This window comes from Brachionichthys hirsutus, chromosome 5, assembly GCF_040956055.1.
Source record: "Brachionichthys hirsutus isolate HB-005 chromosome 5, CSIRO-AGI_Bhir_v1, whole genome shotgun sequence".
In the NCBI taxonomy this organism is placed as follows: domain Eukaryota; kingdom Metazoa; phylum Chordata; class Actinopteri; order Lophiiformes; family Brachionichthyidae; genus Brachionichthys; species Brachionichthys hirsutus.
The window spans coordinates 4,163,185-4,234,087 of NC_090901.1; the positions used below are offsets into that span (position 1 = coordinate 4,163,185).

The 70,903-nt window shown below is 44.4% G+C and overlaps 4 protein-coding genes across 5 annotated transcripts in view; 3 read left to right on the forward strand and 1 right to left on the reverse strand.

Annotated features, from left to right (window-relative positions):
- The window catches only part of roraa (RAR-related orphan receptor A, paralog a), a 183,775-nt gene extending 168,707 nt beyond the window's left edge, over positions 1-15,068 (forward strand). The window contains exons 3-11 of the mRNA XM_068739025.1: positions 2,800-2,885; positions 4,217-4,358; positions 5,518-5,913; positions 11,839-11,960; positions 12,048-12,180; positions 13,101-13,208; positions 14,136-14,246; positions 14,444-14,556; positions 14,904-15,068. Of these exons, the coding sequence (XP_068595126.1) occupies positions 2,800-2,885; positions 4,217-4,358; positions 5,518-5,913; positions 11,839-11,960; positions 12,048-12,180; positions 13,101-13,208; positions 14,136-14,246; positions 14,444-14,556; positions 14,904-15,068 (1,376 nt within the window). The remainder of the gene's footprint in view (positions 1-2,799; positions 2,886-4,216; positions 4,359-5,517; positions 5,914-11,838; positions 11,961-12,047; positions 12,181-13,100; positions 13,209-14,135; positions 14,247-14,443; positions 14,557-14,903) is intronic.
- A 7,379-nt stretch (positions 15,069-22,447) lies between these two features.
- Positions 22,448-29,302, forward strand: ice2 (interactor of little elongator complex ELL subunit 2). The gene is made up of 15 exons (XM_068739715.1): positions 22,448-22,461; positions 23,150-23,251; positions 23,352-23,703; positions 23,787-23,906; positions 23,984-24,118; positions 24,312-24,428; positions 24,718-24,877; positions 25,241-25,422; positions 25,518-26,328; positions 26,409-26,578; positions 26,689-26,818; positions 27,663-27,747; positions 27,934-27,984; positions 28,359-28,602; positions 29,023-29,302. Exons 1-15 carry the CDS (start codon positions 22,448-22,450, stop codon positions 29,158-29,160), a joined length of 2,811 nt encoding a protein of 936 aa, XP_068595816.1. The 3' UTR covers positions 29,161-29,302.
- Positions 29,303-30,106: 804 nt separating this feature from the next.
- Positions 30,107-41,344, forward strand: LOC137893665 (annexin A2-like). Of its 2 annotated transcripts, XM_068739085.1 has the most exons (14): positions 30,107-30,428; positions 30,902-30,956; positions 31,056-31,149; positions 31,779-31,873; positions 31,947-32,060; positions 32,176-32,266; positions 32,395-32,474; positions 32,555-32,614; positions 32,918-33,014; positions 33,094-33,189; positions 33,276-33,334; positions 33,523-33,645; positions 33,728-33,824; positions 41,333-41,344. In XM_068739085.1, exons 2-13 carry the CDS (start codon positions 30,909-30,911, stop codon positions 33,794-33,796), a joined length of 1,026 nt encoding a protein of 341 aa, XP_068595186.1. In that variant the 5' UTR covers positions 30,107-30,428; positions 30,902-30,908; the 3' UTR covers positions 33,797-33,824; positions 41,333-41,344. The 2 variants fall into 2 exon arrangements, with proteins under 2 accessions (XP_068595186.1, XP_068595184.1); XM_068739083.1 differs by lacking the exon at positions 41,333-41,344 and having other exon boundaries at positions 33,728-33,974.
- Positions 41,345-64,131: 22,787 nt separating this feature from the next.
- On the reverse strand, positions 64,132-65,055 carry foxb1a (forkhead box B1a). Its single transcript, XM_068739644.1, has one exon. The coding sequence runs from the start codon at positions 65,053-65,055 to the stop codon at positions 64,132-64,134; it is 924 nt and encodes a 307-aa protein (XP_068595745.1).
- Between the last annotated feature and the right edge of the window lie 5,848 nt (positions 65,056-70,903).

Consider the following 70,903-nt stretch of genomic DNA (forward strand, 5'->3'; position numbering starts at 1 on the left):
AGCGCCGACCCTCACGGTGACGTGCGCCTTGCGATTGTGCTGCGGCGTGATTCGGAACACAATCCAGGCACCTCAGCAGGTGTCTTTGAAGTGGCCATCGTGCAGAGGCCATCTCGGAGCGATGCGGCGAGCAGCAGCGGCAGCAGGCGGGTGGGATGGACCGTAGCGCGGGCCGCCTGTCTGACTGTGGCTGACTTTGAAGTCGTAAACAGTGCCGGGCAGGGCTGCCGGCTGGCGGGGAAGCGAGCAGGCAGGGAGGCCAAGCGAACGGGCTCAGCGGCGCTGCGCCGGTCGAGCTCAAGCAAGTCAGCAGCTGCCCGTTTCACACGGAGAGACGGTTAACGCCGGGGCTCCTGTCCATAGATATTGACGAGCAGATTGGGAGTGCTTATGAGGGCAGGCCTTTCTGCTTGACTGGCGCTCCTTTGTGAATTCAGTTTGAATCATCCTCAGCATCTGAAATGCAGCTTGAGAGCCCCCACGGCCGTCTACTCACGAGGACAATGTGCACAATTAGACTGACTTAGGCTGAGGTTACTTCATTGTGTATATCTGATCCCCCCCCCCCCCCCCACACACACACACACACACACCTCCACATATTTTTAAAAGCAGCTTTTCCCTGTGTGGAAATAACTAAATGCTCACACTGAGGTTTTTCTTATACAAGAAGCTGCAGAGCTGGACCGGAGACAAACCCTCTTTACCCTTGAGTGCACTAAGCATCCGGGGTGGGGGTAGCTGGAGAGGCTCTACGGATTCAGGGCCTTCCTGCTGCAGATATGGCTTTGTGGGGTGCGCGTTCCGACGTGCACCCTCTGCCCGGCCTGGCACTCCCTTGTCCGCACTCGCTGTTTTCACCTGATGTGGCGAAGCTGCTGTCAGGCCTGAGAGGCTGCCCAGCCAGTTCTGCTTCTTTGGGAGAGCTGAAGGCTTCTCACAGCGATGCTATGGGGGGGTGGGGGTGGAAGCTAGCAGCAGCAGTCTAAGCTTTTAGCTATCAAAGGCTGGAGTGCAGAGCCAAAAAAGCCTGTGGGCTGGATGGGGTGGGTGGAAGCTTGGCTAAACGTGGCGAGACAACCGTAGCCACAGCCCTGCACTGCCACCCAATGGCCAGGTTATGTCGCTACAGCCTTTTTAGTTTGCCACAACTCCAGCTAGTCGTAATTACGGCACGCTTCAGTTGTTTTGAGTGCATGTCAGAACAAATTACGTAAGTAATGAGGCTGAAAATGCTAAAGGAGTCGAAACACACTGCACCGCTAATGCTCATGCAGGGAGAACACAAAAACAAACAATGGCGCGCACTCACACAGAGATAGAGCTCGCCAAAATAACAAGCTTTCTGTGCACAGTAAGGAAAAGATTAATTAGAAATGAACCCTCTCAGCTAGGTCGACAGAGCCCGCCTCCTGCCTGGGTTTCTCTCTAATCCAGGGCGATGAGGTGCGCTGCCCTCCATTGTATGTGAGAATCGCAAATCGCAGGAGGTTGTTGTCTGGAGGAGAGTTAATTGTTCATGTTCTACTACTCCCCTTTGTTCATTTAACTGAAATGTAGGCTAATTCCATGTAAACATGGCCGGTCTTGTTGACTCCAGCAGCGCGAGGAGAACAGACCCAGATTCCTGAATGAATAGAGTGTGGCTCCGGGGTTGGCGGATTAGGGGCTCTGTGCTGGGGGGGGCTCTTGCAGCCTTGCCTCGGGGACAAGGACATTATCCACATGACAATTACGAGATCCTGGGCAGTTGATTAAAATGAGCAGGAATCTCTGGATTGAACACTAGCTGAGGTGCTTTTGATGTGATCAAACTAGTTTAAAGAGGTCGGTTGCTACGGCGCGCGGGGGATAATCGAAGCTTCTTGTCTTGTGGCGAGACACGATGCTCATTTGTAGACAGTTAGGCCCGGCTGGAGGGGAGAGGCTGATGTAATGCTTTGACATCGTGGAAGCACTAACGCTTCTTTACATTTTTTTGCATCTTGTAAAGGCAAAATCAGAATAATCCTCCCTTAATTAATATAATCTTGTGTTGCAACAGCACCCTGCCCTCTGATTGGTCCACTGCACGGCTTGGTGGAGAGACCACTACTATCGAGAGAGAGAGAGAGAATGTCCCACGGTGGTCTTTCCTCGATTTAGATCAGATAGTGGAGTTCGTCTGGGGCTGCGATGTGCTGTTGGGACGGTGGGACGGAGATGTTGCAGATGCAGAGGAGGGCTGTGAGATAGATATCTCTCGGGGGGGGGCTGTGGCGATAGCGCTGAGAGCCGTGGGACAAGTTGGGAGTTGTGCGTCTCTGATGTCTGTGTGTTCTGTCTGTTCCATGGCGTGTCCTCCCCCCCGCCCCCTCCGTGGTACCCTCCTGGAGAGGAAACCAACGATGGATGAGACCTGTCCTCTCTTTGCTTTTGTCCTATATGTGGCGGGCGAATCGCAGTCCTGTCGACAGCACAACACCACTGAACCCCCCCCCCCACCACAGTGAATGATGCATTTTAGTGCTGTTGTGCTGTATTGGCTAGGGCTTCTGGGTAATGGAGTATTTCCTTCTGTAGGTTGTATTATTTCGGATGCAAATTGACACCCTGTTTCCAGTCGCGCACACGCCGCTGTAAATATTTTGCTCACGCTCTGCGGAAGTGAGGATTCAAAAAGCCACCGGATGAGATGTTTTTAGAAGCGCGGCGCTCTTTCATGTACCAATATGGATCCATGGCGAGGGTGTTGTACGGTGACTCGTGACAGCAAAATGTTATTTTTATATTTATTTCTCTCCCTTTTCTTTTCCGCAGCTCAAATCGAAATAATTCCCTGCAAGATCTGTGGAGACAAATCATCAGGCATCCATTACGGTGTGATAACATGTGAAGGATGTAAGGTAAGCGTCAGGACACCGTGCATGTGTCTGTGTGTGTGTGTGTGTGTGTGTGTGTGTGTGTGTTTAGGAGCAGGAAAGCTAAGAACAGGGGAAACAGGAAAAACTGTGGAAGTAAAGAAAAGTTGCTTCCTAGGAAGAAAAAAAAAACCCCATTTGGAAGTTTTCCCGTGATTTGGAGCTGGGTGTGGAAGTGTAAACACAGAACGCGATCATTAAAGCGGTCATGCACGGCAGAGGACATCACAGATAACTACAATTAGTAGGACAAAGTCGTTGCTCTCGCATGGCTCTGTCTTTGTCTCCCAGGGACGTAGCTTTCCCCAGTTTTCTGTACGTCTGCTGCAGCCGGCTCTTGTTGAAATGAAATGATCAAAAGGAGAGTTCTTTGGATCACAGCCGATTGTTGGCTGTTTGCTTCAGTGTTGCTTCCATTGAAGCTGCCTTTTTGTACTGTTTCAAATGCACCAGCCATTCACAGGGAGGGGAATTTTATGCTTAGAGTGTATTCTTGTCCCTGTGCTTGTCACCAGGCACATCATTAGCATTCCTCAACCAGTCTACACCTTTGCTGTTTGCCCCCCCCCCCCCCCCCCTCTCTCTCTCTCTCTCTCTCTCCCTCTTTCTCTCTCGTTCTCCCTTTCAGCTGTTCTTCCCAGTGCTCTTCTTCCTTGCAAGGAACAGGCACTAAAGAAAAAGATGCTGAAATCCATCCTCAATGATCGCTAATTAGTCCAAAGGCTGAGAGATCTTTTATGATATGTGCACACAACAAATGTTTGGACCATAAATCATAGCGTTATTAAAGAGCGCTGCTTGTCACTGGCGGCTATAGCCTGATTCCATAATGGCTGCCATTATGGAGGAACCTGGCAGCTGTCAGCTGTTTTCTCGTAATTAAACAGCCAATGAGCAGCTAATTAAGACATATGTGCGTGAAAGCAGTAGAGTGGGGCATGTTAATGATGTGTTGGAAATCAATTCATTAAGTCAAAGGATGAGGAATCCAGTGGCTGTTCATTCACAGTCCTTTAGTGCGGTGCATGCCAGCGCTGTGTTAATCAACACTAATAACCCAGCTGAAGAAAAACACGATGCACTGCTATCAGTCCAACCCAAACACACACCGGGAACAACCCTGGTGAAATACAGCGCCCTTTAAACAGCCGGTAAAATACCATCACAGTCGTGTTTTAATCTGATCTGTTGGCCAGGAGGAAAATGAAAATATCACCACTGGTAATACAATAAATCACGATTGCTAAAACACTGTTAGGAAATGAATTGGTCTTTCCAGTAACCCGAGCCACGTCCATGCGCCTCTTCCTGCACAGGGCTTCTTCAGGAGGAGCCAGCAGAGCAATGCAGCCTACTCCTGCCCCCGCCAGAAGAACTGCTTGATCGACCGCACCAGCCGCAACCGCTGCCAGCACTGCAGGCTGCAGAAGTGCCTGACGGTGGGCATGTCACGAGATGGTAAGTGCTCCATGTTGGATGGATGCAACCGGGTGGTATGATGGCTGGAGGAAGGTAAGGAGTCCAGGTTCAGTTCTCCATCTGGAGCGCCGTCGGATCCCTGCTTCAGGGAGCTGTAGTGGACTCTGACTTGTCTGTGATGGCAGGAGAGATGAGAATAGGGTGATTAATCACAGTGTGAATTTAAGACTCAATATTTCTGAAAAAAACATAATAAAAACACACGAGTGGAGCCGAGGCGAGCGAAGGCAGATCTGTAAAATAAAAAGAGAATCAAAATACCAATCAACAGCTAACTTTACATCACCTTTAACCCCTGAACATGCATATTGCCAGCTGGTTGTCTGTTCACGACCCTGAATTGAGACACAGCAGACGTATAGAGAAGTGAACATGACGTGAACGCATGCGAGGGCTCCGTTTCCTTGTGACTCGCCGGTGAGCGCTTTGTCGTTGGGACTCATTTGTTGCCTTGATAGAATCTGGGATTGATGAAATGGGAGGTTGTTATTAGCGCTGCTGCAGCTGAGACGCAGTAATGGGAGCGCACAGGTGTGTGTGGGGGGGTGGGGGGGGGGAGTCTGGAGGGTTTCTGCTGTGCCAGGCTGGTCCGAACTGCTGAGGAGATATATTTATCCCCCCCCTACAAACAATACGAGGCGAATTTGGGAAGTGGTCCATTCATTTTAGCAGGGTTTTTTTTTTTGATTGATTTTAGCATTAGCTTTTTCTCACATGCGCAATGAATAAGGCCGGCGTGTTTTTTTCTTTGCTAAAATGCATTCATATTCCGGAATAGCTCATATTTTTCAGTGTGAATTTACACAGAGGTACATTTACTCCCGTAGCTAGAATAGCCTCACATGCACATTTACACACACGAACAAACACTCCAGACGAAGGTGACTCTTACCTTCACTCAACACACCAGACCCCATCTGTCTACACTATCCTCTGTGTCACTCCACTCGATTTCCACTGTGTGAAGACACACACACACACACACACGACTGCCAGGCCCCAAGAACCTTTCTGTTAACTCATTTTATTCTTTGTAGCTGCATTGCGAGGAACCACATATTTAAAATGCATATCGTCTTCTGGTTAAATGCAGTTGTTTTTGCCGCACGTTGAGTTCCACGTGTGTTTTGTCCTGCAGCGGTGAAGTTTGGGCGCATGTCAAAGAAGCAGCGAGACAGCCTCTACGCCGAGGTGCAGAAGCACAGACTGCAGCAGCAGCAGCGTGACCACCAACAGCAGCCCGGAGAGGCGGAGCCACTCACACCCAGCTATGGCCTGTCAGCCAATGGCCTCACAGAACTCCATGACGACCTCAGCGGCTACATGGATGGCCACACTCCTGACGGCAGCAAACCAGACTCGGCGGTCAGCGGCTTCTACCTGGACATCCAGCCGTCTCCTGACCAGTCAGGCCTGGACATCAACGGTATCAAGCCGGAGCCCATCTGCGACTTTGCCCCTGGCTCTGGCTTCTTCCCTTACTGCTCCTTCACCAACGGAGAGACCTCCCCCACCGTGTCCATGGCTGAACTAGGTGAGAAGCAGGAGTGGGGTGTTGGGGGGGGGGGGGGGTGTGCAGGAGAGACAGCAAAAGAGAGGAGGGGGAGAACAACTCAACCGTGGGGGCAAAAGATACAAAGGTTGCTTAAAATAGCAGGAGGTTGGAGACTCATCTCCAACTCTCATTAAAAGAGCCTCTTTTTTGTAATTAGTTTCCATTAATTAGGGCCAATCAGGATTCAGCAGGGCAGGCATCTGGGGAAATCACTTTTTTAGGCTCCCCTGTGCCTCGGAACTCCTTTTAACAGATGTCTTTCCAAAACCGTTTAAATTTTATACTCAATATTCACTCTGAGAAAATGTGACCTTTGTTTCAACGAGTATCGTTGCAGGCCTCGTCCACGCCACACACTTGTGTCAAAACAACCTAAAGACACGGAATAAAAAACCTAAAACAAGAGACAATCAGAGATTGCAGACTCGATCTTGTGAGACAGTTATGGCATTTGAAATGTAAATGTGAGCAAAACCCTGTTGTGTGTTCCACCTTTTTCACAACAGTTTCTTTATTTGTATGTACATATGTAATACATACTAGATAATATAATGAACAATTACTACATATCAGTATCTTTACTGTTGTGTGTTCCACACACAACAATATGTTTCCTTTTTCACAACAATGTGTTTACATATGTGAAGTGTTAGATAATGCATTGACCAGTTGGTTTTGATCAGTGTATCAGTGTATCATCAAGGGTGGGTCAGTAACAAACATTGCTTTATGGTACACTTAACTATATTTATTGGAAAAAAGTGCAACAATTAAATAACATACATGAAACTAGAATGAACTATGAGTGCACACCACCCAAACACAGAACCCAACTTGACCCACAAGAGCAAGCACTCTGGCAACGGAGGCAAGGAAAAACTTCCCTTTAACAGGCAGAAACCTTGGACAGAACCTAGGCTCATGGTGGACGGCCATCTGTCTGACCGGCTGGGTTGAGAGAGAGAAAGAGAGTGGGAGAGAAAGAGAGAGAGAGAATGGCAGATCGGAGAGAGATGGTTCCCAGGCCAGGCGAGAGACATAGTCTCTCCAGCGTGTCCTGGGTCTTCCCTCGTGGTCTTCTCCCGGTGGGACGTGCCCTGAACACCTCACCAGGGAGGCGTTCGGGAGGCAACCTGAATAGGTTGCCTGGAGCCACCTCATCTGGCTCCTCTCAACGCGGAGGAGCAGCGGCTCTACTCCGAGCTCCTCCCGGATGACTGAGCTTCTCACCCTATCTCTAAGGGAGAGCCCAGCCACGCTACGGAGGAAGCTCATTTCAGCCGCTGGTACCCGCGATCTTGTTCTTTCGGTCACTACCCAACGCTCGTGACCATAGGTGGGGGTAGGAGAACGAAGATCGACCGGTAAATCGAGAGCTTTGCCTTTCGGCTCAGCTCTCTCTTCCCATGACAGATCTGTGCAGAGTCCGCATCACTGCAGACGCCGCACCGATCCATGTCTGTCGATCTCCCGCTCCATCCTTCCCTCACTCGTGAACAAGATCCCAAGGTACTTGAACTCCTCCACTTGGGGTAGGATCTCCTCCCCGACCTGGAGGGTGCACTCTGGGGTGCATTATGGGGTGTAAAAGGTGCACTCTTTTACACCCCATACTCCCGGAGCACCCCCCCCACAGGACTCTCCGAGGGACACGGTCGAATGCTTTCTCCAAATCCACAAAAAAAGTGGACTGGTTGGGCAAACTCCCATGCACCCTCAAAGACCCTGCTGAGGGTGTAGAGCTGGTCCACAGTTCCACGGCCAGGACGGAAACCTGAATCCGAGGTTCGGCTCGGGTCCGGGTAGCTCCGTTTTGGGAACTTAAAACGGAGCTACCGGGGACGCCCTTGATGACCGTCACTCTGACTGATCACTCTTTGATCTGTGACACACGCATAGAGATCTAAAGATCCGAACAAATATGTTGGGCTTCTTCTCCAGACGTCTCGTCACAATCTCAGCAACCATTTCATAAATGGATGTCCTGTTGTCCAATAGTTGTTCTTGTACTGTCCCGTTGCCCATCTGTTTGAGCAACGCCTTCTGGACAGCTTTGGCAATCTTTTTGACTCGGCAACCTTTCAGCTTCAAGGTAATGTTTGACCCTTGGATTTTTGTGACAAGGGTATTTGTTAGCACTCTGATGATGTCCAACAGATTTTCTACCTGTGAGAAGTCACCCAGGAAAATCTGTCCAACAATCGCTAACGCAAGCTTCCGACACAGGCATATCAAATCCTGAGGCACTGTAGGTTCTTCATCATCTGCGTCCTTGTCGGCTTCATCGCAGACGACTTCCTGAGGCGCTGTCGGTTGTTCATCACCTGCGTCCTTGTTGGCTTCATCGCAGACGACTTCCTGAGGCGCTGTCGGTTGTTCATCACCTGCGTCCTTGTCGGCTTCATCGCAGACGACTTCCTGAGGCACTGTAGGTTCTTCATCATCTGCGTCCTTGTCGGCTTCATCGCAGACAACTTCCTGAGGCGCTGTCGGTTGTTCATCACCTGCGTCCTTGTCGGCTTCATCGCAGACGACTTCCTGAGGCGCTGTCGGTTGTTCATCACCTGCGTCCTTGTCGGCTTCATCGCAGACGACTTCCTGAGGCGCTGTCGGTTGTTCATCACCTGCGTCCTTGTCGGCTTCATCGCAGACGACTTCCTGAGGCACTGTAGGTTCTTCATCATCTGCGTCCTTGTCGGCTTCATCACAGACGACTTCCTGAGGCGCTGTCGGTTGTTCATCACCTGCGTCCTTGTCGGCTTCATCGCAGACGACTTCCTGAGGCGCTGTCGGTTGTTCATCACCTGCGTCCTTGTCGGCTTCATCGCAGACGACTTCCTGAGGCGTTGTAGTTTGTTCATCACCTGCGTCCTTGTCGGCTTCATCGCAGACTACCTGCTCATCGCTGGTGAAATCTTTCTCTTTTTCAGGTGCCAAAGTCTCCCCTTTCATGATGGTGGAGGCCTCTGGTAGAGCTGGGGGGACAACCGGTACTCTCTTTATGTCTTGTACTGCAAGGCTCACAAGGTCCTTTTCCTTTTGTCCTTGTTGAACCTGCACATTGAGAGCGTTCCCCATCATCTTGGTGAATATGTCCACTTCACCGGTGATTTTCTGCCTGATGTCCGGCCTTGTTCCATCATGAGGCAGACGGTGGTACACCAAACTAGCCAGCTGCTTTATGACGTTTGAGTTAGGATCAGTCATTTCGTCTGCTACTTTAGTGTAGAAGCAGACCTCTTTGGCATCCCCGGTCACGTCTTTTCCTTTTTGGATTATGCCCTCGGCCACATATTCCACCCCTTCAAGTAATGAAGACAGTGGACTATGCATTTGGGGCAATGACGTAGATGCAAACTCTTTCTTCATTTTGTTCACAATTTTAAGGATTGACTCCTTCATGAATATATAAACAAAAACGGTCTTGAGATTTGACCTCACATTCTCCCAAATGGCATTTTTGCCTTCTGGTTCCAGGTCTTGCCCCTCCGCTATGATAGCTACAATCTGTTTAGCTATCACCTCTGTGTTGAAGGAGGGGATTGATTTTATGCGCCGCATCTCCTCTGATGGCAATTCCTCCGTGCTGGCCTCACAGACGTGGCTTGCCATTTCGTCCAGAATGTTTTTGATGTCCTGGATGGCTGCAGAGAAGGTGCTGCTCAGGGTAGGACCCTCTTCTATATCCTGTTCAAAAGGAGTTACAGGTGTCTCAAATGACTTCAGAATGGTGTCCTGGTCCACAGGGGACATGTCATCCATTGATGGTGACTGGACCCAAGTCATGCTCTTGACACTCATAGTCTTCTGAAACAGTAAATTGTTGCTTGTTCTCACTTGATCTTAAATATATGTACTTGCCTGGCTTTGAACACTTCAGAGACTCAATAGATCAAAGACATCACATCAAATCCATGGTCACATAACCACCATCACATCAAAGCCATGGTCACATAACCACATCACAGCAAAGGCATGGTCACATGACCACAATTGGCCTTTCTGTAAAACACGCCCACATGACTTAGTAGGTCAATCGTGGCATTTTTGTATTAAAACACTGCCTCTGACAAACAAACATGCTGCCGCTTTGATTGGTGAATGTGGTGAAACGTTGTCGTCACGGCAACAGAAACCACCGCTATCCTGAACGACTGGAAGGGGGTATACGCTATATTTCCTTTCCTAAACCAACTGTGAGAAATGTCTGTGTTGGACCAAACTTTGTGGAAGACCAAGAATTCATCAAGTTTGCATCAACTAGAAATGGAACCCAAGTCACTTCCTATGAAACCCTCAAACTACAACCAATACATGTAAAGCTATGCGTAAAATGCATATTCCAAATACGTTATCCCAGTAATTTCTTTGGAGACACGAGTTAAGATGTGTGCAAAGCGGTTCTATTCCTTAGACTTTGAACTGCTGTTCTCTGGGGGGTACGGCAAGCACTGGACTGAAACTCAAGAGCTAATTCAGGGTTCCTCAAGAAGCTTCAGTATAATTTGTAATCAGCAGTAGACTCTCGACAGAAGGTTTCAAAGGAGTCCAGGTGGACTCTTGAAAGTAAATTTTCATGGAACAAACAAAACATTTTAAGAAGCTTTTTGCACAGATTCATGCAAATCATATTTTTATAAAAGGAGGTCTTAGAGTTGTTTCCACAAATTGAAAAAACTCTTTATTTCTCATCTCTTTACTAGTTGCAACGTGCAAAATTTATAAAGCACAACTTTGAATATTTTTATTGACTGTACTATTTAATGTACAGTTTCTATCTAATGCTATATTTTTTTTCATTATGTTAAGAGAATGCAAATAAATTAAGTAATCAAGTGACTAAATCAAATTAATACGTTTCTTCAGTTATTTCATATTAAGTTAAGGGAACGATGTAAAAATTATGTCACAGGTCCCATATAGCTTCATTCCATAGCTAAAAACATTCATTAAATTTGGCCTGATTAAGTTCATACTGAAAAATGAAAAAGAAAGCCGGTTTGCTACGAAGCAGCGATCAGAGGAAGTCTGGCTTATACGGCGTTCTGCTCACTGGGAAAGGGACAAACGGATATTGATAGCGGGTCGATCTGCGTTCAAACACAGTGTCAAACCAGTAATCAGTGGGAAAGTGGCAAACATACATGTCGTTGTGTCTATCTATCTATCTATCGCCTAGGCAACGCAGGTGAGGCAGAGACACTGTTCAAGTGGGGTTGCTGTATTTTGCTGTCGAAAATAGCGGTCGATGTGCGCACGTGCATAAGGGTCCGTCCAACGGCCTGTTGTGAGATCAGGAAGTAAACTTCCCTCGTTTTAATCGCGTTGTCGGCTTGCTAATTTTAGAAACCCTTTTGAGAAGATGGCAGAAAGAAAAAAAGACGAGGAGAATCGTACTTTTCACTTTGTAGTCACGAAGCCATCAGCAAAACCACGCAGCACCAGAAGTTACATTAATGGTAATAAATATCCAGCATTGGTTAGAAACAGCATAACAATGTTATTAAAAAGAATTCAGAGACTTATTGTACTTTAAACGTGTAACATAAAATGCACACATTTACTTGTATTTAGTTTTAAACATATTTTATGGCTCTCACGGAATTACATTTAAAAATATTTGTGTATCGGATTAGTCTGATTGAGAGGGGTGGTTTACACCGATCTGTGATCATTCAGTGACTATCATGGCGTCTCAGAACACGAGGGTAACGCAACGCGCTGTTACGTTAATACACATATGTTTTGAAGAAACAATCGCTTCCCGCCGATCCTCCCTCTGCCAAGCTCAGTAAACGAATCTCTTCCTGTGGACTATTTCATCAGTGGGGCCCTCTTAATGTGAGTAATGGTCAGACCTCAGCTGTGCTCCTTTGGGGTTTTTGACAATGCTGTGTATTGCAGAGCACCTGGCCCAGAACATCTCCAAGTCACACATGGAGACTTGTCAGTACTTGAGGGAGGAGCTGCAGCAGATGACCTGGCAGGCCTTCCTGCAAGAGGAGGTGGAGACCTACCAGAGCAAGGTAACACAAGCACAAGAACCGCCCCCCCCCAAGAAGGGGCCATTGTCTTAGAGCTGATAACCGATTCTCTGTCCTATCTGTTCTTAGCCCCGGGAAGTCATGTGGCAGCTGTGTGCGATCAAAATAACAGAGGCCATTCAGTATGTGGTGGAGTTCGCCAAGCGCATCGATGGCTTCATGGAGCTGTGTCAGAATGATCAGATAGTGCTGCTGAAAGCAGGTATGACAGCCTGTCAACACGGCCTGCCGCCGTCAACTCACCCGCCGCCCACCCCCCCATCCTGGCGTTGTCACAAGGGCGTAGCTGTCCTGACTGCACAAAACCCTCTTCTTCACATGAACAGACAGCGTCACGGGGAGGAGACCCCGCCCGTCCAGTTTCCTCTCTCCGCCTCTGTCGCTCTTTGTCTTGCTCTGATCGTCACGTGCGTGGCAGGGATGGACGCGGCATTAGATATGCAACGTGTTCCTGAGCTCAGATGATACTTGTCATGAAGCCCCCCCCCCCCTCCCCCTCCCACCTCTCTCTCTCTCTGGCCACACTCGCCACGATCACATTAGATGCAGCCGTGGCTCCGCGTAGCGCTGTCACCTGCTTTATTGCATGAATACAAAGACTCACAAACATGCAGCGCGTGCAGCAAACAAACATCCCCTGCTGAGCATTATTCATATTAGCATTGCCAATATGAAGAATGAAGTCAAGACTGAGATCCCTTGTCAGACATGGCATTTTAAAACGGAGGCACGGACGGCTCGCATTTCATTTTGCTTGATCCTCTCATGCGCTTCCACCGAGTGGTACAAATTACAGGGCAGGAAATACTCTTGAACCCATCTTCATAAATAAGGGTTGAGTGAATAAGCACTGTCGCCGCTGAATGAAGAGTAATTCTTATCTGGCGTGTAAATAGCCTTCCGTTTCTGATATGATCATCTGCATCGGTGTGTTTTGTTTTTTCTCCTGTGACGACAGGCTTCTTTATTTCAAAGTGGTTGTGTTGTTCATGCAATGGAAGAATAGCACAAAGAACAATCATGTGCTGCATCACTGACTGATGCGCAACTGTTTGGGTGGGGGGGCGGGGGGGGGGGGGGAGAGGCTGAGATTCAGCATGTTGTTTCTGTCTGTCTACACAGGCTCTTTGGAAGTCGTGTTTGTCAGAATGTGCCGTGCCTTTGACTCGCAAAACAACACAGTCTATTTTGATGGAAAGTACGCCGGACCTGATGTGTTCAAGTCATTAGGTAAGTGTCGCGAGCGAGCGCACGTCTGAGTGAGTTTGCATGTGTGTGTGTGTGTGTGTGTGTGTGTGTTGCTGTGTGTGCATGCGTAGTTTGCAGCATCTTTACTCCTTCCCTCAGCGAAATAGCCAAAATTAGAGGCTGGTTTTCAGATCCACGAGGCGCTGCAGGCCCGGGACGCAAACCGAGCGCACGTCCCAGCCTCACCTGGCGTTGCTGTCTCTGCGGCGGTTATTTATGGTGCAACAGAGACATTAGCGAGGCTCTGCTGTATACAGCGTCTGTAACTGTGGAATAAATAAAGCCAGGCAGAGCGTCTTTAGGGAGAGCGCTATCAAAACCATCCTTGATAGTCTGGCGTAAAACATCCCGAGCAAATAGTCATTCGCTGCCGGCTGCCGTGACATTAGCGAGATTCTCCGCCGTGGATTTTCCTCACATTTCTGACTTTATTTTGTCAGGGCGGGGAGAAAGAAAAAAAAAAGGTAAAGGTGTCCCGTTGTGGTTCTAAAAAAAAAAATAGCTGAATTGTGTTTCGTTGTGCGAATTTACAGTTTGGTGTAACTCCCTCTTTGGGTGTGAGCTTGTGTAGCTGTCCCAGCCTCCGGAGTTGAGGTGTCCGCAGCCTGGGGGGGGGGCATCCTGCTGTCTCTCTCTATCCTCGATTGATTTAACCAAAAACCTCAATGGTGACCTTGTTTGGCTTGCGTAACACCGCCCAACTGCCAAAAGTGACTCGTCTGGGAGGCAAAACTCCATAAAAAGCGTTGCCTGCTCTGCAGAAGACGCTCCCATGTGCTGTCAGCATGCCGCTCCTTTTTATTCCCCCCCCCCCCTCGTGTGCCTCTCTCCCAATAAAGATCAAGAGTGAATGTTGTTCTTTGGTCTTCCTCATCCTAAGCCCTCTCTCTGTGTCCTTTGCTGTGGCAGGCTGTGACGACTTGATCAGCTCCGTCTTCGAGTTTGGGAAAAACTTGTGTTCTATGCACCTGTCTGAGGATGAGATCGCCCTGTTCTCCGCCTTTGTGTTGATGTCTGCTGGTAGGTGTCACTCATGGGATGGGACACACACACACACACACATTCCACACAACAATGAATGCTGTTGCGCTGCTGTATTTCTCTACCAATTACCATCTCCCGTTTGTGGCATACTGCGTCATTACTTCACATTTGGCTCCTGCTTGGGCCTGCAGTGTAGCAAAACCAAATAAAAGCACGCTTAATGTCCCTCTCAGACCGGTCCTGGCTTCAGGAGAAGGTGAAGGTGGAGAAACTCCAGCAGAAGATCCAATTGGCCCTCCAGCACGTCCTGCAGAAGAACCACAGAGAGGATGGTATACTAACGAAGGTACGTTTGGGACGCGGTTCTCCCGCTCGACCCTCTCGTGAGAAGGGTCATCCCTGTTTTAGGCTCTTTATCCAGTCATTTTCAGCGCATTCGATTTCAGGGAAGCGTTCGCAATGTTTCGCCAAATTTTGAATCAGTGGAGACGTGACATTTCATCCATTGTTCCAGCGCCATAATACGAAGTGTCAACTTGTCCTCGTGCCGCAGCGCTTGTCTCAATATTTACAAGTCTGTTTGCCCCTGTGTGAGAGGGAATACACTGTGAGGGAGGAATGTTTTTCACTTCCATTGCTCCGTGTCCTTGCTTCCCTGTGAATCTAAACAGCCTGTCTCCTCTCTCTCCGCAGTTGATATGCAAAGTGTCGACACTGCGAGCGCTGTGCAGCCGGCATACAGAGAAGCTTACTGCTTTCAAAGCAATATACCCAGACATTGTGCGTGCCCACTTCCCCCCGCTATACAAGGAGCTGTTTGGATCAGACTTTGAGCAGTCCATGCCCATCGACGGGTAGCAGCCCTGCCAGGTGCCAGTGTGCCCACCGTAGGGGGAATGTGGAGGAGGAATCTGAGACACTTTATTGGTGGCCTGCAACAAACCAGAGTGGACAGATGGCACACTGTTCAACTTCTTGTTTTACATTGGAGCGTGGAGGCGTGGGGGGGGGGGGGGGGGGGGCAGGAGTTTATTCTCAAGGTTTACTTCATTAAATTTAGTTCTCTTTGGAAGACTTGTGGGAGCCAAACCCCCCGTGAGAGGTGAAGAGAAGATAGAAGATAGGGACAAATGAATTCTGATTGGTTGAACTTGACCCTCTTTTGCGCATCTCAAACATCAAACTCACGACTCGCTATTTCTCAGCCCTGCATTTACGCTCGTATTTATTGCATCACCGTTATTATTAATATTATCATTAAACTGTGCAACTTGTAATTGTATAAAATGAAACAGCTGAAGATGTCTTCAGTCAGATAATGAATCCACATCAGTATTATTTTCCAGATTACACCTCCCGAGGCAGTTTTCATTGAAAACTCTGAAGGGTATCTTCTCCAACTGCTTTATCCACTATAAACTAGACGTGAAATAAATTGCTGATGAATGCGCACATTTTGGTCAAGTTCAGCTGTTTTCTTTTCTTATTTTTTTTTTTTTTGTTCTGTTGTATCTTTTGGACACAGTTCCTGGAATGGAAACTCACATCGACTTTGAGGGAGAGTCTGCCAGCATGGTGATGTAATCGGCACCTCTCCGAGGACAATCGTTTAAGAAAAGAGGAAGAAAAAAAAAGAAACGGAATTCTGGTAATTCTTTTGAAAACGAAATGATTTAGCTGTCAAAGACTCCATCCACCATTGTTGCATAGTGAAATCATGTAAGGCCATCTGCTATTAATCCTTCTCTGGACAGGTGCCCTGGAGAACCACGGGGCGCCAACACATTGAAAAGGGTCCATTCCACCTGTTTTATAATGTACTACAGGGTATATGATCATAAGTACTTACTATACAGAAAAAAGCAATGTTTATAGAATCTATTTTAAATAACATGTATGATATTGGTAGTTAGACCATTCTTAATTGTTGAATTGATAAGGCACTTTTCTTTACACCTTTCTTTAATTTAAGACTTGTATATTTACCTAGTGATGTGTTGCATGTGCACAAGAAATACAAGTTGAACCACGGTCACAGAGGCTGGTCTCGGGAGCTGTAGATAGTGCTGGCTTGGAAGCGTAAAGGCTGTCTGGTAGGATTGTTGGCGTGGCTGCCGGTTGGTGAAGGAAGAGGCTCGGAGAAGGAGGCAGGTTCGAGGAGACGCCACACATTCGGTGCAACAGCTGCAAATCTTTACGGCGTAGTCGTAAAGTTTTTTTTTTTTTTTTTTTTGGGAAACAAATATTCAGTGCAAATTTTCCTTTTGAAAAAACGTGTAAAGAAGGGCACAATAAGGAAAAAAAAAATTTTTCACAGCCAGACCTTATAAATGAACCGTGTCAGACAGCGGAGATAAGCCTCCAGACTGTAATCCGACTGCTCCATCTAGTGAAAGGAAAAGGTACAGCAAGCAAATCAACAGCCTCGACCGACAGGGAAAAATAAGGTCTGACCCCAAAAGCTTTGTTTTTGAGCGACTTCATCTGCCTCCTCCTCTCCACAAACCTCAGCCCAGCAACGCGCCAACAGGAAAGAGAAGGAAAGCAAATATTCAAAGCCTTGTCTGGTAGTAAAGCTTCTATTTTTGTAACACGTTTCGGTTAACAAACTCATGAAAGAGAATGAGGTAGAGGGAAAAAGGTGTCAGGGTAGCACTTAACTATGTCCCTGCAATAATTAGACTCGCTGTTGTTTGTACGGTTAGGGGAGAAACATAAAAATGGTAGGACAAAGTGCTATTTTCAGAATGCTTTGTTGTCGTGTTTCTGTTTTGTTCAGTGTGTCTTCCTTGTCAGCGTGATAAGTGGTAGAAAAAAGAAAACAACCCTGGCTGAGCCAAACAGTAGTCATTGCTTCTGCTCTCCGCTCTGTAACGTAGGATAAGACATTCCAGCTCCTCGAAATATCTAAAAGGCCAAAAAAAAAAAAGTGATATCTCTTTAGAAACCCAACAAAGCATGTTAACGCATCTGTCACCGACCGTGACGTAGAATCCAGTTGTTTGTCCTTTTCTCTTTTTGCACACTATCATTCCTCTGCCGTGCAATTTGCACAAGGCGTCACCGCCTCGTGTTGTCACCCCTCAGGGAAGAATTTGTTTTTACGCTTTTCTGTTTCAAGAGAACTTTTGTTTCTTTCTTTCCTTTGTTTGGTTTCGTCGATGTTTTTGGTCAGGGAAGCTCCATGAAGACTGGTTATACATTTGCATATTCATCAATTTCACATTTATTGATGTCAAAGTAGGGGCCACTCAAAGATCACCACTACCCCCCCCCCCCCCCCCGCCCAAACAACAAGAAGAACAACAACAACCCATCGCTTTTTGCGAGCCATGCTCTCATCAGCACGCAGCATATTCCTGTGTCACAAAAAAAAGAAAAAAAAATCTATTTTGGTTTCAAATGGTGTCATCAGGGTCTTTAAAGGATAATAACCCTCTCTGTTAGGAAAACCAAATATTCTTATGCAATACTCAATATGTTGTGTTTGGGTTGTAGTAGATATGCTGTACCTAAGTAATAACCTTTGTTACGATCCAATGCTATTTGGATATGCACAAGCCCTCTACGACTAGTAAACCTCACTCTCCCAGCAAAAAAAAGAGAACCCAGACTGGAACAACTGCAAGACAATCCCGGTTGCGGGGCCCAGCGGGGCCCCCGGCGAGAATGAAGTGCGAACGCTCAGGGAGGTAACAGGTTGGCAAAGAAGAAGAAGCAGCAGCAGCTGCCTTTCCTCTGGACAGCTCCGGAGCATTTGATTCTCTCTTTTTGTGATTTTTACAAGGTTTTTCTATTATTATTATTATTATTATTATTATTATTATTTTAATTTTTTATTGAAATCTCTTCAAAGCACTCAAAATAGGAGGAGGCAGCAAAGCACATGGAGCATGTAGTGCAACACTGAAGTGTTGAGAAAAGCGTGAGGAGATGGAGATTTGGCTGATTTCCTGTTATGTGTTTGTTGACATTGATTCCGTTCTCTTGCGTGTCGTTGTAAATTCGCTTCATGAAAGAATTCTGCTTTTTATTTTCTTTCTAGTTTCTAGTTTCACCGCCGGATGGGTCCTGATCTCCTCGAGAGAACATGTGTTTTACAATATGAAACAAGCAATATGCCTTGTGCTACAATTACGGGTCTCTACAGTGCATTCATCAACCTTTTAAATTGACTTCATTCATTCAGCCGACACAGCGTTTACTCTGTCTGGAGCAGAAAATAACGAAGCCCCATCGCTCTGTTCTTATCTCCTTCTGTGCCGGCATGGTTGGCAGTATATCAGAAAATGCCATCTAACTATATACTGCGCCTGTAAAACGATGTCCTTCTGTATATTCTCACTTGAGACGTCCCGATTCAAGTGAAGGGATTGATGCTCTTAAATCAGTGTGTAGTATTCAGTGAAATGTGCTGGTCCTTCTGTCTCCGTTGTCTGTTTGTTAAAAAAAAAAAAGAAGAAAAAAAAAAGAAGCAATAGTGTGTGTGTGTGTGTGTGTGTGCGCGCGTATGTGTTTGTTCTCACAGTGTGTGAATAAAATAAACCCCAGACAAGGCTTTAATAATAAGAGGAACAGGGTTATGTCGACGAAGAGGACTTGATTTTATTTTGGACTTTAAAAAAAAATATATATATATATATAAAATGGTTTGGGAGATGCTGAGCTTGATCCATCCATGATCGGTGTAGAATTTAAAAGCATGACATAATGCCTTCAACAATTCTTAGGTCTGCACTGCTGAGAAGCGAACACGCTTTCGCCGTCTGTTTTGGAGGATGTGTGTGAGCAGAAGTGAACTCCTCGACTTCAGATGGTGACGACGCGTCTCCTCCTAAATTGTGAAGATCGGATTATGTCATGCTTGAAAGTTGCCCCAGAATTCTGAGTCTGTCATCGCATTTTAAGAGAAGTCATTTTCCAAACAAAACACAAGCTGATAAGGATTTACAATTTAAAAATATGTTTAAGGATCTAGTTTTAAAAAAAAAAATGAAAAATGAAAAGCAACTTTTAGCCATAATCGAATGTCAAGCAATAATATATGTCTGTGTATTATTTTTTGATTATTTTGTGCATACTAGTCTTTGACCATCTGCATGTAAATACACCTCTTATTTATCACTTTTTGTTTCATTTTGTGTTGGTTTCGTGGACGTTTTTTTTGTGTTGTCATCTGTATATTGGACTGGTTCTGTTCCCAGGTGGAGAACTATAAGAACTTGACACGGCCTGTATGCTGTACATCCTATTTTCTCTCCCTCTCTCCCTCATTCTCGGCTGTTTATTCATCATATTTAATGTTATTATTGATCACGTGTATAAAGGTAGCTTTGTAATTTCTGTCTGTATAGGTAAGAGGAAAATACTGCTACTAAAGGCCTACCCAGTGGAAATATTTATCTGTTTATCAAGCGCACCATTATTGTACAATAACTCTGTTTCTAGTTTGCCTCCCTCTTAGGATTAGTTTGATAGCGATGGGGTGTGCCGACGATAATTTTGTGTTGCCCTAATGTGTGGTGCTAGGTAAGTTAATTTTGTGAACAAAGTATTGATCCCTAAGCCAGGCCACCCTAGTCCACTCATTTCAGTGCATATTAATGTATTATTGATATTAGGACTCAATAAGTAATAATGATAACGATAGTGGTTAAAAACAAATACCCAGCCTGCACCTGTATCAGCGTGCTCGTCTCGGGATAAGGCACTTATTTCCTTCTGAATTATAGCAAAGTTAGGATCTGCTAATTAATTAACGCGATATCTAAGGATACTTTTCTGTTTTGTGGGGAAATGATAATAATCAAGCTCAAACAGCAGTATTGCGTTTCTTTTCTTTGTCTGATTGTCAAACAAACAACCACTCACTGAGGCTACCGCTTTGTCAGGTGTCAAGATGCTGAATCTTTACCTCTCGTGCATCTGCATAACTTCAGCCGATGCAGGGAAGTGGTGCTTGGATTTTATTCAACAGAGCCTCCGTAGGAGTTTGGTTGTTCCCCATATTTAGACTCTCCACAAAGTGGTTTTCGTCAGACGAGCGTCATTAAACCTTTTGCACCACATCAAAGTGTTCAAATGTACGTGAGAGATTTGCCATTTTGAGGACAAAGCTGACCTTTCTCTCTTCACTCTGTAGCAAATATCAGTGAGAAAAATGCTTGCAATAATATACAACGTTTCACACTGAGTGCCTCTCGGTGTAACAAGATGCATACATGGGTTTGATTGTCTTTTCTGTGATTTTTTCCAGATGTTTACTGAAGTTGCATTGTATTTTGTACGTGGGGAGGAATTCTCACTCTCACATGCTTCAAATGTTTTTCAGACGCTTTCTTTTTGTGTGACGTTAATCATCTTCACGTGGGTCGACGCGCCGTGTTAAAGGGTGTCAATGTTTCGACTGTCTTTTAGAGTGTACATGTCCGCCCCTCGCGCAACCGAGAAGATTTTGTTTTCCTGTTGATGATCAAATGAATCCAGATTATGTTTCACAACCTGCACATTTTTGATTAGGCAAAAAAACAGGCTATCCATAATTCTCCACATTCTTTTTTTTTTTTTTTTCCAATGGTATCGGAAAATGCACTGATGCATTGAATATCAAGTATATGAATAGGAAGAGAGATGCAACAGATCTGGATTTCTTTCATGTTCTGTGTTTAATGTTTGCTAATTTGGTCGCGGTATCTTGACATGAAGGGTGGAGCACGGGTAGCTTCTCTTTTATTTTATTTTTCATGCAAAAGCAGTACTAATGATGGGAAAGCCGAACCTAGTGTGTGGTTGTCACAAATTTCTAAGTCACACGTTTGCTACTGATGTTAAAATGGGGACGGATGATCACGTACCTTTTTATCCAGCTCTTTTGAACTCTCTTTAGCAGGTAGTCTATTCACAAAAGTAGTTTTGCTCCTTCTTGTCTGATTCTTAAATATGAAAATAAGTATTTTGATTCATTGTGTAAATACGCTGTAAAGAAAAATAAGAAATTTAATGTTGTCTTTTAAATACTTTTCATTCTAATATGAATGTTGTTATATTGTACTTAGAAACTGTACCTTTAATATTACCTTTATTAAAAGTGCATTGGACACATCGATTTTAGATGTGCTTTATGTGCTGTTATCCCATAATAAAATTTACCGCTTGTAATGGGCTTTAATTTCCTGACTCTTTATCGGTCTCTGTTGTCTTTCTCTTCCTCCTTGGTCCATTCTTTTGAACACAACTTATCAAATCACTTGTTTTTATTCACAATATATTAATAATTTCAGTACATTCACTTTTTGCCATGCTTCAGGGAAAATACTATTCAATTTCTGTAATTGTGTGAATCATAAATCTATTATATCTTAGACACATTATAATGGTATAACTACCCAACTTTGCATATTAAGCTTAACCATTAAGCAGAGAACCTTAGTGTGATAGAATGTTCATGAAGCTGATTGGAATTCAACTTGGTGCAAATCTCTCATTGACATCATTTAAAATCTTTCTCGATTCATGCATGACAAACTTGGCAAATTGTAGCAAATTATAGTCTCTGACCTCTCGGGTCTGTTATTTTAATGAAAGACCAAATTTTCCTGGAGGGAATATAAATGTTTCATCTCATTATGCAGTACATATGGCTGATCAATCATTGCGTACTGCAAAGTGATAAATTTGTCGAATTTATCTGAATTTCTAATTATTTTACGCACATATTTTTATTCATTTACAATTCAATTTATGTATTAATTCAATTAGTGCCAGTTCATTAAAATATTTGCAAAGGTGTCACAATACACATGATGCAAGGCTTGCAAAATCCACACAACAGCAAGATCAGGGCAATGAACACTAATTAGACTTCTTTTTTTTCTTTTTTTTTTTTATGTGAACTTAAGAATGATGCAGACACACTGTAATGAATGTGAGGTTGGAATTTTTTTTACCTCTGTATCTGGGAATTACATCTCCAATATCTCTGTTTTGAAACACAAATGCGTCAGAAGACCGTGTTTGGGGTTGTTTTGATTCGCAATGAAATACGCGCATATAAAAATAAAAAAAAAGACTACTGTAAGTCATGTCCAGAAGGGGGCAGCACTACGCATAACAGCAAAGAAGTGTCCGCATAGTATCGCCAGACGAAGAAGAATGCCACCTGTCAAGCGTGTGCTGCTAGCTGTTTTATTTTTTGCTTCAATGCTGTCGCCCCTGTCGAGTTGTTGATAGTGGCAATAATGGACCTAGTTTGGTAAGTAACATCTTCGCATTAGCGGAATACTATGACAATTCATACGTTTTAATTCACTTGGCTCCATTTGTTTTTGGCGAGCTAATATCGAGCTTCTGACTGATAACTAGCTTAGCCATGCTACAGTTTGCTGTTCGTACAGTGAATGTGAGCTTAAAGCGGACAGTCGTGTTATGTTATGTTTTTGTAATTTGTGTTTGTTTGTTTGTTCATTCATACCTTTTGTTTCAAATACCTATTTGTACGATAGAGATTTAACGGACCTGCGTACACAGCTCAACGAAGTACAATTTGTTTTTTACAGATTCAACCTCATCTTACTTTGTGCTTATTTAGTATGAAAAATTAGCGATATAACATTTAAATTCGTTGTAAAAACGGTTTACTGGTGTATGTTGTAAGTAAATGTAATATAATATTATGTAATATTGTGAAAGTTACTGCGAGATTATGCTAGTAGGAGGAGATGTAATTTAATTTGGAGAATTGTCCATGTAATGGCTAAAAGCTGGTTATTATATTCTGTATACTTGAAAAGTGAATAAAGTTTTTTTTTTTTTTTTTTTTTTTTTGAAACCAATGCTTTATCATATCTGTCTATCCACCCACCCAGTTATGTTCAGATATCCAGCGTTGTCCCGATGTAAGCCTAGCCTGCGATATCATTTGTCATCTCCTTTTAATGAAGGGAGGACCGTCCGGTCCCTGACGCTCCTGCCTTTACCAGAGAGCTCTACGACAAATTTTCCCTTGCACCTAATATCAGAGAACTGTGGGCCTTTCTCCAAAGGTAGTGAGTACCTCAGTTTGGGTGCGTGTTTACTGCTTTTTTTTGAAAGCTAGCTGTTGTATGTTTTTCCTGATCCTTTCCTTCGTTTTCTTTCTCAAAGTCCTGTAGAGAATGCCAGGATAAACCAAAAGGGAGATGTTGGGGTGGCAAAACCCTCCAGCTCTGCCACCACAGAAAAGTCTGTCAAGTTTAAAGATGACAATTGCAAGGATGTGCCCCATTGGGGTAGCTGCGCGACTGAGGATCTGTGTGCAGACAATCCGGGGCAAAGTACAGAAGAATGCCAGGATGACAACAAAGCCGCTGTAAACCTCAAGCAGTCCGAGAATGATGCAGACGCTCCTTTTCCTCCTCCGAGGCTGCCCTACCCCAGATTGTCTTGGCTGTCCACCAAGGAACATTTGACATACCTCAACATTTTAATGAGTAAAAAAGCAGTGCTTCCTCCGCAGGTACCAGCATTTGCTACCCATTTGTGTTTTAATATTGACATTCCTTGTTGAGTAACGTTTTCAAACAATCCGCCGTATTTCAGAGATTAATGGAACGAATAAACAAAGAAGTGATGGAATTCACCGGTTACCTCCAAGACGTGGCTAAAAGATGTGCTGACGACTACAACTTCATATCCCAGGGTGCTATGCAGTATTCTGAGGTACTGATGAGCCTTATCGTCTTCCCCGAGGTCATTTGTGCACACATTTTAAAACGCAACCATCATTTTGTTTTCAGGATTTCCTCAGGGACTGTCTGGAGTGTCTCCAAACAATTCCTCAGCTCTATCAGATCCACGAAATGACGAGTCTGACCGGGGGCACGTTCAACCCGGGACTTACCCTGACTTTTGAAAAACAGCTTCTAATCATGGTATCCTCCTTTTGAAATCAGCTCTGTGTTCGTCCGTGAGGGATTATTGTTTCATATCCTTTAGTAATTTGTAATTGCCGCTGTCCACTTTTTTGTTCAACCTTTTCAACTCGAGCGTTGAATTGCTTAATCAGCCTTCTGGTATTGATTCACTTCCTCTCTTCCGTATTTGTTGTACCCTTTATTTCTCCAGGGCAGTGTGGATATTACGGACCACCAGATAGTGCCTGCTGACGCTCAGCTTGCATCGGATTATCAGAGTGTTTCATCAGTGAATCCTCCAGCTAAAAAAGCTAAGGACGTGCATGCTGTAAGCAATTGTCTCGCTTTTTTAATTACTTCAATAAAGTAAGTCAAAGATGTTTCACTGCTAGAATGGGATTCATGACCGCGGGTCTATTGTAACTCCATATCAGCGCTTTTAGTTTTTGCACAAGACACCAAGCCTATTCATGTCTTGCATTGAAAAATCGTACATCTGAAATACGCCAGGGTCACACGCGGACGCATCGACGTCCACTAAATGTTTTTAGTTCCCTTTGTGTATTTGGCAGATCTAAAAAGAGACTTTATTTTTTATTTTTTTTTATTTTTTACAGACGATCAGCAGTGACAGCAATGCAGAGAAGCTGTGTTCTCATTATGAGCCTCACGTGTGTCTGACTCGAGATGCCCTGGTCAGGCTGCTCGACAACCACGGCCCTGACTTCGGAGAGAAATGGGAAGTACCTGTTTGGGTGAAACTAAATCCAGGAAAAGGTACAGGATTACATTATTTATAGATATATTATTTTATCACTCTGAACCTTTGTCTAAACTACCAAAATACAATGCGCAAAATATGTGCTAATTAGGTAGTGACCCTGATGTATAATAAATATATCAATGTGTATACTGTATACACATATTTGTGATGTCGTGTTTTTAATAATGTTGAGAAGCACATTTATTCCCAAGAAGTGGCTTCATTGTTACACAAAACGGGTAAAGAATATTGCATAGCAAAAGCGTAATGTCTGAAAGGCATGAATGTACTGTGGAACACAGTTTGTATTTTTATTTAATGGCCTCAGGGGGGCGCTGTTGTTCACAACCTTCATTGCAAATGTACTGCATTTACAGGCAGTGGTGGAAAGAAGACTGTCTTTATAGACTCGCCACTTCAGAAGACTGAAATGACGGTGAGAGAGCGGAGTCGCGTCTACCACGAGGAGAGTTTGAAGCGTTCCATCAAGAGGAATGGACGTAATGATGTGTTCCATGTGATGACGGAGCTTCCTGCCAGTGATCAGCAGCTCCCAGAGGTATGATTCACACGTAGACGTGTTCCTCAGCGTGATAGCAAGCGTGGGGTATTACGTCATCAATCATGATTGGTTCATTTGTGTTTCCAAATCAGGAGAGTTCACAACGAAATATAGTATCTTTTGAAGACGACAACAACGGTATTGATTTTGAGGTGGACCTTGTCGACCTGGAGACATTTGGAGACTCCACAGCCAGTAAGAGGCCCAAGATGCAGGAGACGCAGAAGGAACAGGACCCATGTGCTAAGAGTAAAACCGCTACAAGTTCTCCACCTTTACAGGAAAATAAGAACTCAGGTGAGCGTATCGACGGTCCACAAGAAGTGAACACGTCATCGACTGAAATGGGAGGCGCCATGACGGAGAAAGCGATTCTGCCTGACGAGTGTCAGACCACTGACGCAAAAGCTGCACGGGAGGGGCCAGAATCTTCCCAAGAAGATGACCTTGATATTTCGGGAGATACAGATGACGAGAAGCTGGTCATTGATGTCTCTCCAGCTTCATCGCATGTGATTCCACCTGATGCCGAGTCCACGGCGTGTACGTCTGACTCTCCAGTTACCGCCATCTCAGAGTCCGGCCCTTTTCAATCAGAGGCGACATCCCCTCAAAAAGCTAGGAGGCCGAGCCGCCAATCCAAAAGATCCAAAAAGGTGTCTGGCGACCAGCTGAGTGAGATCCTGCGCATGCAGACCGCCATGTTCAACTCCGCCAGTGATGCGGCCAAATGCTCCAACACAACACAAGAGGGCAGCTCGCCCGCCGTTCACCCCCATCCAGTGTCATTGGTTAAGCCCTGCGTGTCCTCATATTTAGAGAGAAACCAGAACCAGGACGGAGAGACCACTCCTCCCTGTGCTCGTGATCCAATGGTCAACGTTACCGCTGCGGAGCACAAAAGTTAGCATCACATTTTCAGCATTCCTATCTGCTCTGTAATTCATATCTGCTCGGTTAACATATTAACCGCCTGCATGCAGAGATACTGTCACAAGACCTGCAGGCCGGTGCAGAAGATGAACAAGATTACGAGGCCCCAGAGGAAGGCAACCTGCTCTACAAGCTCTACAGTCTGCAGGATGTGCTCCTCATGATACGCAGTTCCATCTCACTGACCCACAGCAGAAGAGTCGGCGGCAGCCAGAACCAGGTCGGCAGGCTCGGCTCCGTTCTCCTGAACGTTGTTGTTGCATTTCAAAGTACAAGCTTTAACATTTGCCCCCCAGTCCTAATCATGCCCGGTGCTTCTTGCCTCAATAGTATTTGCCAGTGCACGTCTTGCCCAAGATGGAGTACCAATTGTGCTATGGTGTCGAGTGCCTGAGCAGCGGTGAAGCTTGCGAGCTGTGGACCGAGACGCGGCTCCACTCCAGCACCGTGTCGTACATCGGTAAAGAAAAATGTTCTGTTGCTCACAGGGTTTATTCATGACCGCATGACAGATCCTCCCACAAACCAGTGGAACGCTCTTTAGATGACTCACCATCCTGCTGAGGCTGTGTAGTGATTGAGTTGACTTTGTTACCATAGCGACAGCCACACATGATTATGGGGAATTACAAAGAATTAGGATGTGCAGAGCTCAGCTAAATGTTGTTTTAATTTCTATTTAAATACCCGTAATGTATATTGAGAGAGCCGTGGGTTAACTTTGTCTTTGTGTTTGAAAAACAGCCGGAGTTTTCTATCTTTAACTTAGAATTATTTCTTTTTTTTTTGCATAGTTTACATTCTGGGCAGGATCATCAGTGTTTCGACTGCAAGCTAACGTTTTCTGGATTCCTTTGAAGAGAAGTTTTATTTAGTTTAAAACTGTTGTCCAGTTTAAAAGACTGGGCCAAAGGGTCGACGGTCACTAACGGTGAGGAAGCCCGAACATTGGAGCTTTATTCAAAGCAACAAGTTACACGTCCCACTTTAAGACATTACACGACAGTTCGTAAGAAGACTTCCTTCTTTGCATTGTGGGTCAAAGTTCATTGTGTGGTGGTCGATGACAAGGAATTAGCAATTGTCTATTTCTGGAGGTGTGTGCAGGCTCTAAATTAATTTAAGCAAGCTTTGCTAGCTGGGATCAGAGATGGGAAAGTAGACGTACCCGCTCATTTTTATAGCAGCCCTGGCAAACCATCACACGAGTTACTGTGTAAGTACAAGGAATGGCATTGATGATGGAGTGAAGCTCATTAGCTCTTTTCCTCGGTGCGTTTTCGTCCTGCCTTCTGTCTCTGCAGCTCACATCAATGCGTTCACATCAAAAGTAGCACTGCTGAGGAAGCTGCCTGACAACTGGGAACAGAACACCTCCTGTGGGTTCAAGTGAGTGCCATTACACGGGCTGCACGCATATGATTGGGCCCAACCTGCTGTAGAGGCTGTCGTCTTAGTTTATCGAGAGTCCAGGCCTTTTCGTCACCGCTGGTTTCATCATCAGAATCAGTGCTGAACATTAGCTCCCCGCCCCAGACGTGCTGTGACGTGGTTACATGTCTCTTCCACCAACAGGCCTTCTAAGTCACTGAACATACTGCACCACCTTCTGAAAAAGCTAACTGGGTGAGTCGTCGTCGTTTCGTTTGAGATTGTTGCCGAGCTCTCACTGGCCTTGCTTACGTTCGGTTGAAGACGTTTCCATTCTCATCCAACAGGCTCCTTCAGTTCTAAATGACTAGTTGGTTAGTAGCGGGGTGTCTGAAGGTTGGCGTTCACACCTGGCTGACAATGAAATGATTCTATTAACAGGTCTAACGGCCTGAGTCGACAAATGTGACACGAGTCGGCCTTTCGTGTTTGTGCTGCTCAACGACACAATGGACGCGTCGCTCTCTGCGTTCCTCAGACCCTTTTCACCTACATTCCAGTCGCATGTCTCATTGCGTTGCTTTATGTTTTAAACACGCCCACGATGATTCCATTCATTTTTTTTGTAGGTTAGAGGAGGGGCGCTACCTGATCACCCACAAGGCGGGGGACCCGTTTGTGACCTTAATGAAGGCGGCAAACGGGAAAGTGACGCGGGCGGGAGTCAACCTGCAGCAGATCCACAGCTGTGCCCCACAGCCTCCTTCCTCCATCCTCGTACCCTGGATACCGGTTGATCCAGCGGTGCTCCTGCCCTTCCACAAGAAGCACAAGCAGATTCCCTGCTCCTTCCCAATCAAGCCCCTTTCAAAGGTGTGTACTGTGTTCGCTGAAACCTCGCCACGGTCCAGGGACAGCGTTCGTTTATCAATGTCAGGGACGTCCACACCCTTTATTAGACAGACATCAAGCAAAAGAGATGGGGAGTGCAAAGCCTGTGGCCATTTTCTCATCAAAGAGGCTGAATCAGCACTCTTCCGTTTAATTTGCCTGCACAACCTCAAAACTCACCGGGACAATGGAGAGCGCAGCAATATCAACAGGACCTCAGCGAGCTCTCCTGAGCGAGACATTCATCGAATGCCTGTCTCAGAAAGACGAGCGATAACAGAGAGCGGCTCTCACTGGAAAAACTGCACCCTGGGTGTTTGGAATGTTTTGTGTTTTGCTTGAAGTCTTGGTCGTATTTCAGCCAGATTTGTAAAAGATGCAACCTTTTTTTTATCCCACCAGCCGCCAAACGGCAAGTCGTCTTCCATCGCCCAGGGAGCTGGAGGCAAGTCGAAGAAGAAGAAAAACAAGAATCGTGCAGCCAGGCGTAACGAGTACATGAAAAATCTCATTCGAAAGTCCGTCCAGAACCCCGTGTGAAAGGATTTAACGTTGTCAGTGCGATGTCGGCAGCGGAATGGGATCTGAACTGAAAAGGAAGATCTGACAATGTCCGTTTCATAATTGAATGACCTTAAATGTGATCACTAAAGCACTTTACAGTATCAGTGGCACAAACATGACTTATTTTGTTATATGTTTTTTATATATTGACAAACCTGAAGTAAACGTGGACGGGTGCTGGTCATTTAATTAGAATGTCATGAAAACCTTAGCTTTTTTTTCGTAATGCCATTAAAAAGTTGAACTTGTATATTCTATTCATTCATTACACACATATATTTTGATGATTAAAACTGACAACTAATGAAAATCCCAGGTCAGGTGATGGTGCTTAAACCAGGCACCGGTAGGTTTGGCACTGCGTGTAGGCGCCAAGTTCCGTTGGAAAATGGCATTTGCGCCTCCATAAAGTTCTCTCTGACCTCCAGGAAACGCAGTGGACCGATGCCGGCTGCAGTCCGCTCTGGGAAGCTCCCACACATATTTCAATGGGATTTCTTTCACAACCCTCTCCAGGGCGCGGCCGCCTCTGTTGCTTGTTCACTTCTTTTGCTTCCCTTCACCTCTATTGATGGGCTTGTGACCAGCCAGCCTCTTTAGCACTGACCTTTTATGTCTTGCCCTCCTCTTTTGGACAACTGCCAAGTCTCCCCCGTGACTGAGAGGCCATTTCAAAGGCCTTCGCAGGTGTTCTGAGTTAATTCGCTGATGAGCATGTGGCACCAGGTGTCTTCAATATTGATCCTTTGCACACTTTTCTAATTTCCTGACCCGCTTGAGTTTTGGAATTTCATTAGTTGTCAGTTATAATCATCAAAATGAAAATAAATGAACATTTGAAATATATCAGTCTGTGTAATGAATGAATAGAATATGCAAGGTTCACTCTTAGAATGGCATCACTGAAATAAATCAAGCTTTTTCATGATGCTCTAATTACACGAGCAGCGCCTGTAGTATTATTGGTGTTTGTATTGATCTGTTCACATTGATTGACTGAAGTCCTCCAAATGCCTTGAAGACTATTATTGTATCACAGCATTAGAACTTTGAGCTGCCTCGCTTGAACTTTCTGCAAATGCTTGTGGAAAAGGGTGGCGACGTGAGTGAGTGGAAAAGGGGAGGGACGAGATTCCTCTGCTACAGAAAAAGTCCAACTTCAACGTCCATTCTGCCTGAACTTCCCCTGGACAGCTCTCAATCCTCTCCTCTCCTCTCCTCTCCTCTCCTCTCGTCCCGTGGAGGTAAGTTCAGTGTAAAAGACACTTCAATGTGGATTGACTGGATTTGAGGGATTACTTTGCTGAAAGGCTCAAAGGGGCGAGATTTCCAAACTTCCTTTTAGTCTGTAAACCTTTCCTTTCCTTGAGTTTTGGTGAAACTGGATATCTGCTCTGGTGTGTGTGTGTGTGTGTGTGTGTGTGTGAAGAACGTCATTGAATGCCAGGCTGGAGGACAGTAACATTTTCCAGGGTGTGTCTGTAAGGTTTGTGGGTCCGCTTGCATAAGCTTTTGAGAGTTGGTGAGTTCTTCAGGCGTGTCTGGCCTTTTTCTTTTTTATATAAACAGAAACAATGAGCTGCCTTTTTCTGCATCTGTCTTCACTTCATAGTGATTATATCTTGAGGCCACAAACGTGACCTCTTGTGTAACTCGACTGAGGCCAATCTGTGATTTGATAACCGGGTTGTAAAATCTGCTGTTGCTTTTTTTCCAGGATAATCATGGCTATGGTAGGAGAATTTCTGGGCCAGCTGTCCCTCAGCATTGGGGTAATCTCAAACCTTTTCTTTCTCACTCAGTACATCAGTTGCACTGCAGTATATTTATCTCGAGACATCAGTTTGATCTCATTTGTCTTCTGTCCTCAGTCTGATGAACCCAAATACCCCACTGTGGTACCAGCTAAGGACTTTGACCCTGACAGCGATGCCGTCAGAATAGAGAATGCAATCAAAACCAAAGGCAAGATGCAAAGCTGCCCAGAATAAAAACCGTCTACCCTGTAGATGAGTAGTTGGTATTTGTGAGACAGCATCCTGCCTTAAATGATTTTGGCCATGCTGGGAACGCTTCCAGCTCTGTGGCACAATGCTGGCAGGGTTCTGTTCTGACTGCTTGCTGAAAGCCCCAGGAAGCAGCCTGACTGGATGTTGTTCAGGCATCCAGCCACTTTGTTAGAGTGAAATATGTGCTTTGTTAGAGTGAAATATGAAGAGAAAATAACTTGTGACTATCCCATGATGAATCAAACTGTTTGTTAATTATTTTATATATATATATATCACTGTTCTGTACTTGAGCATTCAAAAAATGCTAACAAATTAGGAATTTATAATTGTGTTTTAGAGAAGGCATTATATTAAAGCATCAAAATATGTACTTCCCAAAAGTGTAAAAGCTGTCAGGATGCAGAATGATACAATTTTGCTGGATTATAATCAATACATTTATGTGTTATCCTTCAGGTATTCTCCAAAAGGTGGAGGTGTCTGTTAACTTATTCAGTGCTGCCAGGATGCCTGATGTGTTAATTGTTAATTACACCTCCTTTTGGCTGATGACGTGATTTCGTTTTTAATTGTCACCGTTAGGAGTGGATGAACAGACCATCATCGACGTCCTCACAAAGCGAACCTACTTTCAAAGGAGGGAGATTGCTTTTGCTTATGAAAGAAGATCAAAGAAGGTGCAGTAGAACCTGACAGGAAATCCCACATTTGGGGGGGCAGACATTCAGGTAACACTTTTTCAATTTTCAGGACATTGTCTCAGCCCTGAAGGGGGCGCTGTCTGGGTCTCTGGAAGCACTGATCCTCGGCCTGATGAAGAGCACGGCCCAGTATGATGCCTCAGAAATCAGGGAATCTGTGAAGGTACGGCAGATGAGCACAGCTCTGTGAATTCAGTTGAAAGATTTTGCTGCCCTCTACTGCTGGGATGGAAAGTGTTCTGTAAAAGAAAATGACTAGAGAGTTCTTTCTCTTTTAGGGTTTAGGAACAGATGAGGAAAAGCTGATGGAGCTTTTGTGCTCACGCAGCAGTAGTGAGCTGTCGGAGATCAAGAAGGTCTACATTGAAAGTAAGTCCATTGTGTCTTTACACATAAAGGACCAGAACCAGAGTCTATACCGTCATCAAAAGCCTTTTTCCTGTTTGTTTTCGGTGGTAATTTAAACACAGCTAAACTGAAACCGTTATTTCCCACAGTGTACAAAAAGGAGCTGCGTAAAGACGTCGAAGGCGACACCTCTGGGAACTTCGCTAAGCTCCTCTTGGCTCTGGTGGAGGTGGGATTTATTCCTGCTTGTCTTCATGATCCAGCTTTCGCTGAACCAACCAAGCTGAGGAATGTCTTGTTTCTGTGCAGACCAAAAGAGCCGAGCCGTCCTCCGTGGTGGACAATGAGAAGATAGATGAGGATGCCAGAGTGAGTCATTGTCAGTCAATCTGTGGAGCATGAAGTCAACATCATTTTATTTGAGGAAATATGGAGGAGGAGAGACGTTAAATCGTTCTTCAAAACAACCTTGATTGAATTTACTTCACAAGCTCATTCCTACAATTTTGTCTAATTTAGATTTGCCAAACAACTACTAAATAAATACTAAACGTATGTTATTCAGTTAGATATTAATGCTTAGGTTTTGAACAATTATATTTAAAAAGGATCAGCATCATCAACATGTTTGAGTTGGGTGTGTTTAATGATTTTAGTTTATCTTTAACTCAGGCTCTCTATGAGGCTGGAGTAAAAAAGGAAAAAGGAACCGATGTGGCGACCTGGATCTCCATTATGACCGGGAGGAGTGTTCCCCACCTGCGGAAAGGTAAGAGAGAACCTGATTTGACCCACGAGTGATTTAAAATTATTTCATATTTGGTTAATATGCTTCCTCTGTTTCTTAGTGTTTCAGAGGTACAAGAGTTACAGCCCCTACGACATGCAGGAGAGCATCGCAAAAGAAGTCAAAGGAGATTTACAGAAGTCCTTTCTGGTGCTCGGTAAACTGATTCATTTGATTAGACATTCATCTGTCAAATGGCCGATGTGCTCGTGTGACATTGATTCTCTTTTCCTGTGGTTCCAGTTCAGTGCTTTGAGAACAAACAACTTTATTTTGCCAAAAGGCTGAATGAAGCCATGAAGGTAGCTAAAGATCGTCTCTCTCTTTCTTCATATTGGGCTGTGGCTATTCTAAGAGGCTGGCTTGTTTTCCTGCAGGAACACAATGTTCAAAGTTAGCAAAAGTCCCTTACCATGGTGTTGCATCAGCTGCTGCAATTAAGTTTTGCTCGCATGCAACTTTAATTGCTGACTTGCGCCTGTCTGCCCAGAGCAAAGGAGCCAAAGAGAAGCTGGTGACCAGAATGATCGTCTCGCGCTGCGAAGTGGATCTGTTGAAGATCTGTTCGGAATACCAGGACCATTTTGGACAATCTCTGCAACAGACTATCCTGGTAAACGCGTCGTGCATCCTTCCCTGCAGGAACACTTGTACTGTCATGCAGACCCAGTGACCCCCCCCTTTTGTTTCTGCAGGAGCACACCAAGGGGGACTACCAGAAGGCTCTGCTCAGCCTGTGTGGACCACAGCGGCACCAGTGTTGAAAGGGCCTCGCTGCCGTTAACCGGAGACGTGAGAAACACAAAGATGGGCTTTTGAGAATCACACTTTAAAAAGCCCATCCTCCTTTCTTGTGCGCGGCATTCAAAGAGATCTTTTTGATGCATGAATAAATCTGTATTCCGGTTTAATGTTGTTGTGCTGAGAAGGCAATAAAGGTGCTCTGACAGAGTTTCGACGCGTTTCTCGCCGTTTACTACCTGGTGTTTGCTCAGAAGGCCATTAGAGGGTACTATAGTAACATTTAAAGCAGCAGCAGGAGACTCCAGCTCCTCTGATTCTCAGAACGGCCTGAAAACAATCAAGAAGTGCAGACACGTTAAATTCTTCAATCTAATATTTGCTCTAAAATTATTTTATTTCATTTAATCTTTTATTTACTTACATAATATTGGAAATAGAAAATGGAAGATATTTTGGTGACAATAATTGAAAATAGCTGTACAGCTATTTTCTGTATCTACAGCCATTTACTGTATCTAATTTTACATGAGATTGAAATATAAACGTTTTTGAAGATTTTTTACTTTGTAAAATCGCACGAAAATATCTTTCAATTCAAAAGCTCAGCTTCGCAGTTTGCGAACTTGGCATTTCATGACAATGAAAAGAGATCTGGACAGCAGATTTTCATGCAAAGATGAGAAGTCATCTTCATTTTATACTGAGGATCCGTCAAGATGATTTAATCATTAGTGTGTTTTTCTGTGTTTGTTTGGCGCTAATATTTTAATTAAAAATGTTAATTTTACCCCTGGCAAAGATGATTTGCATACCACTAAACAAGCATCTATACAGCATGTTTCTGCTGTTTAGTTTGTGGTCTCTCAGGATGAAGTAACCACCACAGTGTTGTCAAGGCATTTCTACTGAAGTATAAGAAGAAAAAAATGGCCCCGAAAGGCAAGATCAGTGCTGCTGAACACAGCAAAGAGGAAGAGGATGTGAGAGGAAGTGCACAGAAACAATAATCTAATGAAAACAAAGTGCTGTGGCTCAAACGTAATATAATAGAAGAGCATCGAGGAGCTGCCCGATAAAATAATGCTTCTGTCTAATATTTTCACTGGTTGAGCAGCTGAGGAGAGAGATGGCTTCAAGTTTTAACAAGGCATTGGATTTATGATCATTTTGTAATAATATTGATGAGGGCATTAGCCCTTTGTGATGGTTTATGTTTATAGGCAATAAAAAGATAAAATATGGTGTAAAGTAAGGTAAAACAGTATTTCTCTCAGCAGGGAGTGAGATTTATGTAGTGACAGATTAATCTCTGCATCATAAAGGAGAAAGCGCCACCATATTTTTTCCTTTTTTTTTTTATATGGATGTACAACATGCTGTTCTGCTCAAGGCCAGCCCGTGGGGACCTCCAGCAGACCCAAGGGGAACTCTCTTCTCAATTGAAACGATGCAATTTACTGTCCCAAACGCTGGCACTTCATCATTCAGAGGACTTTAACCCCATGAATGTCAAACACAGGGCATGCTGCAGCGGAGATGGAATACCTCTCATTACCATAACAACTAGCGCCAGATGACAAACACTCTGACGCCTAACAGGGGAAGAATAACGCCGCATAATCACATAATCACGTTTGCAATCGAGCAAAGATTTCTGATCATTTGCTCTTTCGGAAATGATAATCAATTCTGGCACGAAGCGGTAGCGACCGCCGTGCAGCTGTCAGGGCGCTGCATCCCGGTGGTGCCGGCCCTAAAGGTCAGATCCCTGTCCCCTTGTCCAACCTTTGTCCCAGTTAGATGGAACATGTGGAGACCTCCTGCCTTCATCTCAGAGACAAAGCCCAGGCATTGCTGGAGGCGCCCAGCACCATTAAAGTTTCACTGTACAGCTGTGCTAGCTGCTGCCGGCCCCCCCAGACATGCCAACCGCACATCAGGAAGGTATCAGTTTGTGCTTTTTATTAATTCATTGCGTTGCACAGAACTCGCAACTTCGACAGCCAGCGACTTCTGAGCATTTCTTCCAATGTGTCTCCCAACGTGAGACACATCTAAACCCGGCGTAGAATCGGCACCAAAGGGTGTTTAATTATAGAGTAGCGGGCCACCGAGGTCTGCTTTTAATTGTGTGCATCTGTGTGTTTGCCTGCAGCCCTATAGGTCACAGGCATGCTCTAAATGAGAAGTCCTACAGGCTGAGCTGGAGGACCTGCTCCCTCTGCACAGCTCCACAGCCGAGAGAGAGAGAGAGAGACGGCGTTTGATTAATATTTTCTTAATTATCATTATTTAATTCAGCGAAACCTCATCTTCTTCGCTGAACGTGGGTCCTTTGTTTTTTTTTGGGGGGGGGGGGGGGGGGGTTGCTGAATGTGCTGGTTCGTTAAGAGCACGGAGAGATCCTGGATATGGTAAATAAGAGGTTGCGTCTGATGCAGCGGCTGCCCCAGGGAGCGCTGGCACCACACTGAAGGACATCTCCCTCTGAAGAATAACGCTCCGCTGATGTTTCTCTGCTCAGACCGCAGAGCCGGATCCTCCGCCTCTGGCATCGTCAGGCCCGCTTCCCTTTATGAGGCTCAAATGCGAGACAAACAGCACAGGCAGAAGAGCGCTGCGCACTCGTCATGCCATCAGGCGGCCTCCTTTGTGCACAAGATGGGTAATTGAAAGAACATAAGAGAGCAGAATAAGGCCTGTCTCCTTTTGGGCTCTGGCTGCAGTCAGTCCATCTGCAGTCAGAGAGAAAGTCTCGACATGGAGGAGTTTATAAAAGAGCTTTGTGTACGCCCAACACAATTTACGTCTTTGAAGAGTTCAGCTCCTGTCATCTTGAGGAGCCCAAAGAATTCTCACTCAGAGGCCCAACGCCGGTCTCCTGCTTCCTTTCAACCTGTTTGATACAACATGCACACGTAAGGTTGCAAATGCAGTAAAAAAAAAAAAAAGGTGCATTCAATCAACCGTGTGTAATGTCTGGTCACAATCCAGCTTGTTGAAGAGATACCCAGACTTTTGTAGAGTTGATCAGATCAGCAGTATTTGATGCTCGGGGCTGGACTGGATGCTGACGTTCCTCTTTGCTTGAAGCTTCCTCTTCTATTGCCATGTGCTGAAAGGAACAGAACGCCCCCTAGCTGGATAACCTACACACTTTACCATCCAAAAATCCACTGTTCTCCTCCTTCAGTCGTCCCTCAGAGACAGCCTCATCCCCCCCGCCCGTGTCCGTCCTGTCCCTCGTGGCTCTGCCAAAGGTGCAAAAGGGAATTTTTCTTTTCTTTCTTTTGACAAAGCACCGGGAGATTGTTCTGATCCACTTTGTTTTTCATCAACAGCCTGACTCACATTATTGAGGTGCCGCTTTCTGTCTTGTATCACCCAGGACGCTTGTACCCATACGGTGTGTGTCTGGTTTAATCATTTGACGGGGCCGTGTGGCCTCCAGCCAGATGCACTGGCGCTAATTTTCTGTGAAGTGGTTGTAATGGTCTGGCCCCAGCGTCAGCAGCTCCTCCGCTGTTTGCACATGCTATTGGATCAGTTTGGGGTGTATGTGCTTTGCAGCAGCAGCAAATGACGATAATATACCAAGAAGCAGATAAGTAGTCTTTACGTGTGGCATATTAATGTTGATTTGCACCGCGGCTAATAAGACGTGTTTGCCGCAGCAAGGTGAGACAGAATGATGGTGGCTAATTAAACTGCTTTGCTTTAGATTCATCCATTATCCATACTCCAGCCTGCATACATAATGTAATAATGTAAAACAAGGCTTGTTGCAGCGGAGGATGGGGTGACGTGTAAATCAATGCAGCGTGTCACTTTGGACAAATGTATAGAGATCCGTGTGATACATTTAGGGATTGTCAGAATGTGTGTTTAGAATGTAGGTGAGATATGATGCGGTTGTGCAGGAACACGAACAGGCTGACAAGAATCATTTGTGTTTTCAGCATTTGGCCTTCGAGCAATAACCTGTTGGAAGTTCGGGATTGACTGAGTGGGCCTCTAATCCATATTGTCATGATGCTTAATCCCATCTGCTGAACGCAGGCCCCCGTCACCAATGTCCTTGTGAGACTGGCCGGTGGACTCACATGCACAGACGCACACACACACACACACACAGCCTCACCTTCATGCAAGAGATTGAAATCAGCTCGGCAGACACTCAAGCATGAACCAAATGTCAGCGACAAGCCACAGGGAGAAAGAGGAGCCCATGTTAATTATTACAGAGAGGAATTGTACTTTTTTCACTAGTAAGACATGCTATACAGGATATTTGTGGATCATGAAGACATCCCCCCCCCCCCCTCCTGGGATAAAACAAGAGGAGACCCAATTTCATTGAGTAGTTTTTAAAAGCAGTGATTAACTTTCTGATGGAGCGGTTATTTTTTTTTCCCTTGCATGAGCTTTTACTTATTTATTGAGAGAACTGTGTTGTGTATATTTATTTTAAAGAAGTAGTAGTAATTATATTGCATTTAAAAAATACAAATAAATAACAGGGTAAATACAGCAAAAGTAGCCAGAAATTACTGCAGAGTTGTTTTCTGCATCAAAGTGTCATGAAATTCCAGACGCGGTTTGGAAGCTTTTCCTCTTCTGACAGGAGAAATGCAAAGTTTTGGAAAGGTGTCTACAATTTTCTTCCCGCCGAGATGCTCCATTCTCATTTGATTGTGAATGCGTCTGCGTCTTCGTCTTCGTCTTCTGACAACACGTTTCCCACATGACACTTAACCTTTGGAGATTTCCCATTCTCTCTGATCATTCGCTGTTTGGTTCATGTTAATTAACCCCGGGGCACCGCAGCGACGTGCACGCTTTGAAGCAGGAGAAGGGTAAAAAAAAAAAATGGGAGGAAGAAATAGAAGGAAATTCTCAGTTTCTCTACAGCAATCTATTTCCCTATCGGTGCGGGAGACTCGGTGGATCCAGGGAGGATGGCGAGAGGCGTGGGTGTCGCCGAGGACGGAGCGAGAGTTGTCTCCCTGCCGCCATTCGTCTCTGTCCCGCTGCAGAAGTTGGCCAGAGCTGCCTGACCTCCCTCAGGTGGCCATAGATATGGAAATCAGTTCAAAAGTAGAACACAAGCTGGTTTTCAGAGCTTTTGCCCCCCCCCCCTCCACAGATTTTTGTCTAATTCTTTTCGTTTGTTTTGGCTTCTGGCAGAAGCGGTCTATTGTGCGCTAGCTCGAAATACACAAAGCACAGTTTCTTGGTGAAAATTGCCACAAGCAGAGCCTGAACCCAAAGAATCTGCTTTGCGTGTGGAATTCTTTTGTTAACCATTTCACTCCTTGTGTCTCGTTGCTTCTGGTTTCCCAGGCCTCAGTGGAACGAGGCCGGGTGACCTGGCTGATCCAACCTCTCTTATATGTGCAGCTAAAAAACACACAATCCACCACAGACAGACATTTAGTGTAGCACCTTTAACTCGTCTTTTTTCTTTTTACTTTCTGAAAACACACTCATAAAACAGCAGCGAGTTGAAAACCACCATTCCAGCAACAGCGGAAATATTCATGAGGAAATCCGCCGGAGAAGACGAGCCACAGCACAACCGGGGGGGCTTTATTCTCCAGGTTCTCGGGGCAAATCTGTTCCTGCGCTTCTATCTGATGCTTGTCTAAAGCACGTAAAGACAAAGACAGGAAGTGTGATTGGCCATGGAGAATAGGAGCGCAGCGCTCCCTCCAGGATAAGTCTTGAGGTGGGAGTGATCAAAGCTATGCCCAGAGACAGAGGGAGACTGAAGCAGCATTTATTTCCAGTGGCTATCTCTGTCTTAAAACATCGGGGGGGGGGGGGGCTGTTCTATACATATTTCCCTTTTAACACCTTTGCTGAAAAGTTGTTGTTCCAGAACCAACATTGCTGCTGTTAGACTGTAAACTATAACTCTCCTGGTTTTCTTTCTGGATCTCCATCGAGATCGATAGAGTTTTGGTTTGCAGTAAATGTTTTAAATATATCTACTACTCTACTACTACCTACTACTACTACTGTCAGCCTGCCCCTTGAGGGGTCGCCACAGCAAACCGACCTTCTCCACTTCACCCTGTCCTTTGCATCGTCCTCCCCAACACCAGCCACTCTCATGTCCTCCCTCACTACGTCCATGTATCTTCTCCTGGGTCGACCTCTAGTCCTGTTCCCTGGTAGTTCCATCCTTCTTCTCTCGCTGTTGATGCACCCGTCTTCCTCCTCTTTTTCTTCTTCTTAGACCCACAGTAATTTAATTTCCAGCAGCTTCCTGTGGGTTAATAACGCTGCTGGCGGTCGATTTATCCGGCTTTGGGACCGGCACAAGGGAGAAACTGACAATGCCACATTAGCTCCTGTTAACCGAGTTGTTTTAAATCTATCTGGGTCTGTATTTATTATATTATTATATTATATTATAATGAAATACAGACAGAAATGTCAGTTTTCTTGTAGACGCGACAATCGTCTCGTCCATTTTCCTGGCTACACGTTCTTTCAAGCACACTCACATTGAGGTGTTGTAACGATTGCCGCCTGCTGCTCTAACTTCATAATTTTATTTTTATTTTAAGTTTCCCCGGTATCATCATCAATATTTGATTTTTCTTTATGCAAAGTCTTCAGGTAAGATGTATCCACCCTCATGCTCGTTCACACTTACTCATGTCCTTTAATTTCCTTACATGCACATTTCACAGAGGATGAAAGTGAGCCAAACATCTCTTTACTTCAAGTATTAAAATGCATGAAAGTTATATTTTTGTTAATTTAAAAAATTGAAACTTCGTATTCCCCCAGCGAATCCTTGTGAGCAGAAGTCACACACTGTTTATTAATGTATTGTTAACATTTTGGCGACAGCCAGACAATCGTCAATATTCATAAAAGCACAAATTTGAATTTCTGCCTTGGCCTGTAAGCCTCTAAACTAGGAGACTAAATATATACTTACATTTTATTTCAAAGAGAAAAAAAAAAAATCCTCTCTGGCAAAAAAGACTGGCTATGAAGAACTTTACTCAAGGATAGGAAGCACATCATTAAAATGGGGGAGAAATATTAAAAAGGGTTGATATGAAAGCGAGAAGCTCCACTCGCCTTTGGCTACTCTGGCGCGCTTCAAAAGCACTTGGAGATCTTCCCCTCCCTCAGACCTGCTCTCTCCCTTGTTGTTTGACTTTATTTGCTGGCTTCACAATGATTTGAGCTGCAGAGTTTTTCCACTAAATAATCAATCACATGGAAGAGTCATGAAGGCGAAGGGATTCCTACGAGGAGACCCTTTTCACTGCATGCAGCATAAACACAAGCCTGAGTGAAAGACCAAGTGCTGAAGTCCCTTCATGTCTGCTTGACGTTTTATCAAAGTCCCAAAGTCTGCACGTCCTCAAATGCACCTCCAGACCCCGGCCTTGTTATCCTAATTATAAAACACAGAAATGCGGCCAGTGTGTGGGGTCGCCTTTATGAAACTGTAGGAATAAAGTGATTGCATGCTTCGTGACCCCCCCCCCCCCCCCCCTTTTGTCTCTGATCATGTGTGACATGGACAGGTGCAGCGCCGTAAGCTCCGACCGAAAGATGAGCAACGAGAAAGGGACACCGACACATCACTCCCATCCCCTCATGGATAATGGAACAAGGTTTGAATGATAAACAAAATGACTTGGAGACACTGGGAAGATCACTGGGCACCCCCCCCCCCCCCCGCACCGCCACGCAAAGATGAGTGTTATGCAAAACAAGAGAGGATTCCTGGTGTCCCGTGAACTCATCTGTGTATCTCCCAGGCATGTTGGACAATTATGAGTCAGTGGAAGTAACTCCACCTTGCTAATGTCATGCAGTGTTGTGCTCGCTGTCCTTTCATCAGCGCGCGGACACTTTGATCTGCAAAGTTCTTCACCAAACCTTCGTCAGATTAGCATAGGCCCGTAACTGAAGGCCAGAAACAACAAAGCGCGTCAGCTCGACCGGGCTCGATAAATAAATCATTCTGGACCTCATCAAAACCTCTCGAGTCAAATAAGGAGAAAAATGTAACATTGGCATGCCAAAGTAAATACGCATTCATTTGTCAGAGGAAAAAACATATTGGAAGAGAACATAGCTGCGGTGCTGTTTATTTTCATTTATGAACACTTTCAATTCAAAACAAACGGAAGTTATTTTAGTTTATTGTGTTGCCAATAAACAGCTCGGGGGAGGATGCCGCTCTGCAGTGACGCTGCGACTGAAAAAAGGTATTTCAAGTCTCCTGAAATCTGCGGCAGTGCGAGCTCACAAAACGCCGCCATGCTTGAAGAGTGACTTCCTCAGAACTGAGTCTAAAAAGGGAGCATTGAATATATATATATTGGCTAACATCCTTTAACGCCGGCTACAATTAATGTGTGAAGCTGTGCTTGAATCCCGCTTTGTGCCACACGCCTGCCAATCATGGTGTTTGTAGAACCAGATCACAGTGTTGTTGTTGTTTTTTTTTGCCTACTGTATTCAGCTGTGTACTTATTTCCACGCTGTAAAAAAAAAAGATGATATTTTCTGATCTTTTGAAGATGAGATGGAGCCGCATATGCTGTGCAAAGACACACAAATTTCAAAAAAGGAATAGAGGAGGAAAAAGAAGCTGTTTGGTTGGAAGAAGTGTCTCCGGTGTTGTCGTGATGTGTGTGCGCTGAAAGCCAGATAAAGTATTCCTAGCTTTGCACGATTTCTGGAGAGTGTGTGTGTCTGCTGCAGTCTCACCGTCACTCTTTATCTGGCAGGACAGAAAATGTGCATTCTGGATTAGACAAAAAATAAATACATTTTATATGAGATAAAAGAGGGAACCTCATTCTCCAATATGATCAAAAATAAATCAGACTCTATAATCTACAAATTAGAGGAATCCCATATCTAAATTCTCTGCTCAAGGAGCATCTACTGCCTCTGCACATGTAAAGAAGCCGCTGGTGCACGGCTCGCTCTACAGGGACTCGCTTCATTTCAGGCTTCACAGTTCTCCAGTGATTGCAGCCGGTTATCTAGAGAGGTGCCAATCCAGACATCTCTCCACCTTTGCCCACAAGGCACAGGCGGGCACAAGTCCCTGGTTAGGACATGCTGCCTCCGTTTATCACTGTTGACCAGCCAGACTCCTCGTGGCTCCTGCTGCTGCTGCGTCTGGGAGCGTTCTCCAATCCCTCGTCTTTGTCATCTGGGGTCAGCAGATGCGCCACACTTCCACCTTGAGAATATTGATAAAGGAAATACTCTGAAGGTATGTGAAGAGGAGACGCTCGGAACCTGAGGATTTTCCTCTGGTGACGAGTTCAAACTCATGCCTCTTCTGAGAGTCAGCCCTCGCAGCGCACGTTGCAGGGACCCTCAATGAAAGTTCAAGTCAAAATCATCCTGACTGAATAAAATCTTAGCTGGCACAAATTCAGATATTTCCAGGCAGCGTCAGGGCGGTGCAGATTAAGGAGATAAAACCTAAGCTTTTATGCACGGGCCACTTTGCTAATTGGGCGGATTAAAATGTGCTCTGCGAAGGGAATTCATTTGCAAGTGAATGGCAGTTAGCTGGCGAACATGTATAGGCAGATGACACAAATCCCTGAGGGCACTCCACGGTTAGTTTGTTACAATTTAGAAATTACACAACTCGTTTGCTAAATAACAGCCTCATTTTTTTCCCCCTGAACTGCATTCCTTAGCGCCTCACTGTCAGATGTGTTGAAAATAGGTTATTCTATTCCAACGAACCGCGCCTCCTGGTAGCAGCGCTCGCTGCAGCAATAGATGGCCATTTATAATTCATGAGGTGGCGAGTCCCCCAAGTTAATTTTGCCCAAGGCAGTGTTTACTTCTTCTTTGTACTTTGTTTAAAGTCAGTTGTTGACAACGCTTGTACATGTCAAACTATCACCGCTAATAATTGCTTAAGGAGATGGAACTTTTGCAAATGTTGGTTCCACCAGAGGTGCGTTCGCCTCACCCGATGCAGAACTTGTTCAGATGAATTTTTGATTCATCTCCTTCTCGCTCTTGACAAAAAGTCCTCTGCAATTCAAAGCAATAGCTGTAAGAGGAATTATAAAAAAGAATAATGTAGTGCGCACTCTGTAACATCCCAGTTTTAATGTGAGACAGGAAACGTCTCCTCTCCCTCTCTCCGTTCCATGCCACCCCCTCACTCGCTCGTTCTTTATCTCTGTCTTCTTTTGTCTTTTTTTGCATATTGACCAAAGGCTCTGCGCTGTTAGATGACGACTGCCACGCGCCGCAGATTGACAGACTACTGCAGGAGAGCGAGGGCCTTGGGCACTGCCTCCGTGGGTCAACCCTGCGTCTCGCTCTGTGCAGATAGCGACATTCCCTCCATGCAACCAGTCACTTGATTAGTGCCAATTATCCTGGCTGTCACTTTCCCTGGTGAGGACGGCCCAGGATGCGCCCCCGTCCCCCCACACTTCCCGTCTAGAGCGGACGTGCACTAAAAGTGTGCGCTCGTAGCTGTAGGCTGTGGGAATGATTTCGAATGCAGAGATGGGGGGGGGGGGGGGGGGGGGATAAAAGAAAATGTGAGAAGCGAGTTGTGAGTTTGACAGTGATGTAGCATTGACTTCCGAGACGGTTACGATGGGAGTGTCGTTTCTCCCACAAAGACATCTCCCCGGGGCTGCACCATCTTCCATCAGTCAGTCGCCTGCTCCATGTTCAGCTGTTCCTGGTCTACGGGATCCAACTGGGCTACTTTCTCTAAGGTATACACAATTCACTTCTAAGCCTGTTGGTTTTCATCTAAACCGGATGTGAGCGCATGCTTGAATGCAAGCATTAGAAATAATAAGAGTCATTTTAAAAGGAGCGGCCGGAGATCCGCGGTGCAAATGGAATCCAATCCAAACATGTTAACGGCACGGGGGGGCGCCAAACAAAGACAGGGCCAAGTTGAAGCCTGGAGGAATTGAAAACAAAACTAAATGCAATTATTACAAAAAAAATAATTTGTTTAGTCAAGGATTTTCTGAACTGTTAAATAAATCTTCATTTTTGCGTGTCATCATATCATCCTGTTCGCCTAAAGCTGCGTTTATTTAAATGGAAGAAAGTGACGATTGTCTCACCTGTCGGCAGGTTTTAGCCTGTTTCCCATGCAGTCACTGCAGTCACTGGATCCCAGCTGCACAGCACTACATTTCCTGGTCCCCAAAACACAAGCGCAGTGTTTTTCAGCCGCTCTTTAAACAGTGCAACTGTGTATTGACTGATCTATTTCCTGCCACTTTTATGCTGTCGCTGTGTCTCTTGTAACTTCTCAGTATTCAGCAGCAGAGAAGTGAGACGCAGAGCTCCTCTAAACAGCAGAGGTTATCCTCAGTATGGATGTCTGCAGGGGAGTAAACACCGTTGGAGCGTGAGCGAATATTTTGTGTGAGAGGATATTAATTATTCATGCCCGCTTTATTGTGTATGACGGCGTCTCAGGATGTTTGCCAATAAACAACAATATTCCTTGTAGGATTGATCCAATATGAAAAGTTGTTGAGCTAGTTCCTCTCAGAAAGAAGAAGTCGGGCGAATGCCGTACGAGCGCGAGCTGCTTCTAGTACTTATTTATGGAAATATCAATATTGTATCATAATACCATATCCTGTCCTTTCAGTATAAACAATACAATCAAAGGGGTACTTTAAATCTGGACTGCGTGAATGGCAGCAGTGTGAGGATAAACGGAAACCTGAAACCGCTGTACACGACGTTGTGTAATCAGATATTCAAACCGGGTCAGTGTGGTGCCGGGATCGTCTGGATAGACAGAAAAGTACCAACAAAAGAAAACACAATAAATATTCTGCACCTTATATTTTACGTGCTCTGCTCAAACGGAGCCAACGTGCGGCGCGTTCTGTTGATCGGGCTCATCGTTGGCTCTTTTTGCCAGAATGGTACGTCTGGTGTATTTTTTTGGGGGAGGGTCTGTTCCCTTTCATGGTAGCGGTGCCCCCGCCACCATCTCCCTGTGCCGCCTCGGGGAATACATCACCACACGGGCAGGACAGCAGGCCGACACGGGCGTTATAATTGCCATCTCCTCCTTGTGCCCATTGTGCACTGTGGAGCACGGTGATTAAATCAAAAAACTCCTCTGCAGCCCAGCGATTTACCTTGCAGGCATAACAGCAGGCTCCTCTGGGATGGGGTCATCATGGCCCCTTCTGTGTTCTGTGATCTCTGCCAAAAAAACAAAACAAAACCGGGAGGGCGTGTGGCATACAAATCTGCCAAAAAAAAAAAAAAAAGAATCACTTAATGAGTGCTAAAATTTGTCGACATATTTTCACATTTTACACAATCACATGCAGCGTCGACGATTAAATATTTGAATTAGTAAACACTGAGCGCTGAGGCATATCAATAAATATCGTTTTTACCACTGCGGCACAGCATAACTCTTTTAATTATTATCAACATTTCTATTAGACACACACCCTCTTTTTTCCCTAATTAAACACAGCCAGTTTGGAGACATCTCCGGTCATTAGCATCCTGATTTAAGCGTGTTTACGATCATTAAAATACAGATAACTCACCTGATGCAATAAAGAAAATGAGAGCTGGCTTTCACATTGAGATATCGTCCTTGGACAACCTGCACACACACGTGAAGTCGACCATTATCACTTGGGTTAATGGCTTTGTTAATTTGAAGACATTAACAACTGCTTGGCTGTCCCCAGTGAACGTGTCATACAAGGCAGGCCTCGTATTGTTAAATGGTTTGCTAAGTAGATTGATTCCTTAGCCGCAGAGTGATGCAATGATGTAGGCAAGCAGGTTAATTAAACATTTACACACAAACACCTCACAATCTATTGTACGCCACTAATTTATGGCATCAACATGCACTTTCATCAGGATTTCTCCGAGAGGCATGTGTCTGCTTGATTCATCCTAATTGGCACCGTGCCGGTTTTACTGTGCTGCTGTTTGGGAGAAGTGGCTGGGACCGCTGTGCTCAATGTGCTCACATAATAGGGAGGCAGCAGTCCCCGCACTGTGGAGGGAGAAAAGATTTAAGCACCTGCACCCACACCTCCACCTCCACTCACTTTCATCTCCAGCACCGAGCCCAGGCAGAGGAAGCATAAGCACCGAGCCTTAATCAGCTCCAAGTCTCTCCAATGCCTCCACCTCTCAGCTCTCCTTAGCATGCAAACATATGTAAGTGCGCACACACACACACACACACACACACACACACACACACGCAAACACACGCACTCAGTCCACCATGGAGATTTTCACGCAAGACGCCGAACAAATGTAAAGGAGAGTGACACGCCTCTTCCAAAAGAAATGTGTTTCCCCTCTCTCACTCTGAAAACTCTTGGGGTCATGAGGATTGTAAAAGTTCTGGGTTTTTGTTGTTTTGGAAGGAATTTCTACATTTGTGAGCGCAAAGAGGGATTTGGGCCAGAGGCGTCGACGGTTTCTGTCTTTCATGTATCCTCTGCTGACATAAATTGAGCCGACAGGAGGGCATCAAGGGAACAATCAATCACCTCTCGTTTAAACTTTCTATTGGGGCCGCATGCTTGTTGGTTAATGTGTTAACATTGAGGTAAAAAAAAAGCATGTTACTTGTATTATGTGTCTGGATAATGGCGTGGAATACTCATTCACTTAAGCAGCAGTGAGCTAAGATCGCTCCAGATGCCACGGATGTGTTTGCTTACAGCCTCGCCTAAATACCTAAAGTACTAGATGCACGTTGTTTGTCTCCCCCCTTTTAAGTTCTGTCACACACTAATACACACACATACACAGTCACACACACACACACACACACACACACTCAGTTTAATACACTTGCCAACCGTGGGCCCTTGGTAAGATTCCTTGAGGGCGCTGTGTATCCACAGCGGTGTCTCTCCCTCAGACATGTGGCGTGGGTAAACAACACCGTTAAGCCTAAAACAATGCGGCGTCCCCGACGACTGCAATTATTTATGAAATCAAACACAAGTCAACACTTTGCCAAGTGGGACGGCTCTCCAGATCACTCAACAAATCTCCCCTCATGATACGGTGAAATACGACTTGATAGCAAAACCAGCTGGCATTCCTGCTATAGTCGCTGGAACTGACCAATCGATGCTTAACTTGTGTTGATCATAACCACGTCTTTATTCGCGGCGTCCAAACCGACGGGCACACGTGTGAACTGTGCAACCCTCTGGGCCGTCCTCGCCCCGCCTGTCTGCGTGGATGATCGCTGGCTGAATTATTCAACCCGGAGTGTGTTTTGCTCCTCCATCCAGGAGCAGCGGGGATTGAGAGATGCCAGTGTCAGGACATATATGCGCCCTCCCGGGACATTAGCCTCCAGTAAGCAGATGTTGAGGATGGGATGCTCACTTTGCAATTTGCTGTCTCGACGCTGCTCATGAGGAGCCATTTACTGCGTTTATTTCGTTTGCAAAAGGAAAATTAGAGGGTGGCGTCGGGGACGGGGGGCCGTTCATCTCTTCATCTCACACTCAGTCAGGTTTGACACATCCAATCAGACAGACTGGCGCTGAGAAGCTGCGACTTTCTTCAGCATTAAGGTCGCTGACCTCGGTCTTTCTCTGCTAAGCTGTTTAACTCAAGGGTTTGCGTCTCCAATAGCTTCACCGGTGAAGAGGTCCCTGCCTACCTTCTGCATCAGTTGACGTCTTTGGTGATCCGATTACCAGTTTGCAGTGTTAAGTACACGCTGTGAATGCAGCTGAGGATGCATTGAGATCTTCTTCTTTACAAATATGTCCCCGGCCAAGCATCTATTCAATCAATGTCCTCTGCATGAGCAGAAGTAGTCATTTGTGTACCATCAGTATTATATTGAAATGGATTCTCGGGGATGGAGTACACACTAAACAAGCTGCCTGACTTACATTTATGCAGGATGATTGCCCATGCACCAAGGCCTTTGCAAACATCTCATTCTTCTTTTAACTGCAGGCAGATTCTGGACCAGAATCATGCAGCACTCTCTGCCAAATAGAAATGATATAAATGTGAAATGTTTTATTTTGCATATTGAGCAGGAGTGATCACAAACATTATAATATTAGGTCTGAAGAGACCCTAAGATGAAGCCAGTTTCAGTTTGCTAATTATTATGTGGTGAATGCTGAAGGTGATATAAACAAAAACATTTTTAAAGGAATGCTTTTATTTAAAACTCACAAAGAAAAAATGACAATAGATTTTTGCCCTGGTGAGTTCAAAGCCTTTTTAATCACAATGACAAGAGTAAAATGTGTGATAAAAGTTAAGACTGGTGTGAAGTGTGAGCTTTAAGGAAAGTAATATAAAGGGCTAACATTTTACATCGGAAATTACAAATTTAAGGAAAATTAAAAACATTAATTTCAACAAAACTGGCCTTAGGTGTGTAAGACAATGCAAAGAATTTAAAATCAGAGTTCACTATCCTGTGTTTAGATAATGATGGTAATTAGAAAAAAAAAATAACACAAACATAAATAGAATTATAGGATATTAATGGGAGAGAAAAGCTGCTTTTGTGACATTGTGTGTATTTAGATATGGATCCGGTGCAGTATAGAGATACCTTACATTTCCAGGGCATATATTTTACCTCATAAATCACACGCAGAAGATAAATATGGGAGGACGACTAAATTAAATGGTACTTAGCCTTGTGAAGTGCACTGTAATAGATCCAAGGAGGAGGTTAAGAGAAACAAGGTGGTGCGGGTCCTCCCTTCTCCAGCCAGCAGTTGCGACCCTCAGTTGTCTCCCTTAACGCACAGCAAACCAGGGATCATAACAAGACCCACATTACGGGGAACATATCTCATTAGCTGCCTGCATCCTTCTCCCATCATTTCATTGTGCCTTCCTTGGGAATTTAGATAGAGGGCTTTGTCTGCTCTGTCCCCAAGCTCTTGTCAAAACCTTCTTAATTATGATTAATTGCAACCGCATCAGGATTTCCACCGCCAAGTATACAAATAATAGAACGCTCCCACTAAACAGTGCATTCTCCATTCATTATACTGCTGTTTGCTGCAAAATAAAATTCCTGCTGAGAATGTATCTAACGTCAGAAGAAGAATGCTTGTTTTTTTTTTGTTTTGTTTTTATGCCTTCGCAAGGACTTGAAAAACATATCTTGTTCTTAACAAAGTGTGTCCTCGCTCCAGGCTCCTCTGCATATTGGAGGTTTTCCCTCTGTGGGCTCAATTGTTATGGATGCTGTTTATGGCGCTGCTATGACAAGTGTGAAGGGCAGGCGTGGCGAAAGATGTATTGCTCGCTTATCCGCTCAGTGTCTGAATATGTTATCAGATTGTAAATGACCCTGCTTCATGACACGCACTCACGACAAGCAAAACCCTTTCCTCCTCCGTTTGCTTCTCTAAGATAACGATTTGACGCCAAGTGACAAATACTACCCGGGTGCCTAAATGTCTGTAAATTCATTGAATTTGTGCATGAGATGGTGACAGCAGAGAAAGGGGGGGGGGGGGGGGTTGTTATAAACATATCTTGTAAGATCAAATTATTTACTGTTGTGCTAAGATTCCCACTCGTGATAGAAGTCTTTCATAAGTTTGCCAAAAGTCACGGAAGCGAAAACAGCTACCTGTGAGTCGAGGAGCAGGAACGAGTGACAAGAGGCAGACTAATGATAAGCTTTATAAGTTTTGATCGTTTTTTACGGCCTTCTTGTGGAGTTGAGGCGCGTCGCTGAGATGTGCTCTTGAGCTGCACCGAGAACAATATGCCTTTGAGACGCGCTCGCTGCACCAAAGCAGCCTCGTCCTTCCGCCTCTTGCTGCATGTGCTTTATCGCCGACAGTAAACCATTTTAGTGCAAAATAAATTGGGATCGTATTGAAATGCTGCCGCTATATATGTCAACGAAGACATACAGTTATTTTTTAGCAAAGCTGGGAGCATAGTTTATCATCCTGCGAGCGCTGCAGAGGGTCTGTTCCGCATCATTGGCTTTTCTCGCTTAGTTAGATTGTGAAGGTCAGAGTTCTCAAGCCTTTTATGGATGTTTAACTTTGGAGAATTATCACAGCGGAAGGCTGATATATGCGGCGCGGTGCTACCTCATCATATGGTCCCATATGCAGCCTGCCTGCCCTGCAGGATCTAGGGGCATTATTTGAACCACACCTGAAGACAAAGTGGATGAAATGGCTTCATTTTGCACTGAGATGAGACAAAGCGATTGAAATTTGTTCCAAATTGACTATAATAGGAATATATTGTATGATTTTTGTAGTCCTCTAAGGAGAAAACAAGGATTCGTTTATGTTCGAAAACGTTGCATGTTTGTTTGAATTTGGGGATTTAAGTAAAGTATTTAAAGCCCAAATATGGATGCGCGTCTCGTTCTGCCACCTAATCCTTTCCGGTTAACCTTTCTCGCGTGAACAAACAACCATCTCGGTTTCAGATACAAAACCCAGATCAACAGCAGGCCTAGTAAAAACATATTTGCATACTGCTGCTATTTTGCAGCGCAGCCGTTTGCCTGAGTTCACTTTGTTGAGTTTTAAAACTTTGCAAATAGTAATTAGCAGCCCCAGTAAAGGAAGACAGTGTTTGGCCATCAGAAAATTACCATAAGAAAGAATATAAAAGTTTTTCAAATGAAAGCTTGAGGGGGAGAAGTCGTCCCCCCCCGAAACAGCAAGGTGACATTTTATTTCCAACTGTTAATTGATGTTCAGCTGATTAAAGCACATTTTACTCCGAGGACCAGAGGGGCTCTATTCCTGTAAGCTACCAGTTTGCAGGCATGGATTGCGACAGAGTTACGAGCCTGAGCTCAACCCTGATCATCTCTGTGCGTTGCATCAGAGAGCCAATGTCTTCTGGGGAGGCTTGAGGAACAGAAAAGCATAATTAGATTCAAAAACGCAACTGCAGTTTAACGTGAAAGTACAAATAGTTGACATGAAACTCTTCTTTTATTAAGTTTCATGTTTGCCTTGTAGCACAGTTGATGAAACAGGTTGCAGGACGTATTTGTGTTATCCCCATCAGTCCATGCCTGCTGTATTGTAAAATTGATGATATTAGTTTGCTTATAAACAACCCCTGTCATCAATCACCACCCAATATTTGTTAGAGCAAAGCAGACTAATAATTCAAATCTGCGGCTATAACTTATTCATGCAAGTGTACAATTGATAAGATGCCAGGAAGGACTAATCTTTTAAAGCACCTCTTACAAAAAAAAAACCTCTTTGTCAGAATAAGCAACACAATCTGCATAATTCACATTACTTACACAGATGCATGTACAGCCTGAGCTTAAAGTAAAGAAGTTTGTTTAGTCGTGTTTGTGCCTATTAGCCACAAATTAATGAATCTACCATCCAAAACCCAATGAAGCCACGAGCTATATTAATACAACGCCCATTTCCCCAGAATGCAGAGGAAGTGCAGCGGAAGCAGCGTTATTCTCACAATCACGATGTCTCCAGAAGGCGTTTTTAGCTTCTTTGTGTGAAGGAGTCAGAGCTGAGCTGGTTTGAAGTTGGTGCAGGAGGATTTTTCTTCCACTAGAGGGAGAGGTTCTCCTCGTGGTTCTCAGCGTGGAACCTAGAAAGCCCCCTGCAGCAGCTCAGTGAGGAGTCCCGCATTAGATTCACTCACACGGCCTTGGTCATCTTATTCAAAACGCTTTCATTCTGCTCTACAGCCCTTGCATAGCGACACATCCCCAAGCACCAATCATACGATGAGCAGCGTCTCAGGCTGGAGTGTTCATTCAGCCTTTCGGGTTCCTCAATCCCTCAATGATGTGAGAAACTTCAGCGCTTCCATTTAATATTGTTTGTTTTGTTGTTTGTCAACACAACAGAGGAGATGTGCTTTTCTAAAGCGCAGTGTTAAAGAGGCACACTCCCCCCCACCCGAAGAAGAATACACACAGCGTTGCCATGGCTCCCATTGATGTGCAAATGTTTTCATTTAAATATTTTTAAGAGGATCAGCTCAGATTACGCCAAAGTTTGACAGAGATAATTCGATGGCTTGTGTAGCAGCTTTGTTTGCGGAGACCATCATTCAGGGCACGTCAGACCACCTTCACAAGCCACGCAGTCGGTTTAATGAAGTTTACTTTGAGAAATGGGCCCGGGCTCGTACCATCACTTCATGTTGGGATGTATTAGGGAAATCCTATCAGACTTCATTCACGTTAGGAGTTTGTGTTTGCAATCACGCAGCCCTGCGAAGCAGAATGAAGCCGGCATTAAACACTCTTACAATTCCCTGCGTACAAAACTTTTAGTTAACATACATTATTATTCCGTTGAATAACTCTGAGAATAAATTACAACAAGTCTGTACAGTAGCATCTCGCGGATGTGTTTGCTCTTTTCTTGCATTATAGATAAATGCACCATGGAGACCCCCCAGTATTTGGGACAAGGGAGAGGAGCTTAAATATTTATGCCTAAGCCTCCGGAGGCCCACTATTAGTAGTAAAATGTTTTACTTTCTGGGGCTGTCACTCTGCTCTGGCTCCCATTAACAACAGGGCTGACAGGGACCTCTGGGTCAAACACTTTGAGGCAACAAAAGACCCTGATGAAATCACTCAGCGAGACCCAAATTACTTCTGTGTCATTGCTGAACAATATTTTCTCCCCAAAGCATTCCTCCTTCTGTTAACGCCATGACCCCTTCCCCTGCATATGGAAAGGATTGTTTGTCTATAACACTGGGGGATGGAGATGAGGAGAAGTTCATGGACAATGTTCCTGGCTGTGTCGTTCCCCCCCCCACACACAAGCAGCGAGGCTCCCCTCCCTCTGTTTTGTTGTGCTTTGTGAAAAAAGTTGATCAAAACGGGTTGTAAATGGAGACGGGCAGTTGCAAATGAACATGTTGGGGTGGAGCAGTGAAGCGGGAAATCCAAATATACAAGACCTCATAGAAAACGGGGCAAAGCGGAGGGAGAAGGAGCGGGGATGAGAGGCAACCTGCAGGAGCAGCGGAGAAAAGGAATGTTGAGCGTTCTGGATGCGCCTCTGTGGAAAAGCATAAATGAAATTATCATTGATTTTAAATATAATGTGAAGGGTGCAAGGTGTATTTTAAATGTCTTTTTCCTTTACGTCATCAACTATTATCTCCGCCAAGGAGGTTATGTATGTGAAGCTGCCGTCTGTCTGTCTTTCTGTCTGTCTGTCTGTCTTTTAGCAACATAACCTTTTGTTAGCAACAGAAATGTTTTGGGAGATGTTGGGAATTTTGTCTGTCTTGCCTCCGAATTTTATCCGGATCGGATCAGGATTGCGGATATCGATTTGATATGACATTGAGTTTTAGATTTTACTAAAATTAGGGGCACACTTGCATTTCGGTCTACTGTGCATTTAACATTAGAGTTAGAGATTCCTAACAAGCATCGCCTTATAGCTGAGTCAATTCCGCGTCGGAGCAGGTCAGCGGATTTGTTCTGTCTTTAATACCTGAGGAGATCTAGTTGAAATCGGGGTAAATTTTCACATGTTTTTATGGTTAAGGAATCTAAGCATACAGATAAAATAAATGTAGGACAATAATTTTGGGTGTAAATATAGGGGGACTGAGGTGCTTGGCGGAGGTCTGCGCTCTCCAAGTGGTTTTCTTTATCAGACACAATCAGTATTACTCCTGTTCATGCAAGAGCTACAAGCACGAGAGTCGAAATTCAATATTTGCCAAGTCTCTTGTCCGTTACGAACTGAACTATTAACAAGTTTGAAGAAAATGTATTAAAGGTCCTCGGAAATCCCTCCCAGTGTATGAACGCACAGATGGATATCGGCCCAAAAGAAAGATTGGCAGTTGAAGCTTGCTTTCAGAAAACTATAGAGCAACGCTGAGAGCGGCACAATCTGGATGAGCAGCAAACAGTATCAGAAAGGAATGAGCAAGCAGGGAAGCTTCAAATCCCCTCTCAACCCTAAGTGGGTGGTCCTTTCACCGCGGGTAACCGTGCAGTCGCCAGGCATTCACACAGAGGTTTTAAAGAGGACTGACTCTCTAGACGCAACATTCAGCAGCCCGGGCCCATGCACCCACAGAATTAGATTCATGCTACACTGACTTTATTTAGGCTAAGAGTCCTGGAAGCGGCCGCTTTAAATGACAGCCGGCTGTCCGGGCCTTTCCTTTGGATTAAAGGATGATGCGGGACAGGAAGACGGGATGGCTTATGAAAGAATACTTGGGGAAAAAGAAGTCCATAGTTTATGTGAAAAGGTTACCGAGACATGCAGAGGTTTCAGCATATTTTAAACCCTAATTTGTTTTTTTATAAAGACATCCAAGTTTTAAATCCATTTAGTTTTGTTTGGCTTTAAGATAAATTATTAAACTGAGCATCTGAGTTTGAAACATCCAAAACATTAAAAATAAAATTGTATGCATGTCACATGGAGATCATTTCAGGATCACTTTTACACTAACGGCCAGTATTCGAGAGCCCCCCAGGCCTGGGAATGAAAGCCTTCCATCCTCCACGCTAAGCACATGAGAACTGTTTAAGTTGGCCCCCGCAAGTCATACATTTCAATGATTTCAAAGGGACCTCCAATTAAACGCGACAAACATGTCTTTGGAATGCGAACTAACACAATTAAAAGTGCTTCATGAGTGTATTAGAGGAATAAGTTGTGAATTAGCACTTTGAATACACAAGGCTGTTTTCAGTCCCGAACCCTTTCACTCATTCAAGACGCAGAGGGATGGAGCTTTGCTTGAAGTTCCCTTTCTTTTCTCCCGCTCTCCGAGCAAAAGAAGATTGAGTCGGCCTAATCTGCTCCTCGTACATCTGAATGTCTTCTGCAAAGAGCTCATCCTGGCCGCGTGATAAAGGCCCAGGTGCAGAGACAGTGGCCGTGCCTAACTTTGTCTCTGTGGGGGCTGTAAATCACGGTGGGAGGGGGGGGGGGCCCTCTTTGAAGATACAAGCTTGGTTTCCAGGCTGATTTGTGGCCAGGAGGGCAAGCCCTTTGCTGGCCCTGCACAGCGCTCTCATCAAACCGGAGCGGGTGTCAGGAGCGGGACTCATAATTCGCCGATATGCTTGGGGGGGGGGGGGGGGGCTCAGTCAAGCTGCACAACACACACTCCATCCAACAACAAGAAGGGCTCCTGTCTGACAAAGGTCAAGTGGAGGCAAACTCTGATGGCACCGTGGGGATTTAGTCCCAGTCGGGAAAAATCATGTTAAACAACAAACCTCCTTCGCCATCAAGAGAAATATCAATAATAGCGTTTGATGGCATCTTAAAAACAGGCGATTAAAAACGGCTGAAGACGGCTGTAAGAACTCTTCCTCTCTGGGAGACGAGCCTCGTGTCTTGCACGACATTAACTCTGTTCACTTACATTAATACTTAACACGTGAATCGTAAACAAGGCTTGTTTCGCTGACTCACCCAGATGCAGTGTCAATCACTCTGCACAGAGTCGTCTTCCACAAGATGTTTCTCATCAGGCAATTAAATGAGCAGCCTAGAAAGAAACTCGCCAATATTGAGACTTGTGCTTATTTTGCTCTATAGTTCCTTGGGTCTTTGGTCTGTTACAACAAACCAAAGCCAATAAGCCATCACACACACACAGGCCCAGTATTTCATTTGTCTGCTACAGTGCCATTTAATGATGCCAAAGGAGAGAAATGAGCCAACCGCTGCACGCTCTCTTTGACCGAGTCATTAAGGTGGTCAGTGTGGAGCGAAAGCCGAGCCCTGTGAAGCCCACTGTGACGCACACGGGCTTGCATTCCCCTGTTTGTTATTTAGATCCGTATTTACACTTGTTGTCAGAGGCAGCCTGGAAGCACAACGGCGGCTTCCTCTACGGGACGGGTAACAATGAGCTGCAGGGAGCAGCCCGGCGAGGCATTTAGCCCAGCCCTGCCCCGTCTTGAGAAGAAGATGAGAAGTTTACAGCCCGTGAATGTCCTTCTGATCTCTGGATGACAGCTCAGGAGATCATGTGGAAGAGACTGCAGTTTGAGTTCCGGTCTGACGCCTTCAAGTTTTCCTCTTGGAATTACTCCAAAATCAGACACATGGTGGAACAAAATTACGATTAAATAGCTCAAAATGTCTTATTCTTTTGTGAGACGTACAGTTTACAGTAAACACAGACGGTTGCAGCCACTCTTCGTTCTTAAAGTGCTGCCCTGGCTCTTTCATCATGTTTCATCATTCCGCACTTTTCCTCATGAATTTAATGACCCAATAAAAAAAAAATTAAAATAGAAAATGAGGAGATCATCAAAAAATGCAACAGAGACTGGCTTTCTTTCACAGTTTGAAGGAACTCAAAATAAAACTGTTAGGGAAACCAAGACCCTGCTCAGTTAAATATTTGATCAAATACCAAAATATTCAGACTTTTTTAAAACTCTCAAATCAAGAAAAAAATGTAAAATCAACATGAGACAAAATACTTGTAGCTACGAGAAACTCCGAGCCGTGAAAGCTTGTTTAATGACAGCGTATTACATCATTCATAGAGAACCTCATTTCCCAGAAGCCTGTGTGAATCTTATCATTACCACAATTAATGTAATGAAGTGTGCAGCGTGTGATAAGTGCACAAAAATGACAGATGTAAATGGCAGTTGTGTGAGCCGTGCCCGGGTGGGTGCGGCCACTGTAACCTTTTTGTCTGGCAACTTCCTGAGAAGAGAAACGGTGCGTTCCAAAGTACCAGCAGCTGTGTGCTCCGTGCCTCTGATCCGAGCAGCTATTGACTTCCTGAGATTTGAATTAATTACTTGCTTCACGAGAGAAACTGGATCGCGGTGGAACCCCCTAAGAAGTCCACTCATTCTTAAGGAAACTGCCCCATGGACTTGCAGTTGGTTTCACTGAGATGTGCTCTCCCATAGAGGACAATTATACAGGGGATTGTGGGGCTGGCATGAACCCGGAGCACACAGTCTCATTCTGAACATTTCAAAACAGCCATAGGGGAGGCTTGTGACTTAACATAAATTAGACCACCAGGGAATGGGGAGTTCTGAAGTGGCGGAAGGGCAATATTGCAGATAAATGCATGTGAGAGCGATTGTGCACCACAGAAGAAGCAGAAAATGACACAGTGACGCCTCCGAATCGACCACGATGAAGCCGTTCAACAACGTTTTACATCCCGAAGCGATGCTGCCTTAATTCTTACGTGTTTGTCACTCCAAGTCAGGAGGCAATGATCGCAGCGATGCTTTTGAGGCCTGCCCGTCAGTGTGAACCAGATTAAGTAGCGGCTGCATTTGTATTCTGCCTACTTTCAATCAGATCACGGTCCTGTGCTTGGTCCTGTTAGTGCCAGTGAGGAGTACACTTCAGATGAGACCAAGCATCCAGGAACGCAGAGGCTACCAGTGGCTGCTAATTAACCTCACATTGTGTCCGCTGACAAAGAAACAAAGGAACAAAGTGGAATTTCAATGCGGGAGATTATCACAATCACAATGGGAGTGCCGTCGGATCATGCACTTGATGGGGATTTTCACACTGGCAGCGGCAACATGAGATTACATCAAAGACAGATGAAGTTACATTAGCAGAACAATCCAGCCTTGTTATGCAATAACAAGCCGCCATCTGGGCGCTTCGCCGGGATTGGACCAGGCTCTGAGTCCTCAACAGGACGATTCGTCTTCTTCTTCAACTCCTGCAAAATTGTATGATTGCGAGAGATTTTTTTGTGTGTGTGTGTGACCATGTTCTGACAGAACCTCAAATGCATTGAGACAAAGAGGAAACGGGCTGTGTGTGTTCTTCACTGGCTATTGTTGCCTCCGCTTCGGTCCCACTGGCTGAATGGCAATTACTGCTGACTTCCTATACGCAGCGCAGAGCTCAGGTCTACCGAAGGTGTCCTGACCCTGTAGTATCCAGAGGGGGAGAGACGGGAGCTGTCAAAACTCACACCTCTCCCTACTACTCCCACGGGGGAGTGCTCCTCCAGCTGCTTGCCCCACAGGGCCTCGCTGCACACTCCTCACTAATCAGCTCCATCTCATCTGTGGAAGGAAACTGGCCCCGAGTGGATGCTGGCCCCTTTTCTCACCTCTGCTATCTCGTGCACCTTTGAAGTCCTGCGTAAGTGTTAGTTTACGGCGCGAGAGGTTTGCGATGAGATCCCGCAGAAAGGTGGCGAATGAGCTTTTTCGTCACACATTTCTGAGGGGAAATAGCATGTCTGCTAAAATCCACAGAATCTGTTACAGTTCTAGCACCCAGCAGCTAAAGCACTCGAGAACCCAAAACATTGTGGTGTCAAATCTTTTAAGCACCCTTCATTAAAGTCGCGTGTTTGTATTTGCCTGGCTTCCCACACTGAGGTTTTGCATGAACGAGCATTTTGGCGAGACTCTAGCTGTCGGACTCCTACAAAAATAATTGCGATTATCAAATAAGCTGCTGGTGCGAGGGATTAGACTGCAGAAGACAAGACGGGACAAAGCAGACAATTCTGGCTGTCAGAACACACCCTTCCTTCACAGGCATGCCAAATGAAACATCAGAAGACAAAGGAAATTCACACATCAGAATTAAGGCCGGGCACCGAGGAATTTAACTACTCGCTGACCCCACTTTACCGATCAAACCGAGGCGTTTTGTGAGTCACATGCGATGACTTGGAGGTTGTAGGCTGACAGGGCTGGAGCCTGAACTTTGATGGATGGTTTTCTGTCACACCTTGTCTCAACCCGCCCTGCACTTTCACACTCTCAGGAGGCAATAACAAGAGATCAATCCACACTCAGAGACGGCAGGGCGTTGCATTTGGGAAATGTACCACTTATTGTCACCATCTTACGAAGTTAACATCCCGCCCAAACAAATCACAACATTTTATTTATACATCGCTGAGAATCACCAAATTTGCCTCAGAATTTACAAAGCGGTTCTCTAAAAGCTCAGCAACACACAGGGAAAGTTCTGCAAAACCAGGTAAGAAGAGATATCGACAGATGAAGGCTGAAGTCTGGCCAAATATATTTCTACTAAAAAAAAATGTAATAAGGAAAAATGTTTCATGACTGTCATTTTTCTTTCTTTCTATAAACCCCTAGTTTGCCTGCTGACACTCCTTCACAGCTCACACACTCCACCTCTCTCACAATATGCATCCTTATCATGAATAACAATTATCACCCCATTTCCTATCACCCCATTGCTGCTTCTTTACTACACCTGCTTCCATTAGGGAGCCTACATTTCACTGTCTTTACCGGGAATTCATTTAAAATACATTTTGGAAGTGAAAACCTTTAAATTTATCACGTAAAAAACTTTTGCCGCCGCTTATGGAATTGAACCTACGACCTGCTGTAACGTCACGCTGCCGCTGTCTGCTTCAGCTCAGTGGAATTTCCTGGCTGCCACCCGCTAGCATAATTTGCTTCACAGTCTCCACAAAGCAGCATGAATCAGATGTTGACACTCTAATTTCATGCACACATGGGTGTTTGGCTGAGCCAGCCTTGAATGCTGCTGCTACACTCCCCTGTGTCTCCCTCTGGCTACCCACTATACTTGCCCTTTGCCCCCCCCCCCCCAAGACAGTGCATTTAGCCCAGAAGTCCCACATTATGGCTGATGATTGAAAGTCCCATAAAGATGCTCTGGGAGAACCAGAGTATCACTTGTAGGGTATTATTTTCATATTGTGTATGATTTGTCATAGCATGTTAGCTGTTAGGCTCCTTTGCCATGCCAGGAGAGCAGCATGTTGGTCTATTTGCCACTAGAATAAACATGTTTACCATGGTCCAAGACTTCAGAAAATATTTGCTTTAACAATGCTGCTGTTGTTTTTTAAAGTACACATGCAGGAAGTTATTAAATATAGCCACTAGCCATGCATCAAAATGTCAAAGGCTTGTCAGCGATTGGCACGTTTGCAGAGCATAATTATTAACGCACCTTTTGTCTATCACTTTTTCTTTTGCTGCCTCTGAAAGTCAACGCCGACAGTCTGCTGCGGGAGGGAAGAGGCGCTACGTGGTGCTTGTCTGTGTCCTCATTCTGTCAGCCCAGAGAGCCAGCAAAAGTGCATTCAACGCCGCGGACTGCAGGATCACCACAAACGCACACGTTCCAAAAGGAAAGAAAAGCGAGGGCAGTTCCAAGTATCTGGAATCTGACAGCTCCTCCTATGAGTGAGCATAAATCCACAAGATAAACCCGTGAACAAATAAGTTGTTTGTGTGCAGCAGGAGCCAAATAACGGCCAGGGTTTTATGAAACACTTACTCTTGACAAATAGCCAAACAATAAACACACAGTAAATAACAGCATCCTGTCCGTATCAGCGCCTTACTTGAGGTTAAGTTGAGTTTATTGCGGAGGCCACTGCCTGCATGCATTAAGCAAATCGTAAATTATACATGCTAATTACCTTGGGTCTCCACTTTAATGAATTATTTTAATTAAACTACAACATTGGGGTTTTGCATGCGGCCTATATTTCATCCCCTGCCTACGATGACCTTCTTCTTCATCAAAGTGGAGCGTATACAAGGACAACACAGACTTGGATCATGATCATACTGATGCGTCTAATGCTGCTGTGAAATCATCTGTTTAATAGCAGGATATATTTGACATGTATTCTGAGAGGAAGGAAAGTGAGTGCACTTAGATGGAGATAAAACTCATAGTGTCACAAATGGCATTGTGATTGTGTTTCTCTTTAGCGTCGGAGAACATGTTCCATGCCCACCTGTTGGGTCATTTTTATTTCCAATGTTTCCACATTGTATCTCTCAGGTGTTAAATCTATTTGCTTGTTTGAACAGGTTTTGGTTTATATTTGCAACTGGAATAATTGCCAGTAAAATAATGCTTTTCATTTATATTCCTTGACTGCCTACATTTCGACTGACGAGAAATTGTGAGCATCAGACACACATCCTGCGATTTAAATCGTACGTATACAAAATGGAAGGACGATGCCTTTTTTCCCCTTTTTTTTCGAAAGTGCATTTCTTCTAGAGCTGAACATTTTGATAAAAAATAAAACCTTCAGTTATTTAAACCTTTCACATTCTGGGATGAATTTACAATAACTTCTGATTGGCCACAAATCTTTTCAAACATTCATTTATATTTCACATTAACATTTTAATTATTACAGTGAAATACAGACCAAATAGGACAAACATAAGTATACAATGAAATCCAAGTGAGTAGAGAAAAATACACAACTATAACTGTGTAATAAATATATATTGTCATTACATGTTACATTTATTTTTTCACTTGTGTGTGTCAGGTGTTTTGTGGTTTAACTGCTTAAATGTTCTCAATGGAAGAGTTTCCTTTTGTTAATATGGTTTTAATGTAATTGTTGAGGATCTGCCAAACAAACAAATGATTGAAAAAATATATAACAAATAAAGCTTTGACCCGCGTTGCAGCTTCAATACATTTAATCGTCTATAGATTCAGAATTAATGTTACAGAGACAAATTCACAAAGTGAGGGTGGAAAAAAAAAACACTGTTGTCCAAACAGTTCATGGGGGGAGGGTTGGATTTAAATTCCAAAAGGGTCTTGCAGCTCGTTTCCTAGTTCCCCAGTCAGCAATGTGTTTGTGAAAAATCAGCCTTTTTGTCTGCTGAAAAAAAGGCTAAATCTACATTGGTGGCCCAGTCGAAGTTAGCTATTCTTTGCACTTTCAATTCAAGTGAATGAGGGAGAATGAAGTGGCCCGAGACGCTTATTTGATCTACTCGGTTGCATAAAGTGACGGAATTCTAATGTATTTGTTTAATACCCCGAAATAGGCGGTGGCTCTCTACAAACCAACGAAATACGCTGTTTTTTTATTTTTAAGACAAAGAAACTAATAGATTTAAAAAATATTTAGCTCTCCTCTTTGTAAATATTTTTCTATCTGTATTCTTGTATTCTTTTCTGAAACCTGTTGAATAAAATTCCCCAACACAAAAACACTTATTTAATTTCCCTCAATGACATTATAAGTAGAGAATATGAGACAATATTTATTCGGACACCGTGTGCAGCTTTTCTAAATGTTTATTGTTGGGCTTAATTGTGTTCAGCCTCCAGCTTGATGAATGAGCTCAGTTGTCTGCGCTGTGACCAAAGCGTCGCAACTCCTATGCATCCTAATTGACTGCACGATTCATTTCTCTCCCTCTGCGGCTCCGCAACCCTCAAACTGAAATCAAACAGGTCTGGCTAGAAGGAGAAAAATAATACTAATAAAATAAAAATAAAAATAAACATGATCATATTATTACGAAAAAAGTAATTGTGTGAGCAGGAAAATATTTTCTAATCGAATTATAGCCTTATTTAGCTACTTCAATAATAATAATAATAATAATAATAATAATAATATATTAAATCTTCAGAAACGCTTTTGATTGTTATTATTTTTAATGAGAAAATATTTCGACGATCATCTTTTTTCCAATCCATTGCAGACTGTTTGCACACTTTTTGAAAGCACGCATGCTTGCAAAAATGAACAAACAAAAACAAAACATCAACAATAACAACAACAGACCAAATAACAACACAGTGTTTTTGAATGCATGCTTTACCTAAAAAAAAAGTACAAATTTACAGCATTTGATACACTTGGTCACCACAGCCTTTTTAAATTAAATGCTTCACAGAACATTTTCTGGAAAATAGATATCTAAAACACAAAACTAAAAAGTGCATTTTACAACATTTCAGTATCAGTTATTTGCATTATTCACATCTTGCATTTTGAGAACGTCTCGTGATATTTTCCCATTTTGAAAATATTTCATAACTCACTTTGCCTTTTTTTTTTTTTTACCCGAATCCCTCTTCCTATTTGGTATACCCTTAACCAGCATTAAAAGCAAACACAGAGCCGTCTCCTCGCAATTTCTTTGACATTTCAGTGGTCACATAGAAACGGTGCAAAAAATTTGCTATTTGAACATATAGCGGGGAAAACTGCCACAAGGAATTACAAGCACTTTAAAAAAAAAAATCTGAGTTGATGTCACTGAAGCAAAAGTCCTCCAGGTTCCCTCTCCTTCCCGCACGGTTCACACAACAAAACAGAAAAATAGAACTATCAAATAATATATATTTCCAAGAGCAATACTTCGCTGTGCGATTCTGTGCTGGACTTATATGACACGATTTAAAGCGACACATTCAACACGTACACACACACACAAATAAATCCACTGCAACTCGCCTTGATAGTTCCCGACGACAGAAAATAGAAACTTTGGAATTTGATAAAGCGGCCCTGCGTGGAAGCCGGCCCGGCGTGTTCGTGGTCAGTGCACGGCCACGGACTGCAGCGTGGACGGCCGCGTCAGAGTCTCGCTCGGCGTTGCGGGGCTGCTTTGCGGGGACGTCGGGCTCAGAGACTGGGGAGAATTCGACAGGAACGCGGGGATGTGCGGAGGCAGCGCCGAGAAGCCGGGCATGGAGGTCGGCGTGGGCTTGATTGGCACAGGGATCGCCGGCAACGACTGTCCCCCGTGGCACAGGGATTTGATGGGCATGCCGTAGGCGCTGTAGTCGCTGCCCGCCATGATGGGGGCCGCCGTGTCGATCACGCTGGTGTTGTACATGTGGGGCCAGGCGGTCGTCAGCTGGTTGTGGAGCGGGTACCCGGCAGACATGGACTGCATGGTGGAGAAAGCCAGGCTCCCCGGAACCTTGTACTCTCTGGCGATGATGTTCTCGATGGCGAAGGGATGCTTGAAGGTCGAGCTCTGAGACACTCCGAGGTTGTAACTTGACATTTGCGGGAGGTGCGTGCCCGTGGCGGCGAGTGCGCTCAGCCTCAGCTTGGCTTGCTGCTGCAGGTAATGCGCAGCGTCCGACTGTTTGCTGGGAGCCAGGTGATCGGATGAAAGCAACACTTTGAACCTTTTGCGGCGTCTCAAGAAGCTTCCGTTCTCGAACATGTCCCCGCAGCTCGGGTGGAGCGCCCAGAAGCTGCCCTTCCCCGGCTGGTCCGGACGCCGCGGGATTTTAATGAAGCAGTCGTTGAACGACAGGTTGTGTCGCAGAGAGTTTTGCCACCGCTGCGTGTTTTCTCTGTAATAAGGGAAGCGATCCATGATGAACTTGTAGATTTCACTGAGAGGCAGCATCTTCTCTGGGCAGCTCTGGATCGCCATGGCGGTGAGGGAGATGTAGGAGTAGGGTGGCTTCTGGTCGCTGTACGTGTTTCTCCCAGGACGGGGCATCCTCAACACCTTCAGAAAAAAGAAGAATTAATTTAAAAAAAAAAAAAAAAATCTCTCCTTTAGTTCCTTCCTCCGAAGGTTTGCGGGAAAAACAAGAGCCGAGGAAAGCTTGTAAAGACGCAGCTGGGCTGTGCGTAAAACAGCCAGGTTGTGCGCGCCTCTGCACTGTGCGGGCGGTGCGCATTTATGGAGTGGCGGCTGCTGCGAGTCTTTCTTGCAAAGTAAGTCAGCTCGTCCCGCTAGCGGAGCTGAATAGACTTCATTTGGCGTCCTCGGAGCTAAGCGGCGCCTCCACGGCCTTCCTCCGACCATCTGAGAGGTTCATGTTGTGACATGAGCAGAAAAGACTCCTGGAGAGGCGCTCCATTAATGTGCCACCTCTTTTTGCTATCACATGACAATTGCCATGGGAGGAGAGGGGGGGGGGGGGGGGGGGGGGGCAGGGCGGAAGGCATAATCTGGTTTCATTTACACCTATTTACATGGACACCTTGGGCCAATGGAAAGCATTTCCATTTGAAGACAGAAAAAGGGGGTGAAAAGGCTCGGCTGCCGGAACTGCGATGGCACTCAGAGTGTGAAGGTATGCGCGAATACTTCTTCCGCGGGTTTTAAACTCGCAACCTTATATTCGGAGTGAGACTATGGGCGCGAAAATAATGTTATTTTCCACAATATTCGTGATGAGCTGGGGCTGAATTTTATAGGATTTAAATGTATATTTGTACTCTTATTTTTAGAGTCGTGTGTAATGAACTGCTGGTGAGTTCACGTCACTGATGAATGATCACGTTTTGATTTTTAACGATTACTCTCTAATGTTGTTTACCGGATGCGACTTGTACACAGTTTGCCGTGAGCGCGCATTACGCGCGCAAACAACGTTCTGCTTGGGCTGAAACTTCACATCTATTGTGTTTATGTAAAGGGAGACCCAGAAACACTTCAGAAATGCAAATAAACCCTCGAGGATGGCGTGGCGAAAACTGTATAAAATATCCATAAGTCAATTATGTGAATGTGGAGCGCAAACGGGGGGGGCTATTTTGAGCGATTGCCATTCAAGCTTTTGGCCGGGGCCACCTTTCCGCTTGGAGGGCTTGCAATGCCAGGGACCACACACGCGCACCCGCAGATTTGCTCATAATTTATGCTAATTTTCGCCCATAAATCCACAATGCACCCCATCACCAGTCTGACGGATTACGAAAAGAATCGCTTTGCGCGGGGGGGGGGGGGGGGCACCGAGTTATTTTCACCCAGAAACCATGTCGGGGCAGGTTGAAGAACAGAAGTTCTTTCTTCATGCTGTATGTTTAACAATCTAAATCAGCGCATAAAATAATTTTTAATTGTGCTGTTATTTAATACGTCTGTTTATGGGATATTATTAACCAAGAATAAACGTAAACTTTAGAACAAAAAGGCAAATCAGACGCGCGGGTTTAACTCTTTTCCCTTCCGGATGCTTTTTAAGCACCTGTCAAATCCCAATAATGACAACTAAGTGCCAACTATATATACCAAACATCTTTTGCACTCATTCAGTCTTAATTTAGTTTTTAATATATATAACCTGTTTTTATTTTAATATATCCGCGCTCAAGGTGTCAGATGGACGCATGCAGGCTGCGCAGCAGGGGGGGGGGGCTATTAAAACGATTTAAATGTCGCACCGAATTTTGCGTCGTCCACTTGAAAGAGCAAAACGTTTGTTCTGTTTTCTGTTTGCACTGCAAACGTCATGCCAGTTTGTTTCTTTGCATCACTCGCGTTAACCAGCCGAGCCATGCACAGTGCGCATCACCCCCCCCCCCCAAAAAAAAAAAAAACCGGTGTGGCTTTTGGAGCTTCAGGGTTATGGGATATTGGTCGGCCTTTTGTCCACACTGAAAATACCACCATGACTCTGAATCTGCTCCCGAGTTCAAGCAGCAGTAGATCAAGTCTCCACTATGTTTGGTCAGTTGTAGGGAACTCGAACAAAGGCTGAGATAAGCCAAATTGCATTGCACTTGTGAACCGTGCCTCAGCCTGAAGTATCCTTTATAGCGGGAGGGGGACCAAGAACAGTTTTGTGTGAGCTTTAAAAAAAAAAAAGAGAGAGAGAGAGAAGCGAAAACAAAGGGTACTTTCTGAAACATCTTAAAGTAGAGTAGTGAGGCGTGACATTCCCAGGGTGACGCGACACAAAAGCTGAGGTCATGGGGATGAAAAAGAGAATCAAACAGCCACTTTCACACGTCTGCCCTCCTCTCCTGCCCCCCCCCCCCCCCCCCCCCCACCACAATAGGAAACAAATGTTGTTAAAAGAGGATCGAAGCCATTCACGCTAAAGCAGCGAATGATAGCCAAACAATATTGTCTCACTGAATCGATCTGAGATGTGCTGCCACCCAGGCCTGCGTCCAGAGGGGAGAGAATCTGCCTCACGGGGAACCATTAAAAGATATTTAAATATGAGGGATTTACACTGGAAATGTATCCATGCGGGATTATTTAAGGGCATACCTCAAAGTTTGAAATGGAGATTAATTCGGGTAATGGAAAAAAAAAATACAGAGTTTATATGTATTATTAAAATATGTAAGACTTTTTTTAGGTGTATATTTTTGGATAAAAATTAATATATATATATATATTTATTGTTGGTGAATTCAAATTCAACAATCACTGTTCGCTGGCTGCGTGACATTTTAATATTTTTTTGTACTTATAATTTTTATTTTTTAACTAGTCTAAATATAGAATATTTGTTCAGTGAAGAGCGTAAAATTCTCCTATTGCCTTCTGCGTGCTTGTTCCCTTGGAGTGGACCTTGTGCACCTTGTGGGAGCCCACGCTGGAACCTCCGCCCCGTCACGCCACAGTGTCTAACCCAGGACAGGAAACTCATCCCCTGCCCCGAGAAGAGCGTATGGCGTATGGGGGGGGGGGGGGCAAGCGTCTGCGCACGCGCAGTCAGCAGCGTCTGAGAAAAATAAATGACATAATTGCTTTTAATTGAGTAAAATTAACTAGTTTAATGGGGCAGTAGATAAAATTAAATTAATTAAAAAAACATTTAAGAAATATTTGCATGATTCCTTGAAATGTTAATTCTTAAATTAAAACATGTAAAATTCAGAAGTCAAATAATATTTTTACATACACTAATCATCCTAAAAATATTGAGCGCAGTTGCACAAATAAAATTTGTAAAAATCATAATCCCATTGAATTATGGGTGTAAATTACTGAAATTGCTACTGAAGTTATTTTAATTTTTGCCATGCGCAATATATTAATTTGTGATCTGCCTGCGTCCTTGTAAGAACACCTTCAGTGCAAACTGTGACTCTTCAACCCAACCAATAGGCCTGTACTACTAATTAAGTCCGTGGTGATTTCAGCCCCCAGAGATGTTTTACGGTGCAATTAAGGACGAGCTGATGATAAGGTATGAATATTCAGCAGAATGACAATTAATTAGCAGACAGAGAGCTCTCACAGAAACCTCCTCAAAAGTAAATGTAGTTTATATGACGGGACACTCATTTTAAAGGCCATCTTTGCATGCTGGTCTCCTCAATGTGATTAAAAAATAATAATAATGATCCAGAATAAAAGCATACATCTCCATGTTAGCAAAAATGAACAGTGATGTCATAACATGGTGAATTATGAAGGTTTTATTTTGTCAAACATTGGGATTACGGTCCTGCAGCTGCCCGCGCCATTAATCTGTTTAGTGCTACATGAAAAAAGACCTCAGGGCATTTACAGCATATGCTCGGATTATGCCTAATGGTCTAATTACATAAATTAAGCATTCATTATATGGTACATCATCTGTAACAGATATCTCAATTGTTCAGAGAGGGGAGCCTCTGATTCAATTTGTCTGTGAGTTTTTATGTAATTAAACATTGACAGAGATTAAAAAGGAGGCAACGTTGGCAATATAGAACACATTTTATCCTCGACACAAACAAATCACTTAGTTTGGTTTCAAAAATTAATCGTAAAATCTTTATTTATTTAGTCGAACTCCATCCATCCATCCATTTATCCATCAATCCACCCACTATGACTGCAGGTGTGTGTGTGTGTGAGAGAGAGAGAGAGAGAGAGGGCGGTCCCAGTTCATTGACTCCATATGGTGAGAAACAGCAGGACTGATGAGAGTACTACCTGAGGTCCGTGTTTGTGCTGCAGAGTGTAACCAAAACGGAGGCCCCTGACCCAGCTGCATAATTCATTACCGACAAGACGGTGCTGCTCACACTCTCATTTCATCGTCGAGCTTTCGGTGACGGATGACTCTGTGACAACAAATCATCCTATTAAACTACACATGATACTTAGCCAGCTGACACGAAGACAAGGAGCAAAGAGCAGGAAGAAAGTCACTGCAAAGACGGGGAGATGAAACAAAATGTAAATGTGGTGAAAGATGAGAGGAGAAAACCGAATAATAATGTGACTGTACTATGTATTAGTGTATAATGAACAAGTTTCACTCGAACAATAATTGTGGAACTTTTCAGTCACTCTATATATTGTTGAAAATGAATAAGGAATTAATGGATGAGAATAATGTAATATTTAGCAATGTAAGATCATAATATAGTATATTAACGCTCAACAGAAGAGTGAACTTTCACCTCAAAGGAGAAAGATTAATGTGCTATCCTCAAAAAATTATAATAGTTCACATAAAAGCTACTTTTATAGAATTATTATTATTATGATTATGATGATGATGATGATGATGATTATATTAAACCCTGATTACAAAATATATGCATTACAAATGAATGAAATGATTTAAATGAAAATGAAACAATATTACATTACAAATAAAAGCTAAAGGAGACCCCATAAGAATTATCCAAGCAAAATCATATTATGGATTTATTGGCTATTATTATTAGTGTTTTTATATTAATTCGAGAGAGGGAGGCTGTTAAAGCTCCTATCCTCTGAGCTAGTTTTAAACACTAATACACAATTCAACCAGAAGACATGTGACATATTGCTTGAAGAGTATATATGGATCAATACATCAGGTCACTTTCAATGGAACCTCTCGAGGTCAACGTTGTTGGCTTTTAGCCTCAGACCTCTCCTTTAACGTGTCATTGTGGATGAATTACTAGTAATAAAGAAGTTCTAATTTATTACATTTCCTCTGCTTTACATAAGAGAATTAAAGGTACATAAGAGGAGAGGGAATGATGAAAGCTTTGGAACCCCCGGATCAATCCAGAGAAAGTTGACACTGTTGTTCGTCCTCGACGACGGCGCCAACGCGGCGCTCCTCTGGGGGGTTAGCGTGGAAGACGTCACACTGAGGCAAATCCTTTTTATGGTGAACTTGTGTGGTTGGAAGGCACGGTCCTTTGTGTGGCTCGTGTTCATCCAGACCTTGGCAGTGATCAGAACACACTTAACCAACTGGGACCAAACGAGGGGCATTTTGCTCCGTCTTTCATCTTATACATCAGGGAAATGCCTTGGTCTCAAAGGATGGCTGTGAGAGCCAAAGACCAGAACAACACAATACCGTAACAATGCAGTGAGTGTTTACTGCACTCGCAAACAACAACAACAACAACAGCACGCTGCTGATGCTGCGGACATCCGCAGGGAAGGTAACGGAATAAAAAGGCATCACAGGAAATTTTGATTAAAAAAGTTTGCAAACATAATCCATATGTGTCATCATGTTGTTTTAGGGAAAGGGGGGGGGGGTTAGAGCAACTAATTGTTGACCTACATCTGCTGGGTGGCTCTTATTTTAGACACAAGGCCCTCCTCTGTTTAAAGTGCATTAATATTTGTATTTTAGGTGATGCTATCGGAC

Coding starts and splice junctions, on each gene's coding strand:
- ice2 (XM_068739715.1), top strand. Junction 24,119..24,311: donor AAAAACAGCTTCTAATCATG/GTATCCTCCTTT, acceptor TTATTTCTCCAG/GGCAGTGTGGATATTACGGA. Junction 27,985..28,358: donor CTTCTGAAAAAGCTAACTGG/GTGAGTCGTCGT, acceptor TTTTTTTTGTAG/GTTAGAGGAGGGGCGCTACC.
- LOC137893665 (XM_068739085.1), top strand. CDS start 30,909: ATGGCTATGGTAGGAGAATTTCTGGGCCAGCTGTCCCTCAGCATTGGG. Junction 33,190..33,275: donor GAAGTCCTTTCTGGTGCTCG/GTAAACTGATTC, acceptor CTGTGGTTCCAG/TTCAGTGCTTTGAGAACAAA. Junction 33,646..33,727: donor CTCTGCAACAGACTATCCTG/GTAAACGCGTCG, acceptor TTGTTTCTGCAG/GAGCACACCAAGGGGGACTA.
- foxb1a (XM_068739644.1), bottom strand. CDS start 65,055: ATGCCCCGTCCTGGGAGAAACACGTACAGCGACCAGAAGCCACCCTAC.